Source organism: Leptosomus discolor, chromosome 6 (assembly GCF_034619465.1).
Source record: "Leptosomus discolor isolate bLepDis1 chromosome 6, bLepDis1.hap2, whole genome shotgun sequence".
Taxonomy (NCBI): Eukaryota; Metazoa; Chordata; class Aves; order Leptosomiformes; family Leptosomidae; genus Leptosomus; species Leptosomus discolor.
In genome coordinates, this window is record NC_141396.1 from 36,728,474 (window position 1) to 36,790,668 (window position 62,195).

The 62,195-nt window shown below is 39.2% G+C and overlaps 1 protein-coding gene and 1 non-coding gene across 2 annotated transcripts; both read left to right on the forward strand.

The window, feature by feature from the left end:
• The first annotated feature begins 19,967 nt into the window (after positions 1 to 19,967).
• CCAR1 (cell division cycle and apoptosis regulator 1) lies at positions 19,968 to 47,986 on the forward strand. The gene is made up of 26 exons (XM_086466442.1): positions 19,968 to 20,002; positions 20,941 to 21,059; positions 27,710 to 27,882; positions 28,481 to 28,525; positions 29,191 to 29,223; positions 30,179 to 30,372; positions 30,906 to 31,020; positions 31,104 to 31,296; positions 32,463 to 32,595; positions 32,916 to 33,077; positions 33,546 to 33,771; positions 34,985 to 35,098; positions 35,993 to 36,159; positions 36,877 to 37,087; positions 37,894 to 37,977; positions 38,640 to 38,825; positions 40,412 to 40,603; positions 41,085 to 41,318; positions 41,556 to 41,667; positions 41,925 to 41,966; positions 43,387 to 43,469; positions 44,527 to 44,673; positions 45,077 to 45,197; positions 45,742 to 45,927; positions 46,302 to 46,507; positions 47,861 to 47,986. Exons 2-26 carry the CDS (start codon positions 20,987 to 20,989, stop codon positions 47,918 to 47,920), a joined length of 3,492 nt encoding a protein of 1,163 aa, XP_086322568.1. The 5' UTR covers positions 19,968 to 20,002; positions 20,941 to 20,986; the 3' UTR covers positions 47,921 to 47,986.
• LOC147415352 (small nucleolar RNA SNORD98) lies at positions 35,773 to 35,840 on the forward strand. Its single transcript, XR_015183544.1, has one exon. It is a non-coding gene; the product is annotated as a small nucleolar RNA SNORD98 (small nucleolar RNA).
• Positions 47,987 to 62,195: the final 14,209 nt, after the last annotated feature.

Sequence of the window (62,195 nt, forward strand, 5' to 3'; positions counted from 1 at the left end):
TTTAAAAGCACTTTCTATTTTTAAAATTAACTTGAAATACTATAGTATAAGGATCATATTGTCTAAGGGTTGTGCATACTCTACAGAAGAAATCATTTTATTCTTGCTGTGTAGAGTTCCATATTGTTACAGCTGCAGTATGTATGCTAATAGCATATGTGATTGTTTTTAGACTTGCCCTTTTTCATCGAAGATTTTATGTTGCATATAAACAACAGTTACAAAATACAGAAACATTTTATTATTTTCAAGAGAGTGTACAAACATGAAATTGGGACACGTCGTGTCAGTACGTGTGTTGCTATTGGGAGTTATGAATATTATTTGGGTTTTTAAAGGCAGCATTTGTTATGATTTCTTTGAGCAATAAGTGCGTAAGTCTCATTCATTTGGAGCATTATAAGTTAACATGACAACCAAATGTTCCTAATGCCTCAGGGGTAGGATTGTTTTGGGATAAAAAAAATACCCCCTAGAGTTGCCTTATTCTGTTCTGGAAAAAATAAATTAATTTGGGGAAAACACAAAGGAAGGGTTGGAAAAGTATGAAATTTCTAGTATTTAACAGCAAATTTTTCATTAAGAATAACCTATCTGTAATATTCACCAGCTTTCTAAGTTCAGGTTTTTTTACAAAAATGTTTTTTAAATTTTTCAAGTGATTTATACATTTCATGTAGAAAGGGTTGTACTCTTCCTTCCAAACATAGGAAATTCATGTTCTCCATTTCTGTTGAAAAAGTGACATATCATGAAATGAGTGTTTGCTAAACCAGAGAAAAACCAGACACTCCATTGCTTTTAAATACTGTAGCATCCCACTCTTCTTTCTGATTCTCCTCTCCTGTGTATTTCTTTTTTTACACTTATTTATTTAAACAAATTGCCAAATGACCAATGTTAACTAAGGACCGACCTCACCCTGCAACTTCTTCCATGAGAACAGCTCTGCATAGCCATACCTGCCCAGTCAGAGCCAGGAGGGCCACTCAAGCCAGGACTCCTCTCATGATGGAGAGCTGCAGGATCAGGCCCCAGAGACGAAGCTGTACCTTAGTTCTGCCTCGGAGTCCTCCCCAGCTGGGTAACCTGTAGGTATAACGAGGTCAGAGTTTTCCAGTGTGAAAAAATACTAATAATGTACTTGATAATATTATAATGTAGTGGTGCTGTAACAGAGGAATATGAACTATCTAGATCTGCTTTATTTAAAACCCAGACAAGGTGCTTTTTCCTTGAATAGTTGAAGTGTAAGCGCTTTATTTACAGTTTCGGTACGACAAGTGCATAAATTGTATTTTTAACACATAGTGCCAGTTAGGACCTTGGTGCTACGAATACTTCAGTGCGGCTCTATGTCAGTGAGACTGTCCTCCTGTATAAATGTATACCCATGCAGCGTTTGCAGGAGCAAGGTCTGAAGTAGCAATCACTATGTAACGACCTTGGGTTCAATTCTACAGATTCCTGTCAAAATTAACAAAAATGCTGATGGCAGAGGATGGCCAAGTTGAACCCATTCTTTGTATCTTACCTATTTTAAGTACAATTTGTAAAAACCGGGTATGCTGCAAATTTTGGTTCAAAGCTTAATATTAGCTCAAATAGAGGATATGAAGGGATTGTAAATAATAATAAAACAAAACCAATATTATGCCATCGTTTTGTACCAGCAGTTTTATGCTTCTTGACTATGTAATATACCGTATACATCAAATCATTATGGTATTTTGTGTGCCTTAGATTTCCATTTTAAAACTTGTATATTTTTGGTGAGCCGAAGATTAGTAAGAATTCCAGCTGTCCATACAGTAAGTAGTACTGTACATTCTCTAGCTGTTCCATTCACTTATTTGCTATCTGAAAGCCCTTGCCCGACACCACGGTCGGTCATTTACAGAAAAATGAGTTTATTGGTTTCGCTGATAGTGCCGATAGCTTTAGTTGGTATAACTGCAAATTTAAAAAAACATTTATCAGTCAGCACTTCCAGGTGAATAACGATTTTTCTACGCAAAATGAGTCAGTTACAGAGCCATCTCTTTGCCTTTTAAAATGTTCCGATTATTAAAGTGGATCATTTTTACTTGAATCTTCTCCTGTAAATGGCCGTGTTTAACTTATGTATGATAGGAGACTTCAAGATAAAAATGTTCCATTGAAAAACCAGCAGCTTCCCTCAAAGAAGTGAGAAACTGAAAGGTGGACCTAACAGGGGTACCTCCAAACGTAGCCCGTGGCAAGTCACTGCACAAGTCAGTCCAGGTCTCCCTTTTTGAAATGGCAATGTTAACAGAGAAAAGTGTATCTTAGCATAATAGTTAATGCTATTAACTGATAGGTGCTAAAACTCACAATTACTACTTTATTAAGATTACTTACATGAGAAAAAGATACCATCTGTACAATAAAATACTATTCGCGGTGCTCTTTCCTTGACTGTCTATCACGTAACTACTTTTTCAGCATGTAGCTAACAGGCAGGTTGGCTGGCCACTTCTAACTCCTGCTGTGGTACGCAGCAGGTTGTGATTTGAGAAGCTAATATTTCCTATTGCTGTACTGAGGTATGGAAAATGCAACTATTTACTGTTTTTACAACTGTGTGCTATTTATTGTAACGTTTCAGAATATTTATCAGTCTCGTACACAAATTACGTTGTTTTGAGTAAGGTTATCGTTTTATAGCAGTATTTGTCTCATAAATTTGCAAATCTGTGGGTCTATTGCTTTCCTTTGCAGCCCACACAACCACTTGCTCTTAGCCCTTAACCAAGTCCTTCCTGGATGGCCAGATCAGGAGCTGGATCTAAAGTTAAGGTAGCTGGCTAGGTCTGACCTGCGCGTTTTACTGGATTCCCAGCAGCTGGCAGTGTGCTCTGGGTGAAGAACCAGAAAATGGATTCAGGTGTGGGCTGGCAGTGGGATGTGGTTGTGTTCTGATGCTTTTTCACAGTACGCTAGCAAAAACTGTTGCAGTCCAACATGGGACGCCTCTGACTTCCCAGAAGAAATGTCTCTCATCCCTTTCTCCACTGGGCCCAGTACCACCACTCCACCTTAGTGCTGGAGGGAAGGGGTAGTGCTTTCTGCAGGGGCTGGTTCTGGTTGACTCCCCGAGTTCCTGTTGGAGTTACTGCAGTCGTGCCCAATTAAATGGTGAATTTGACGCGCACAGTTTCTCTGCGCTTACTGATTTGTAATGTGCTGTTGTGTTACAGAAAAAAGTATTTCTATAAATATCTTAGTCACAAGGCCCAAAAAGCTTTTTAAGAACTTACAAATACTTGTGACTTTCTAGCTGTAACAGTTGTATTCAGATTTCTTTTTTTAAGGACTTTCTAAGCTAACTTTTACTTAGGGATAACTGCTGTTAAAAGCTTGCCTATGACAGTCCTTCTCTATGCTTAGAACAGGGAAAAACTAGTATCTTAAGCAACTTTTTACCTTAAGCATGGGTAAATGAGAACTTCTTTAGTACTTAAGATTATTTGTAACGTACAACAGTTTAAAGACCTTTTTAACACCATTGCAGTATTATGCTAAATTGGGTGCGTTACATTTGGGTCCTGTTTACGTTGCTGCAGCCCCATTGACTGCAATGTGCTCCTTCATGCAATTTTCATACGGAACTGGATGGATATGAATAACAGTTGACCAAAGTCTGTGCCAACTCAGACCCTTGCCACCCTACAATTCATAGGTTTTGCAAGGACAGGTGGAGAGAGATTTGTACTTCTGGTTAAACACAGAGGGTGTATTGTTTGTAGCACAAGAAGTGATTCAAGGTCTGTAGAGAGACATAATACCTTCACCTCAAGTTACAGGCATGCAGGCAGGTCTATTTCAGAGCACCCTCAGGCTTCTGCTCTTGACAGCCTTTTGATTTTTCTTATCTGACAGGTTGCGCAATGAGAGATTAGGATGGAAGCATGCTGATAAAGCTGCATCTTCACGATTTTGTGTTTAAAATGTAAGGTCAGTCTTGCCCATGAAATTTCTCTCATGTGAAGTTAGCTCCTTTATTAAGCAGTCGTCAGCTTTGTAGTCCATTTATATGTCTTTATATGATCTTTCTCCTTTTTTCCAGAGAAGTCCTGTAATTTCTAGGTTAACAGGAGGAAATGACTGTGCCCTCAGATATATGAAAAACTAAATTCCATGTCCACTTCCAGTCTTTGTATACGTTAACAGCAAATACATTCAAGGCAGTGTTGAACAAACCCTCTTTCAGGTCTGTTGTGGTCACTAAAATTTAGATTAAGGTCTTTGTGACGTATCTTCCACAAAATTGTGTTTTATTTCTTGCGTGAAAAGTGTCTGCCCAGCTGTGACCCGTGATGTTGTCTATGATCTGATCTTAAATAGCACAGTTAGAGATGAGGAATGGGCCCAGTCACATTTGGAAATTCTGTCTTTCTTTTTACTTTTGTCAGGTGTTGATCTGACTGTCGGAGGAAGTGTAGAGGGAATATCTTTCCATAAATTTAAACTGTAGAGAAAGTTGCCATTGATTATTGTGACACCACTGTGCTGTACTGCAATGTCTGTGTTACAGCATTGTTTCTAACCCGTAAGGATGTGTCATCGCGTCACACAGCTATGGATATATGTACAAATTCATTTCTTCTCGGGATATGTGTACAAATTTAAGGGAGACAGTAATCTCTCCTCTGTTCTCTGCCTGGGTATATTGGTTTAAGGAAAAAAAAAAAAAAAAAAGGAAAAAACCCAAAGAGGAGGGAGAGGGTTGGTCACCCTTTCTTTAATCTGTGTAGACGAACAAGGTAGTGAGCACTGCTGTCATCACCAGTCTCCTGCTCCTTCCCACAACCAAGGTAGAGAATATGGAAAGCTGATGAGGTGCCCAACATGAATAAGCTGCAGGCAAAGTGTGAAGGTACAATCTGCTTTTGGAACAGCCTTCTCTGCACATGTTGTAGTTGCCAGGGTACTTCTTTATATTGACGCTTTTTTTGGTACATCTGTCTTCAAATTTGTAAGGTTTTTTATTTAGTCTGTGACACATTTATGTTCTCCTTTAATCTCAAACAGTGGCCAGTATAAAAAGTCCTGAGGATGCGGCTACTTAGTGGAACAGTACAGAAACTGGCTTCAGTGTCTTCTGGAATTGCCTGATGTTTAGGCAGGCAGTTTTCACAAGTTGTCTACATGCTGCCTCAGTATTTTGGTTATTTTAGAGGAGTGAGCAAAACTTTCTGTTTAATACTGTCACTTACATACTTGACTAAACTACAAAGACTTAATTGTACGTGCCGTCTCCCTAAAGAACACTTAATTTGGCTAGGATTGATTCATAGGCATTGCTTTCTGTGCTGTACAGATGACATTGAATACTACAGCCACCTTTCTCACTCTGTGGTCTCTTTGTGGATTGTCTGCTGTGGTTAGCTACTTTGACAGTCAGTACTAGATCACAGTATAACCTGCTGCTGAATGCTTTAAGTGCTTGTAACTACTCCAGAAGTTCTTGGTATCCCTCTGCAGGTCTGCTTCAGTGCTCAGCATTAGCAGTATAGCTGTCAGCCTGCTCATGAATTCCCCACGCACCCTGCTGCTGCTTTGTGTGTAGATCAGTCTTCATCTCAGGAACATCATGGGAATTTATTGTCCTTGTGACTCCTCCAAAACCTATTTCTTTCAGTCATCTTTTATTCTATATATGACAGTTCTAGGGGTTTTTTTACTTCATGCTCTCTCATATGGAGCCGAGAATATTGCAGTTGGATTTTTTTTTTGTTCCAAGAGGGAGCAACAATTCATTATCTGTCACAATTGGTGTTTTCTTCCTTTTAAAATCAAATAATAAATTTTCCAGATAATTTTCAGATTTCCTGATGTAATTGCTGCTCTCTGTTCTTATATCTGCAAGTAGCCAAACAAGAGACTTTGCAAGACTAGAAAACTGCTTGCCCCCTGAGAAAGAAAAGTCATCCCTTCTCAGAGTACAAGATTTTTGCTTCTGTTGCTAGTATCTCTGTGGAATTCCCTCTTTTCTTTCAAGTTTCTCTACCAGCTTTGCTCAGATCTTGACATAAGACACATGCTGCAGACCCTGCACAATTACAAGAGCAGGAGCGTTTCTTTACATCTTCTGGTTAGATCAGTCATAGTCCTTGTGAGAAACCCAAGTACCGCGTAAGTTAAATGCCTTAACTACCATAGGACTGTTTGGAAAAAAGATGTTCTCCCTCTCTAGCAGCAGGTGGAATGGATGGAGCTTGAACAGAAAATAATGAAGTAGTTACTGCCTTTTATTAAGGGTACAGGGGTGTCAGCATCACTGTTTTCCTCCTTCTGAGACAAAGACTTTAGGATCCTTTTTTCAGTCCAGTTCCCTATCCCACCATTGTTTGCAGTGTTAAACGGCATACTTGTAACTTTGGTTTTAAAAGATACGAGATGCTTCTTGATGCTGTATCCTTAACTTTTCTGACAAGAGTACCTTTTTCTCTTTCCTTCTGCTGTACCGTTAGAGATGTACATTTTCTACACAGAATGATATTAAAATGCCAGAATCTTCCAGCAGCATACTTGCGGTGAATGCAAGACTGGGGTGCTAAATAACTTAATGTAAGGTGGCTTGCTCTGCTTGGTGTGACTGATTAACAGTGGTGTTTCCGACACTTTGCACACCTCACCAGCTTTCCTCATAAAGTCAGAGGACCCATGTGTAGACCTCAAAAAACTATATACATAGGAAGGAGGACAAATTTGGCAGTTAATCTGCAGTTACCAGTTACAGCAGCTGAACTGTATCCAAAGAAGTGCTGTGGCAGTGGAGCGAGGGAACTGCTAGTTTGATGTTCATTATTGCAGTTGTTGCCACAGACCATTTTAATACTGTTGTGGAAAGTCTTGTGACCTGATCAATATTTTACATGTGTATCTGTATTTTTATTATAATATTGTAATGGAAAAGGGTCTAGGGTTTGGGAGTCGTCTTAAAATAAGAATGAAGGCCCTGGTTCTCATTTATACTACTGTCTTTTGCGTCCCATTAAAAGGATAAAGAGGCCTTAGATCAATGTCAATTTAGCTCACATCCTTCAGAGTATCCCATCACATTGATACTGGTATAAGAGGTCAGTAGTATAAATTAAAACTGTTACCAAGTGACTGATTTGTACAATCATCTGAAATCAATTTCATTATATCCTTATTGTGTACGTACTGGCCAGTAGCATCCAGATTGTTCTTAGTTTAGAAATACAGGTTGAAAAGAAACTGGCTTGTTTCGTATCAGGTTTTAAGTACTCCCTTATATTGGCTGTCCTTTTCCCAACATTGTCTAAAAAGAGAAATGTGGTAAAAGACTTGTACTTCTAGGTAATGGCCTGGCCAGAAATCTCACAGAATTGTCAATTAATACTATTTCTAAGCTTCAGTAGTTTTTCCTTAAAATACTTGCTTCGCTTCATCATAACTTGTTCCCTTTTACTTGATTATATAAAATGGGGTTGTGACAATCTACTGAGCTCTGTTCTTTTCTGACTTAAGATCGAACAGGGTGTGCAGTATTGTGTGGTGTTGTCACACTGCAGTGAGTTTTGAGATACGAAGCTAAAAGCCAACATTTTCTGACTGCCCTAGCTGTGAGGATACTCGACGTGAAACCATTGGCACAGCCCTGCGTGCTTGAGTCACACAGAGCTTCCCTTGCTGCCAGGGGGAGCTTTATGTAAGCATCTAGCCCGCTACATTGCAGTTGTGAAATGCAATGCAATGCAAACTTCTCTTTCAAAAAAAGTTCGAGGAGAAGGAAATGTATTTTCATTCTTAGATTTCTAAACTGCAGTGATACTCCAGAGCCTAATGAGAATTAACTTTGTGAGTGCCAGTCTAATCCACGTGTCTCAGAAGGCAGCATCTGAACTTCATTAATCTCTTGTCCTCAAAATGAAAAAATAACTTTAGGCAAGAAAAACAAATGTGATACCCCAATACTGCTAAAAGCAAGCCAGTTCTAACCAAGACAAACATTCAGACTTTTCAGTCTTTAACAATTAGTTACTCCACAATTATTGTTCAGTTTGGGAGAGACAGCTCTTCCTAATGTGACATTACCATACTGGGTCACAAATTTGCTGTCGTAAAGAAGAACATTAATATGTCAGGACACGCTGCACTGAAATGCTATGGCTAATGGATTCTTTCCTGTTTTGCAAAATTGAAAGATTAGCAGTATGCCAAAGCAAAAAAAAAAAAAAAAAAAAAAAGAAACTAATAAAAAGTCAGCATTTTCTTTCTTTCCTTCTCTCTTCTTTCCTCTCTTTCTTTCTTTCTTTCTTTGGGATGCATTTGATACTTATTTTTCAATTTTGAAGCTGAGGGTTTGGATTATTTCCAGTTACCAACCTACTGTATTTAGATCTGGAACATAAAATTCACTTTTTTAAACAAAAGATGATGTACAGGGAGAAAAAAATCAGAAAGAAAAAGCACTTCATTATGTCACAGTATTTACAGGACAAAGTATAAAAACTCATTATTTTCTCAAAAAGCATTTGGGGCCTGATTCTTTCCTAGTATAACTGAGCATAGCTTCATGAGGTGATGGAGCTGTGAAGAGTTACACTAGCTGAGAAACTGAACCTTAAAATCTTCTTTGCAGACAAGGGAACCCTTACCAGCAGTACTTGAAGACTTGTGAGTTGTGACTGCATGTTACTTGAAAGATCTAATTAAGCTATGTTTTTTGGTGCAAGCAGTTGTTGTACATGATTTCATGTTTATGTAGCAAGATGCATTGAAATGTTGATACTAGTATTGAAACATACATGTAAAAATTGTTGTTGTGGAAATTGTCTGTTCTGTTCTATTTTTCTTGTGTGTCTCATCTGTTTAGAACGTAAACTTTCTTTTTTTTTTTTTTTATTGTCCTAACTGAATAAGGCTAAATGAATACTGTAATTGAAAATATATTTTAAATCTTGTCATGAGTTTTTAAAAAGACTATTACAAATTGTATCATTCCTGATTACACAGAACTTTGTGGGTGGTTTTAAATAAATTTTATACTTCTATTTTGCACTTAGTAGTCTAATTTTTCTTTCCTGCATTTCTCATGCATTTCTTCTTGTAAAATGCTTTAAGAAATAAAAGAAAGTTGTTTTCCCGATACAAACCAAAACAAAGTCATGCTGAAGTACATAAACACTAAAAATTCAGGCCAGGAGAGCCTGTACCATACAACTGAAAGCAAAGTTAACGCTGTGCTTCATAATACAGTATATAATGCTACATATGTGCCCCATTTAAAACCATTACACGGCTTGAAATTTTAGACAAGATATTAAAAAATTACTGATTCTAAAGCTAGAAATAGTCTGTAGTCTTGCAGCATATCTGAGGGTGCCAAGTATGTCATCAAAGATGTTCTGACAATAGTAAGGAGTTACTCTAATAAAAATGCCAGTCTTTAGATTCTCTGTTTATATAATTTACCCTATAGATGGTAAAACAAAAGTCAGTAAAACATCTTGTTAAGGGAGGATTAAGGAAATAATGGCTAATAAAAGTATTTCATTTTATGAGCCATCGTCCCTACAGGAATTTTGCTCTTATCACTCATAACCGTTGTTACATGTAGAAATACATTTGTTAATCGACTCAGCCCTGGAGGACCACGGTGGGTTCACCCAAGTCAGCAGGGTTTCTGGCCTGGAAAGGAATGGGCATCGATTTGGTCCTGCTGTCAGCCTGCCTTTGCCTCATGCAGGACTGACCTGTCCCAAGCACAGCTGTACAGCAAGAGAAGCAGCCAGAAAATTCTGAACTTCATCATCATGTCACTAAAAAGCACAAAACGGCTTGTGAACACCTCTTCACTGTGTCTTTTTTTCTACCGACCCTGTCTGCCAGAGCAAGGTTATGGGAATCATGTACTGTGGCTTTTAATTCCCATCCAGTGGAAACATCGCAAGTTTCATTTGCTTCAAATCAAAGGGTACTTTTTTTTCTCAAAACAAAACAGACCCCAGGGCTAGTCTGCTTTACTATGTGGCATTTTAGTGTGGAGCAACAATACTAGACAGAATTCCTGTTGTTTAGATCTGAAGAAAAGGAGGAATACAACTTTGAATTGTTTGTGTTTGCTTCTTTTCCTTCTCTGGTAAGTGTAGTAGCAAAAGCTGCTGTTACAAAAATCTTCCAGATAGCTGGAATCTCCTGGAGGGCAGAAAAAGGCTGCTATCCTCAGGTTTCAATAATTCCTTAGAAATAAACTACGTTATGGTACATGTAGGTCCTGGGAGCTGAATGCAGTAATCCAACAGGAAGGCCTTTACCCTCCTACCTAATTAGCTGCTCTTTTAGAGGATAATCATTACTGGGTTTTTATAGCAGCATCTCTCAACTTCCCCCTGAACTGGACTATCAAATCCTTCAACAGAGCTACGCATTCCACAGCTGGATATTAGAGTCTAACCTCTAGCGCAGGTGTGTAAGAAGGCATGTGGATTTTGAACGGCACTTAAAGACTTGGGAGCGGACCCAAGAACACCATTATCAAGGAAAAGACACTCCAGCTCCCTTTCAGGTACTGACAGCCAACTAACTGCATGTTGCCTCCCCCAATTCCCATTGCCTAGTGTGTTCCCAGTCAGAGCTACATTTCTTCATACCTTATGGAGCATATCACATACAGAGGTTTTAAAACACACTTGTAGTTTGTGGGAACAAAACCAAACCAAATTCACCTGCCCCGGCACCCCTCAAAGGTTGCTGAACGCGAGTTTATCTCGTAGAGCTCAACATCTGGAGGTAGCTTCAGTGCCTCCTCCTATCTTGGATTTCTTATATAAATTATACAAGTAATAGAATATTGATGCAGTACAGTTGGTTGCTTTTAACTTTTTAAGATGTTATACCCTTAAATTACCTATTAAAATGGCATTAATTGTTAACAATAGTTGAAACTGCAAGATAAACTTTTTTGCTAGTGCTACACTTTTCTGCAGTACTCTAATACCTGACAAAGGTCATAGAACAGCCGGGCTTGACTGCTGTTGAATAATGCTAATGCTGATTACTGTCATTAAATATTATTCTGTAATATTAGTTTACATCTTCAAAAGGGTATTCATCAAAATAATGGACTTTCGTGAATTCTCTACATCAGAATGAGCATCATTCAAATATAATTTAAACAGAAGCAAGATAGTGCTTTGGTTCAAAATATGGCCTAGATGATGGTCTAAAACAAAATAATTACCATCAATATCCATCTGTGTCTAAGACACACTGGAAAAATACTTGAAATGTGGAAATTTAAACCCAGCTATTTCAATAACCATTGGCTGCAGCATGATTCCCAAGATGGGCCTCTAATTCCCTGTCTAGTCTGCTTCTGGATACTCTTTTATGATACACAACACTTGTACAAAGTTCTTAGCAGCTGAATTCTTGAAAATGTCACTGTCTTTTTACACAAGGCAAAAAATTACTTAAAAACCCTCCTATACTCTGTGTACATCTCCATTCACTCATAACACAATGGGGTAACACTCCTCCGCTGTTTGATCCTGAAGTAGTCCTGAATTGCTGCTGGAGGCATCATGGCTTAGCCTTATTTTTCAGCTCAGAACAGTAAAACTTTTGCCTCCCATGGTGTAACAAGCCAGCAGTTCAGTTTCTTGTGACCACTTTGTTTTACACATAGAGTTGTGTTTTTGCATGGTGATAACTTTGACTCCCTTCACTTAAGGAATCTCTCAGGGAAATTAAGTACTAATGCTGTGCTTCACCAAGCAAACATTTCTGTGATAGACCCTCACTCACCTCCAAAATAGCAGAAAGCCCTGTAAGGATTTATCTGGCTTACAGCTGCTACAAATTTTAAGGGTGAGATTTGTTGGGCTGTTGCAAATTGTCTTGTTCTATGATGGTAAGGAGCTGTAAGTGGCACACCTGAGCCACTGCTTAACAGCCCTCCTTAGGCTTTAGCTCTTGTGCTATCTGACTAGCTATGTAGTCAAAAAAAAAGAGAAAAAAAGAAGAATGCTTTACTGCAGAGTGCTCACCAGCAAGCCCTTCAAGTGCTAGAGGCTCTGGATCACCTCAAAGAGTATAGGTACATATCCCCTTTAAATGTAATTCCTATTGCATCAGGGCAAATACTAGCGTTTTCGCCTTCCTCCTTTGCCCTCTTGCTCTGAAAGAGGCATTACTGGGGCCTGTTACTGCACATAGGTTTTTTCAAGATATTCCCTGCTCTTCCTGTAAATCGCAGCCTGTGTGGTCCACAGCCAGTTAAATCTCTGAATCTCTATGCTCCCCTGTACTGCACTGGAAATTCTGCCTGTCCTTCAGATCAGAGGCGTGTGCTCTGCTATGGGACAAGGCTAAATATTGCAGGCAGTAGTGGAAAGGAAATAGGTTCTCAGCTCTCAAGCTCCTGCTTTCCAAGCAACAGAGCTAAGATTTTAAAGGTGGTCAGGATTTTTCTTCCCATCTCTCTCCTCTATTGCCTGTCTATAGAAGTGCATTAACTCTCTCTTTCATATAGCTTGGTCACCCCAAGATTATAAGGAGATGGATGAGAAATCCTTTCTTGTACACACAATCTAATGTGATACACCTAGAAAACAGGGCCTTCCTAAAGGTACTGAGGACTTCCCTACAGTACTTGAATACAAGTCAGCTTGGTTAAGCAGAAAATAATTGTTAAAACCTATGCCCTTATGCAGGGCAGCTACTCCTGTGCTCCCTGGTCAATGTGAATTACGCCTCTTTATCTTCCATGAATTCTGAGGAATGATCCAAACAGTATAGCTCTCCCTAGACAGGAAGCCTGACTTTAAACTAACATTCATCATATTTTTTCCTTCAACCAACATGAAGTAAGAGCTACCCTGTACCCGAAGGACTGTAAGACTCAGGTAAGAACTTCTGATGAAAGTCAAATGTTAAATGATTAAGCAAAACCAAAAGTCATAAAATTTGAAACCAGATCTGTCTGATTCTAGTTCAGAAATTACTTTATTCTTAAAAGACACAGGTTTTCCAAAAGGAGATTTCCTCCTTTGGCAAGAAATTCATGTCTCTGAAATGTAACATAAACTATGATCATTCAAAACAATTTTCAAAAGGGTTTCCTTCTAATACATCTTTTCAATCATAAGATTTTTTTTTTAATTTTGCATTGTCAAATGGGAGTATTCAGAAGAAAAAATGTATTTTACACTTGGTTAGGAAAAGGTGTTTACTTTCTGTGCCCAAGCATTGGTTCAGCTGAATGAAAGCCAAGCTTTCATGGGATTGGCAGACAAACAGCTGTAAACAACATAGACCCCGCAGGCCTTTGTGTAGGGATCAGAGCTCAGAACTGAAATAGGAACAGTTTTAGTAGTTACCTCACTAGTAATGAGTTGCCCCATTAAGAGGGCACTGAGAGAGTCTTTAGGTTACACATCATCTTGGTGCCATGGACAATCTGTTCACTCTTCTGTTTACCTCAGCATGCCCTCTAAATTATTAGCAGAAACATGTTAAGAGTTTATTTTTATTTTTACAGAAATAGGTCTCTTACTTGAACCTAGTCTGTGTTCCAGAATTTTTAGCTACAGATTTTTATGTATCACTTCAGCGCTTTTTTTTTTTTTTTTTTTTTTTTTTTTAAATTTAACCACAGAGGCTGTGGAAGGCTTTATGCCATAACTGCAGCCAACAACTACGGTTCAGGTAACAGCAAGGCTACATTTAATAGCATGCATCTCTTCTGTACTGCCACTACCACTGCCTGCACTAAAGCAGTTCAGGCAGGAAAGACCTTCCTCATTTCCATCTACAGAGCCCTCTCCTTTCCAGTCCAGCTGTCCCTGTGGGCAGCACTGTCCTATGAACAGACTAATTTTTCTATGTATTTTCTACTTCAAATCCTTTTCTAAAAATGCTACCGTTTCTCTAAATATTTTTTGTTGTTGTTCATAAATCAACTTGGGACATGACTACATTAGGATGGCAGTTGCTTCAGTTCCCTGTCAGCACTGTTCGGAACTAAGACAGGCTTGTTACAGATCCCTTGTCATATCCCCCTTATCCACCACAGTGACAATTATGTATCTGTTGTGAAATAGATTGGGACACTATCGGTATGAACTGTATCATACCCAATGCAGCTGTGGAGTACTGAGAAGTTCACTCTACCTTTTAAATCATTCTGTAAACCTCTAAAGACCTTTAAAGCTTATCTGAGAGTTAATGCGTGGTGCTTCTGATGGAGTTCACTGCGGTTCCTCAGTGAAAGCACGCCTTGGCGCCCCTGCACTACTGTCTGTCAGCACCAGGAGTAGTGCCAGATACTCAGCTGAGGCTAAATTATACACCATCCACCAGCCTTTATAAAAGGGATTTTTTTCTATGCCTGGGAAAGACATTCATTCCATTTACCTTCTAAATCCAGTGTAAACAAGCACTGTACCACATACTGATATCACAGTGGGATTAAATGCTGGATTGTATAAACTACAGCAAAATGCAGAAACCCTTATTCTTGAGTTAGAGAGGTGAGTGGCATGAATATCAGAGGCAGTAAAATGAGCTCTATCCAGACCAATCCCCCAATAATTTCACTGGGTCAAACCTCTGCATGCAATACCAATACAGACAGCTGTACAACACTATGTAAAATACTCTAGGATTCAGACCTTTAGGACATAGGGTCACACTTGAATTTAGGAAGGGCCAACCTCTTGTCAAATACATGTATCCTTAATTTAAATTTAAGGAAATAGTTACAAGTATATCCAGTCTCACAAACGTATGCAACAGGCTAGAGATGTGACAGAAATTCAGTATTTAGGGATGTACAGACTGTACTGTCCTTTCTCTGTACTGTAAGACTGCAATGTTTTAACCCAGGATTGTAAATGTTCTGCTTAAAATCTACAAACAACCCATTTGGTGAAAGTCCTTACATAAAAATGCTAGAAACAGGACCTTCATCAGACTAGCATCTCCAACTACTTTTACAGTATCAATAAATGCTAACAGCTTTCACCAAGAGGTATGTTTCTTTTCTCTGAGCTGCCTGAAAGCATGATCTTAAGTCATTTTACTGAATCACTGCCAATCCCCTTAGACAGCAAACTTTACCAGTTAAATATATTGTATGTGATGTTCACAGATCACACAACACTCCAGGCTGGAAGGGAACTCAAAAGATCACCTGGTACAATCTTTTGTGCAAAAGGGAGTCTAGATGAGATTATCTAGCACCCTGTCCAGTTGCATCTGAAAAACCTCTAGCGATGCGGACTCCACCACATCTCTGGGGAGGTTCTTCCAGATATTGATTGCTCTCACTGTAAAAAATTCCTTTCTTATATGAAGATGAAAAACTTCCCCTGCACTCCTGGTGTGTATTAGCTTCAAAATTATTAAAATCTGTTTTATCTACGCTAGAGCATTTATACCAATTCAAACTTTGCCAGATGTCCATTCGCAACCCATTTAATTTTGTCCCAATATAGAAGAGTACAAAAGCCTTTCCTTCCTCACTCTGTGACTCTTAAAAACAAACAAACAAATAAATAAATACTGTTTGCAATCTGCTAAGCCTGATCAGTTGATTTAACTCTGTGATGTCCCTCCTATGGTCTTGAGGGGTCTGGCCAGCTCTGCAACGGTTTTGCCCAATACTCTGTGTAGCAGTTTGTAATAAACTTACGGTACTGAATGCGTTGTGCGTTTGGGAAAGTGTAAAGCTGCAGTACAGGTCAGTACAGTCATAAAGACTACAACAGAAATTTTTGTGCAAGAAGAAAACTATGATAATTTGCTCAGAAGGTTAAATGCTGCACTCGGCTCCTACAACTTAAGCATCAAAAAAGCCATTAACTGAACTGTTGTTATCAGCAGGTATTCCTGGATGTCTACAAAGGTAAAAATGTAACAATGTGTTTGAATCTCTGAATGATCTTTTCTGACCTTCTGAAGAGAATACATGAACACATCAACAGCTTCGAAGAGCAGGTTCCAGTAATAACATGTATTGATCTGAAAGTTAACTCAGGAATTGAGCAGGATGCATAGCAATATATTTCCAACAAGAATATGAAAAATCCCATAGTATAATGATCTTTCACCATCAAAGTTGCATCATCAAAATTGAGTGAAATAACCAACTCCCTGTAATGGGCAAAAGTCTTACATTTAGCTGGACAGATATATGACCAGTTACCGACTGCTGTTAGTTTTCTGTCCAGTAGCCTCATGTTTGGTATGAAACAGTAATTTCTGTGTCTACTCAATTGTACAGATTGTCAAAACTATGTTTATTAGAAGATTTTAGTTTGTCCTCCAATTAATTCCCCTAAATACATAGTATGAATACAGTTGAATAAGCCTCTTCCACATTTTCTTCTACATTTTTCTTTCACAACACACACCTAAGATATCTCCAACTAGTTTTGTTTTTACCTGAATCAGGAAATACCACAGTACCTCTGTTGCTGCTGTACAGTGACAAGTGTTTGGTAAGTGCTCAGTTTTTCTATAAAGGACACTATATAACCAGTGCTCGGCCATTATGTGTTTATTATGGTGTCAAACTCTATACACGGTGTCAATATGTATAGCGATTTATTAAAGAGTAATAGTGAAGCAATCTGTGCTAGTGCTGGCAAGCGGGAAACCTGCCTCTGAAGCATACAGCTCTTATCGTTTCCTTACAACCAGCCTAGCCATGTTCTCATTCTCAAAAGAAATATAAGCATTGTAACAGTTTCTCGTTGCGCTTCATTTCAAAACCAGGACATCTTCTTTTCCAAGGCTGTAAGGCAGAAGATAAAGGTGTTTCTAAAGACAATGCCAAATATTATTTGCAGCTGATACCCAGTCACTCCTTTTAGATTGCAAAACCCCTGCATCACACATTTTTGTTTTGTGAAAAGTTTATGATACAATCACTGTTACGAAACATCTTAGGGGCCCTTTGAAGATAGTAAAGATTTGTTTAATGACAAATGTGATTATTTTTCTGCTTCTTCAACACCTCAGAGGTCTGAAGTTGGAGTAATTAGCTTCACTAAGGGCAAATATGTTTGGATCCCTGAAACGGTTTAGAGCATTTTTTTGTTCTTTCTCAGCTGAAGGTGAGATACTGCTCCAAACAACAAATATAATGTGGCAAATGTTGATATATACCAACATCAGTGCCAGTCCAAAATGTATACCATATGCAGAAACAGTACAATTTCACATTCCTCGAGCTAATGGTGAAACTCTGTCTCAAAGCAAGCCATAGACTAGCTTTTTGAACACCCAGTATGCTCATCAGAGACCTGTGATACCCGCTTCTCAAACTGCACTCCACCTACACCCAGTATCAAGATCAGCATGCTTCTACTTGCTGCTTCAGTGTTTATACTTTTTGCTGTATTAGCTATTGCTTCTGCAGTGCTGACTCAGTAACGCTGGGCATTGTTGTGGTAGTGGAAAATGTATTTATTTCTACAATCGTGTTAAGTGGTATACAAAGAAGTGTGGTTTCTGAGAACTTTTAGTCACAGATTCTTAAAACACAAACCAGAAAGCTGTTAGTTTTAAACCTTTTAAATAACACTTTCTCATCAAATACCAAAGGAGCCACTGTTCAAAGGGGATATACGAGTTTTCATTCCAGAAAAACTGGTTAGTAAAGACCATGTACACCACTGTGGAAGGTGCCTTAGATCAACTTCATGGCTTTCCTGAGCAAAGGTAGGCAGCTGAGTACTAAAGACCAGAGATCCAAAGTATTAATGATGAGATTTTCCTACTATGTAACACTTCCAGATACCAAATTTCTTTGCGCTTTTCTATTAATCTTTGTTAAATGTACTGATGGTACCAAAATACATATGGCTTCTTTGATTATAAGCTCTAAAAATTATCATTTCTCTCCACAATATCCCCAGCTCGTTCTGAACTCCCATAACCACTAAGAAGGCTGGAAGCAGCATATACTTTCCAGTTTTTGCCTTCTATTTTGTATCTTTTTCTCAACTTGCCCTATTATTTTAAGTTAACTTGCAGTCATATCTTTCAGACTTCTGCCCCTTCATCAAATTTGGATGAAACTGTCCAATGTCCTTAAAAGATACTTAGGGCGCCTAGAGTTATTTTAAGAAACAAGACTAGAAGCGCTCATATTTTTTCACTGTGATTTCCATTACAACTGTTCTTCATCACAACAGCATGGTTTATCTTGAAAAGAGGACACATAGACCTGAAGAATTCAAAAGGAGTCATTAGTGTGCTATAAATGGCAGCGGCAAAATTTGCCAGCTAGTGGTAGCAACATGTATGTGGAAATGAGAAAGTACACAATGTAACGTTCCACTTGAGGTATGGGAAATCAGGCTTTGGTTTTGGCTGGGATAGAGTTAATTTTCTTCATAGTAGCTGGTGAGGGGCTGTGTTTTGGGTTTGTGCTGAGGGCAGTGCTGATAACACAGGGATGTTTCAGCCAGTGCTGAGCAGGGCTTGCATAGAGCCAAGGCCTTTTCTGCCTCTCACACCACCACACCAGCGAGCGGGCTGGGGGTGCACAAGAAGTTGGGAGGGGACACAGCCAGGACAGCTGATCCCCGCTGACCAAAGGGACCTCCCAGACAATATGACATCATGCTCAGCATATAAAGCTGGGGGAAGAAGGGGGGGGGGGGGCATTCAGAGCCATGGCGTTTGTCTTCCCAAGTAACCATTACGCGTGACGGAGCCCTGCTCTCCTGGAGATGGCTGAGCACCTGCCCGCCCATGGGGAGTGCTGAATGGATTCCTTGTTTTGCTTTGCTTGTGTGCTCGGCTTTTGCTTTGTCTATTAAACTGTCTGTATCTCAACCCATAAGTTTTCCCACTCTTGCTCTTCTGATTCTCTCCCCTCATCCCACCGGGGGGAAGCGAGGGAGTGGCTGCATGGGGCTGAGTTGCCAGCTGGGGTTAAAACACAACAAGGCCTTGGGACAAAAACTGAAGAAGAGAGCTACTTCAGAAAATTCTGACATTTCCTGACAGTTTCTCCTTTAATACAATTTTGCCACTGCCCTCATTTATAGTGCGGGAGAGATTCCTGTTACTTTTTTAGCCTCTAATCTTGTTTTATTCCACCACTTTTTGTTTTTAATTACAACAAGTAAAACATTTCAAAGTCCCACTTTCATTTACAAGTGTGTCTTGTTGACTTTACACTCTCAAATGTCAAGTAACACCCCATGCACATATTTCACCTCAAAGCAAATGTGTAAAAAAACTATGGGATCGAAGGCTCTTTACAACATCATCAAAAGAAGATGAATTACTATTGCCCAAGAGCTACTGAACTCCTTACTGCAATGATTCCTGGCTGCAATTTGTTTCAAAGCCTCTTAAGAGTCCCTCTGGTGACTCTGCTCTCCCTTCACCTCAGACGATCCTGTTACCTCCCCACGTATCAGCCTGATTGCTTGCGCAAATAAAACCAGCTCCTAGGAGTTCAGCAGCTCACACGTGGCTTTGCTTCAGGCTGAGGGCTGCCTATCTCCTGTAGCAACTAGGTACCCATGAAGCGGCTTGATGAGCGCCTGACAACCGCCCAGACTGACGCCGGCTACGAGTCCTTTGTGAGCGGGGGAGACAGTCGAGCAACACTCTGCCACAGAGGACCAGATGGGAAGCACTGGCCCAGCTACCACAACTAGGCCCAGCTGCAAGATGGCGGCCCCCCCAGCCCCGCCCTCCACTCCGCCTGTCTCGGCCAAGATGGCGCCGGGGCCCCGCCCTTCGCCTAACGGCCCCTCCGCACGCGGCAGGCCGGGCGCGCGCCCAACTGCCAGCCCGGCTCCGCCCTGCGCCTGCGCGCTCGGGCCCGCCAGCGTCGTGCGGTCGCAGGCCTGGACGTAAGCAGTGTGCGCCGCTGCCTGCTGCCGTCTGCGGGGGTGGGCGCGCCTGCGCAGTGGGGGCGCGCTCGGTGCGGGAGGCTCGGAGGGGCTGGCGATGGCTCCGGCGAGGCGCCGCTCAGGTACCGGCGGTGGCAGAAGGGGTCCGGGTGGGACGCGGAAGCTTCGGTGGCTTCTCCAGAGCAGGCCCGGGCTGCGCCTGGCGTGGCGGGGAGCACGGCGGGCTCGGGCCGCGCTCAGGCCTGCATTGTTGGCCGAGGGCGACGGAGGAGGAGGAGGAGGAGGAGGAGGGGCGGGCGGCGGCCTCGCCGCGGCGGGGGGTTGGGAGGTGTCTGCTTCCCGCCCACCCGGCCTGCCGCCGCCGCGCCGGGCCAGGAGGATGGGCCGGTGCCCGCTGCGTCTTTTCCTTTCTCCCGTGCTGTGTTTTCCGCTCCTTGGCGGCGGGGCCCGGGTATGCGGCGGGTATTTGATTCTGCGCGTGAAAAAAACAAAGCAAAACCCAAATAGAAAAGGGTTAGCGATGCTGAGGGAGTTTAAAGTCGTTTTTTAAAAATAGGCGTTGCGGGAGGTTCCCCCGGCGAGTGCGGAGGGAGGGAGTCGGTGAGCGGCCCTGCCATGTTCGCGTGGTTAACTCGCCCTTGTTGGAGAGGGGGAAGCTGAACTATGGCTGAAAGCGTACCTTGTGCCTCTGCCGGCAGCACTTCCCGCCGGCGGCGTAGCAATAGCTCTAGAAAAGAAGGAATAACAGACATTACAAATCCTTCGTTCTGCAGGGTCACCTTTCCCTTAGTCTTCGTTGGAAACTTGAATGAATTATTTGCATTTAAATAGCGTTAGTCCCGTTGTTAAGACGGGGAGGGTGGAGATCGCGCTTTAGGAAAATATAATAACTTGTCTTGCAACTTTTTGTGTTTCCCGCTTTTGATGCGTGTTGTCCTCCAGTTTTAGCGCTGTAAAGATAATCTTTCAACGCTTTTTTTTCTTTTTGTTTTTTGACCCAGAATTAATATAGCTCGATGGTATATGTTTCAAAGATTGTAGCTGCGCTTTATTTTAATAGATTGCAGTTATAGAAGATAGACACCCAGGAGATTTTGCCTTTCGCCATGGCTCAGTTTGGAGGACAGAAGAATCCCCCTTGGGCTACTCAGTTTACAGCCACTGCAGTATCTCAGCCAGGTCAGTTTACATATCGCTTAATGTTTGAACTCTGACATCTAGTAGATTTGGAGATTCGGTAGTTGGGTATGCAGTTAAGAGTGGCACCATGCTAACTAACTTATTTAAGTTTTATTTAAATGGTTTAAGTTGAGAGTTTTTCACACAATAGAGAATTGACGACCATTGCCTAATACTAGCTGTTGGGTTTTGGGTTTTTTTTGTAAGGGGTGCTAAGCAAAATCCCAGGTGAATTTTTTGATTCTCTTGGTCAGTAAACAACATATTAAGTTACTCCTATCCAAAGATGTGTAAATCAAATTGCCTTTCATCCAATTGCATTGCTCTAGATTAAATAATAAAAGCACTAGTAGGGCATTACAGATTTTTTTTAAGTGCTGCCTGAGTTTCATTTCCGAGGCAGCCTAAATCAATATTTATAAAGTATTTTGCCTTTACTAATATATTGGACATAGTTCACATAGTGAAGAGGTCTCTGAAATTTGCTGTTTGGATGGGGAGGGGGTGTATTTTTTTTTAATGCTGAGTTAGAACTCAGGGATCCCTATAACCAAAGGTATCACCTTGATAATGATAGTTTCCTTTGTTTTAGCTAAAAAGCCTTATTTAATCACAGGCTAGTGTATTTAAAAAAGCCTAGCTGGCTAGATTTTCACGTTTCACATTGTTTTATAGCATAAAAGGTTTTGAGGTGAGAATGTGAAGCTTGCTGTGTGGTGAATCTTGGTGCTTTCATTCCAGTTCTGGGCTGCCTTTTTCTCTGAATACAAAGTGTTTCCTGAATATTGTAGTTTCATTGTCTGATGTGAAAAGGCTTCAACAAAGCTATGGTACTTTGAGAATTCAGGATGTCAAAATGTGAGCACAGGCAGTAACCTTGTTGAAGAGATGACTTTCAAAAGAGTTTTGTGGTTTTTGCGGTCGGGGAGCTTAGCAAAAGGTGGGAATGCCTGCCATTCTTTGGAAGTGCATGTCTGGGGGAAGAAGACCAAATCTTTTGCCTGAGTCAGTTTTCTTTCCTGAAATGACTTCTCCATCTCCAGTTCTTACTTTGGGTGCTGGTCTAATCTAAGTGCATGTCCTCAGAGAACTGCCACACACCACCCCCAGCCCTGCCACGTGTTTCACAGTGCTATGTCGCAGTGTGCCTTTTCCTTTTCTTCTGTTCCTATTCAGCCCCACTCTCCACCTGAACTGTACCTAACCAGCTGCCTACAAGCAGTTTTTCACTGTTTCTCTGAATAGCTCACACTTCCCTCACCCAAATGACACTACTTTCCTTCTGTAAGAAATTGCTTAACAGCTAGAAAGGGTCAGCATTGGGAACATGGGAAAGACAAACTGCTTTTTGATTCTCGTGTCTGACTGGGTGTGATACCGTGGAGTGATCAAATGATGGCAGTATCTGGGCTGGAGTATTCTTGATAAGTTGGCTGATGTGACAGCTAGTGCATCAAAAATAGTGGTGGGAGACTGAGGGCTAGCTCCACGTCCTGTTTCAGAGGGAAAGCTGTGTAAAACGTGCTGAAGGGGAGGAGCTGGCAGCCATCTTAGACCTCACTGAGCTGGGACCAGAAGGGGGCCCTGGAGAAGAGGTGGATGGAGTAAGGGCGCTAGAAGCACACACCAAGTTCTTACCCATTTTCTTATGCCTGTGACTCTGCCTTTGGTTAGCCTACTTGTGAGCCTCCTTAAATGAAGTGTGAAATTTAATTGGGATAGGACTGGTCAGCATCACTTGCTGTGAGAGGTTTTTCACCTGCTCAATGAGGACAGTGTCTCCAGGGATTTTCAGCTGTTCATATGATCCAACAGCACCTGACTCAAACACAAGAACCATTAAAGGCTAACATTTTGGTTGCACTTCTGCCTTCTTCCTGTGCTGTTTCCACCTTCCTTCATGTTCTTAGGGTCCCTCTTCACACTATGGTATCTTCTTTCCAGTATCACCAGAAGGCATTTAGCTCCTTGTGTTCTTCTGTGCAATCCAGTCCCTGTTCCTACTGCAGTACACAATCACTATGTCTGTGTCCTCTTCCTCCCTGTCTGTATTATTCAATCCAGTCCCCAGGATTCTACTGCCCAACGCCTGTTTTAGTACCCACATACATACTTGTTCCCCTGCTTTTTTTTATTGGCAGTTCTGATGTATAATGATACAGAGCACAGGAGATTACTTTTGCAAAGTCTGCAGTGTTCTTTGGCACTGCTGAGAGCTGAAGAACAGTGTCTGCTATGGAACTGTGGCTAAGTAGTCACCTTTCGTGCACCTTTCAACATGTGTGACTGTCCAGCTAGGTTGCTTGCCTGGTGAAGAGAGATGCTGTCAGTGCTGAGGCATGCTGACTAGTGTGTAATTCTCACCTGCAGCTGTGCTCGAAGTTGTGCAGACTGGCTTACCCTTGTGAATCTCGGTGTTCATAAACTGATTTTAAAAAACTAGTTACCAAATTTTTAATATATTTTCAGAGGATTGGCCAAAGGTGTTACATATGTTTATGCATGCCAGCTGTTATCCAAGTGTCAGGTTCCTTCTCCAAAGCATCAAGGTGCTTGAGTATTGGGGAAAGAGATCATGATTTTTGTAACACCAGCAACATGATATATAGCTTTTTTCCTAAGCTGTTGTCAAAAGTGGTGAGTGATGGTGTTATAAACCCAGTTTGATAATTGCAAAAAGGTAATTTCAGGGTTGGGGCCATCCCTGATGAAGAAGTAACTATATGAGTTAATGCTCTTAATTGTTAAGGTGTGACACTAAGGTAGTTGTAAAGTCACATGCTGTGTGTTCCTGGGATCCCTTTGGGATATCTTACTAGTTACTGTCTGTGCCTGTGGTATTAGGAGAGAGATGAGTAATTCCAGGTGCCAGCGAAGATCTGTGTGTGAAGAGAGACTCCTACTTGCAACACAGTGAAATTGTTTCTCTACTGCTTGTCTCGTGGTTTTGTGCATCACATGACTAAAACCAGAATGAAGTCCCTGCTATGCTGGTTAAGCGTTATTAAAACAAATTCAATCAGGCCTACTACAGAAAATTAAAGCTTAAAAAATTATAAAATTCTTATATGGCACAGATTGCTTTTTGCAAGTACTCTTTGTACTTTTGACTTGCATAATGATGTGCAAGTTCCTGAAATGGCTGCAAAGGAGAATCCCTTCCTAGTCTCTCAGCTGTTAATTTTTGACATGTCTTTGGTCTCTGCAGTGCTCTACTGCAGTGCTTGGCGTATGCCGTTTTCAGGGTTATGATTTCTGTTTGCATAGTGAAGCCTGTTTTTACAGAACTGTAGTCTAGGGGAAGTCCTAGCTATGCTGCATTCTGGCTGATTGGCATTGTCATCTTTGCTCTATGAAGACTTCGTTGCGTTAGTGTGAAGAACAGTGTACCCGATGAAAGCAAAGGTGCCTGAAGCTTAGTGTCTTGTTATTGCTGGTGGCCCCTGTGAAGTGAGTAAAAAAAAGTGAAAGAATAGGATGAGCATGTAGTGGATCTTGGAGCCACTAAGAAATGCACAGTTTGCTGGCTTGCTGTAAACAGATATCCTGCGATAAATACACTGAGCCTGCTTTCTATTGTGTGCCTGTTAAAGGAATTTTTTTTGGAGTAGGTTGTGTGATGTTTGGTTTGCAAATATGTTAAGCTTGAAGAAACTTAAAAACCTAAGGACCCAAACTTATAATTTCTGACAACTGTGAAAAGTGTCCAAAGTCCTTGATAGGGTACTCCTTTACTGTAATCCTAATGAATCTGCATCACTTACCAAGGAGACGTGTGTAACTACATACTTTTGAAGACATTTCCCTGATCTTAAAGGCTCTCTGGAATTTAGAAATGGCAAGAGGAGTTACTAAATACTGTCTTTGTGTTTGCTACAACAGAAATTTCTATTACCTAGAAAGATGCTTGAGCTGCAGCCTAGGACTCCAGTCTGTATCCAAGCACTTTCAGATGGTCGTGTAATGCAGTATTTGGTGCTAGTGGAAGTTGTTTACACTGCATTTGAAGGAAGGCATCTCCATCACTGTACTTACTGAGATAATTAAAAATCCTAAGAAGCTGTTGTTGTCACTGCAGATGCTTGTTGCCAATAATAATAATATGGCAGTCAGATGTCAATTCTGTGTGCAGTCTGCGATTCATTCTGTCTCTTGTTTTTCTGTGTGATTTTTTTCCTTTTTCTTTTTTTTTTTAAGCTAGTAATGCAAACACAGTCACCTGTTTAATCAGAGCCTGTCTGAGATGAGTACGTAGATGTGAGGTAGTCCAGTTGAACTCCTGGAGTACTTTGGGGCAAACTGGTAGGAACAAGGTACAGCTTTTAAAAACTTGTTACTACAGGTGTTATCCTTTGAGGGGATCTCAGCAGTCTTTTGTCTTTGCCCTTTGTTAGTAAGTTGATCTGCAGTGTTGCAGATGACATACCCAGTTAATATTAAGTGGTCATAAAGTGACAGTAGAGGTGGCAAAAACATCTTGGTGTTTCCCCCACCCACCCCTTAATGGACAAAACGGGATAAGAGTCTTAGGGTGGGTTGGGAATTGAGATGATTATGGGTTATGTTGTGAGTGAAATTGTCATAGTGGAAACTGAAGAACGGAGTAACCCCAAGATCTGGTTTTGGGAGCAAGTGTGTTAATATTTTTGTGGGTGTCCTTGGTACAAAAAGTAAGAGAGACCTTGTGAAACTTGCTTTCTGACCCTTCCCAACGCCATGTTGGGACCACATTAGAATAGAACTTTAGACTGAATGACAATAGTTAGCGTAGTCAAGCAAATTCAAAGGTAATAGCATGAAGTGAATTTCTGCTCAGCATGTGGAAATAAGAAGAGAAAGATTAATGCATTGGTTATTTGCCTTGAGTGAGCCAGCAAAGTAATGCAGCCAAGAAAAGTGAAAGTTGTCCCAGGATGCAGCAGCAAAGCGTTTTCATTACATTTAAAGGTCTGTTTAAGGTGTGTTATGTGAGGCGTTGGTGAGTTTCCAGATGAGCGTGTGCTTCTGGATGGTCAAAAATGCACATTCAAATGGAACTGGTGGATAAGTAGGAGGTGAGAGGATCAAGAAAATAAAGGGACTGTTGCAGGAGAAGCCTCAGGTTTGGATTGCTTCACTTCTAAAGAAACCCAAATGTTGGAGTTTTCCAGGGAAAAAATTCAAGTAATACTGGAAATACTGTAAATTTGCTGTACTATAGAATGCTTGATTTCATTATTAAAATACTATTCCTGGAATACTTACGTGACAATATTTGATACAGGTCATAGTGACAGTGATTATTTTCACTGTTACTTATATATTTCTTCCACGTTTCATTCCAAAATTGTAACGTGATCAGTGCCATCAGCTTGTTTTCTGAAGACTGTACTCTGCTGGAAAGATCAGCTTGATAATTACTTCATTCAGGATCTTGTTGAGTTGGTTACAGCAATTTTGTGTATTCTGTGGTGATGATCACCAACTACAGCCAATCTCTTACTGCATCTCTGGGTGAGGAATGACAGCTTTGTTTTGGATCAGTAAAAAAGGAAGAATACTGTAAATCCGTTCTTCATTCATTGTGCCTCTCTAATCACTTTGGAGGAGAAGGGAACCCCGTTCAACTTGAGTGTTCTTCAGCTCTGGCTGACCTGGTTTTGCTGTCAATATCTTTCCCTGCTGAGTTTCTCTTTGGTTTTATTTAAACATGTGGACTAGACTGATAGCTTGATGAAGTGATGTTTGATCATGCAGCTGCAGATAACTTTTTAAAAAACTCCTGCCAAAGAGCGAGCAGGTTTCTGGATATGTTTGCAGTTCTTCACTCAGATTATGTTGTGCAGGGCTCTTTGTCCTAAAAGTCCGGTCCGTAGGGCTTAAGCATACCTGGTTTGGAAGTATTGCATGCATTAGAAGCATAGCATGTGCATAGCTGCTCCTCATGATTTGCTTAATCTTCTGTAGTGAATTAAAAACTGATATGACAATAAAGTAAACTATTTTTTCCTTCCAGGCAGTTTGAGTCTGGGCAGCGCAAACCCTTCCTAATAAGCGCTGGAGAGAGCTTGACTTGGTCCCTTTATATGTGGGGACCAGTTAAACTCCCTGTTGTTATAAGGCTGTTCCTTCTCAACCAGTCCCAACATTTACAAAATCCAGCTTGCTTGGACACAAAGACAGTACTGAGTAAAGAAAAGCCTTGTGCATTTTCAGAGGACATGTTCCATAAGCCTCTGTCTCATAGCTGCTATTACAGTAAAGATTTCTCTTGCACTCAGATAGAATGAAATGTATTAACTTACAGAACGGAGCAACAATCTTCATCTGGTTCATCTAAAACCTAAAATACGTTCAAGAAATAATACAGTGCATGTATGTGTTGGGGGTGGGTGCAGATGAAGATGACAACTTCTAGAGCTATAAAATCATGAGCAACTTGAGAGAAGGAAATTAAGGGGTCTCTGTGCCTCTGCTATGGTGTGCTATTTGTAAATTAATTTAGAAGCTAGTGAGGGGTGATCCTTAATCCTGAATTTTGAAATTGGACTTATTTGCTTCATGAGCTTGACTCAGGAGTGAAGCATCACATATTACGCCTAGTACAGTTGTCAGAAACCTCAGCTGTTTAAAGTTGCTCTTGGTGCTTATTGTGTGTGTTCTCTTTTCAGCTGCTCTTGGTGTACAGCAGCCATCGCTGCTTGGAGCCTCTCCTACAATATACACCCAGCAGACGGCATTGGCAGCAGCAGGCCTAACTACGCAAACACCAACGAACTACCAGCTAACTCAGACAGCTGCTTTACAGCAGCAGGCTGCAGCTGCAGCAGCTGCGCTACAGCAGGTAAAGACAAAGGAGCATTTGCTGTTGACTGTATGAACTTCAACAATACAAAACAGTGGCTTTACAAAACTAAAGTATCCGAGAGAAAAGCAGAATGGGAAATGGTGAACACTGCAGTATAAACCTGTTTAAAAAAAACCAGTGGGATTTTAGATCTACAGCTACTAATAGTTGTGTATTAATCTGTGAAGGTGGGATTTTGGCTGGGGAGGTACTGATTTTTAGCTATGGAAAGCCTCTTGGGGAAAGAGTTTTGCTGCATTTAAACTGAGAATCTCAAGTTCCAAGTATCTCCCATCATTATATGTATCCTTAATCACATTTTGCATGATTTCATACTGTGCCCTAGATACCGTATAAGTGTAGGGCTTAACAAAAGTTGCTGATTTTAGCTAGAAAGAGTACATCAGAGTCCACTCTAAAAGCTAAGAATATTTCTTATGAAAGTAATATATGTTGATACTATTAGTTATGGTTTGTATTAGAATTGTTAAATATGAATAGTTTCTAAAACTTGCTTAGCAGATAACTTGTGTTTGGTATTATTGGGGTAATAATACTTCTTGTTTATGAGGTATTTTGCTTTTATCTGTTTCAGCAATATTCACAACCTCAGCAGACTCTCTATAGTGTACAGCAACAGGTTTGTCTGATTCTTACTGTGTACATCACAAATAACTATAAAAAGTGTTGGTTGTCTGTCTTGTAGGATTTGTCTTCTAAATAATCCTTGTATGGGAAGCTGTTAAAACACTAATATTTTTTGTAGTGAAAGAGGGCTTGACGTTCATAAACTTGGAGAGACAGATCCAGAATGGAAGCCTGCCTACCTTCGTGCAAAAGAGAAGTTTAAAAATACATACTATTCCGTGTGTACATGATTCTTGCAAAACTTTGCTTTAAACACGGCCGTGTATTTTAACTGCTGGAAAGATGCTGTCCAAAAAAAGTTCCGTTTTACTTTTTTTTCATGGTCTTTGAACTTCACAGAATTTTGAAAAAGAATAAAAGGACATGGAAATTATAGGCCTAAGCTTCTCCAGCTGCCACAACTTTTTTGGTATTGCTATTAACTTGCAGTTACAAGAAAACCAGCATTTCTGCTTACTGAATAAACCTGGATTATAGAATATTAAAATTAACTACATGAGCACAACTTTATGCATATGTAAACTGCTGAAATGACCAAACCCCGAAGGACTATTAACTGACTCAGATTAAGCAAAAACTCTTACTTGTAAAGAGGAGGTAAAATTGTACAATTTCCTTAAGCATATAAAATTAATTTATAACTTTATTTATTTTAAGTTGCAGCAACCTCAGCAGACCCTTTTAACTCAGGTTAGTTTGGTTTTATTGTTTGGTCTTCATCCCCAAACACAGATAATGCAAGAGTGCAAATTTGTGACATCCTGGGTAGTTTAATCTGTAAAATGAACTAATATGAATGGACATTTTATTGGTACAGGTTTATTTTATCCAGATGTTAAAATATGCATAGCCTTCGTTTCAAAAATTAATAGCAGCTACTTTTCCTCAGTCTTGAAGGGAGTATGTGTTGAATACGTCATAATTTTTTTGTTTGAACTTCAAGTGTTAAAGTTGTTTTGCAGTAACAAACGGGGAAAACCCTTCTCTCCTTTGAGAAGGAATGTAACACTGTGTTAACAGTATTGCAGTATGCGTGTAGAGAAGTTTAAAAAGAATCTTGCTGAGCTTGACAGGTTTAAAACATGCAACCATTTAACACACTGAATTGCTCTAGTTCTGTTTTCACTTAACCTTTTAAGCATGCTTTAAAAAGAAGGTAAAAATAGATTACTTAGTTTCCTTTTCTTACTGTGTTCTGCTTTTGTAAGAAGGCAGGCACATGAATTGAGTTAAGGAAGGGTTTGTGTTAACCTCAACCTTTACTGACTTCTAACACTATAGTTGGGATGTAAATGGAGAATAATCTCTAAGCGCGTATTCCTAGAAAAGATAGGAATTTATCTCCTTTTCAGGCCCGCTGTATGGGTTACCTGTAAACAGTAACGCAGTCTTCATTTTTTTCTAGATGATGTTCATATTTTGGGGAAGTTGACTTTTAAAAAAGAGAAGGATAAACAAAGCCAGTCTTCATTCAAAGTAGAAAAAAGTCATCTTAACAAAAAAAACTTTCGATCTTCTGTAAATCTCTATTCGGAATAATTGGTTTAGAGACATTTTAAATTCCTGCCTACGTGGGTAAAGGAGCTGTTCCTTGTAGGTATGTCAGCTGGTTATAAGATTTATAGTTGCTTTATTTTGCTTACAGCCAGCTGTTGCGCTACCTACCAGTCTTAGCCTGTCTACTCCTCAACCAGCAGCCCAGATAACTGTGTCTTATCCAGCACCCCGGTCAAGTCAACAGCAAACCCAACCACAAAAGCAGCGTGTCTTCACTGGGGTGGTTACTAAACTACACGATACATTTGGGTTTGTGGACGAAGATGTCTTTTTTCAGCTGAGGTAAGCTGTAAATACTCGCCTGCAAACGTACTCTGATACCCTCGCTAAATAAAAGGTTTAGATTATTGCATTCTAATTCTGTGTCTCCACTGATGGTGCCTGCAGTTGTTTTCTGTCAACACTGAAAGTCAGATAGTCAGATAAGTTAACAGACACTAGAGCTGAGTTCCTTTATTTGAATTCTTGAATTTTCTTAATGCAAAGCCCTGGGAGACTCAGAAGGTATTAAGCTCATTATAATAGGAAATTGCAGAATTTGTGGGTGATGTAAATGCATATAACTTGCTCTCTGCCTATCTTTGCTCAGTACTGTTTAGTGAACTTCTTCTTTTGGACAAAGATGGGAATTAAATTCCTGTGCATACTTCAAACTGAAGCAGATAGTACTTTCACTGAATTTTGAGGTAGATGGTCTTCCTATAAGCTTTTTTTTAAAATGAACTTTGTCTACTTTCTCCCAACTTGAGATTAACTTGCAAATGTAGAACTAATTGAATAAGACTTTCACAATACATTTTCTGTAATGTTTGCAGTGCTGTTAAAGGAAAGACACCTCAGGTGGGTGACAGAGTTTTGGTAGAAGCTACTTACAATCCTAATATGCCATTCAAATGGAATGCACAAAGGATCCAGACACTTCCGAATCAGGTATATGGGGTTACCCCATCTAACTTGTACTGACTGCTTCTGATTTAAGCTCACTCACAACTGATTTTCTCTTCTGCTGTTAGAACCAGACACAAGCTCAGCCGTTGCTGAAGACACCTCCGGCAGTTCTTCAGCCCATTGCACAGCAGACTGCATTCGGTGTTCAGGCACAGCCGCAGCCACAGTCCTTGTTGCAGGCACAGATATCGGCAGCTTCAATCACACCTTTGCTTCAGACACAGCCTCAGCCATTACTGCAGCAGCCACAGCAGAAAGGTGCTCCTTTAGTGCACAGTTTGTTGCGGTCTGCTGGTGCTTAGTGTGTGGCAATTATTTTTTGTTAGTCAAAAGACTGAAGTGGTAGTTGAAATAATATGGAAAGGACGCTATAGAATTTTCAGTTTCAGTATGTGTCTTCCTGCAGCTACATGCGAGGCACATTGCCTGCAGTAGCTCAAGTATCACCTGGTTAGTGAAATACCCATGGATTCCTGTTTATATTAAGATTTCATAGTCTGAAAGCAAATTCAATGTAACTTTTATTGTGACGCTCTTGCAGACAAGTCAGGGAGTTGAAAGTATTAATGGCAGTGTAGTTCTTCAGCATCTTCTGGAGTGTTCAACAAGATCAGGTTTCACACAGTTGTATTGTTAAAACTATTACTTCTATATTTGTGTGTTGCGTATTTCAGTTTACCGGGTTGGCATTTGAGAGAAGAAATATTGCTGAACGTGGCAAAGCTAAAACAAAGGTTCTTGTCGGGTCACTTGAACTTTGAGTGGCTGAAGAATCAGTAATAGGATTGATAATAAGATAAAATTAAGACTTGTGTTACCTACAGTAAAAGCAAGGGGGAAAGATCTTAAGCTATCACCTAAGCAGAACTGTTTGGGATAAATGCTTATTACAATCTAATTAGTCCTCATTGTTCATTGGTGTTTAGTAATGTTTGCTCCACTTACAGTTGGTTAAATGTCTTGAGACAGCAAAAGTATGTGCTGGGGGATTGATGCAGCAGTATAATAAACTGATTTAAGAATAATTTTTCGGGAAGTTAATTGCTTTTACCTATGAATAGCCTGGAAAATAAGTTTTCTTTAGTTCAATGGGTAGGCAGTATATTTTAAAACAAACTACTTTTCTTGGAAAAGGCGTAGCTATTTACTGTGATAGCTTCTATGTGCTTAGATGATATTAGCTTTCATCTTAAGAAGGTGCTTTTAAATCAGTTTCACTTACTAGAATCTTGGTTTGCGTAAGTGAAGAAAAGCATAGGTCTCTTGAGTGTCTTGGGGAGGGTGTTATTAAATAAATAGATATATTTGACTTTAGAGCTAGTTTAGAAAACGTACACAAGTGAAACAACTGTAAAGCAGCAATGTTTCTACGGTGTAGATAGTTGCCACCTATTATGTATTAATCTTGTGATTTTTTGTTTCAGGTGGTTTGTTACAGCCCCCAGTTCGTCTCGTTTCACAGCCTCAACCAGCTCGAAGATTAGACCCACCATCCAGATTTTCTGGGAGGAATGACAGAGGAGGAGACCCTATGCCAAACCGGAAAGATGACAGGAGGTATGTTGTAGAAGACAAGGCTATAATTAAAGCATTCCGTAAAGACCTGTCCAAACAGAGCTGAGCTGCTTGCTCCAGAGTGAGTCAGTGATATGCACAAGTGGCTTTACCGTTAGATACCAGTGAAGGGTTCTTATCTATCTGAAGTGAAGGAATTGCATAATCAGTCTCTCTTGTAAAGAGACAGTGTACTGAAGCAAACTATGAGGAACTTCTCTCCTTTTTGTGTCATCTCTGACAGGTCTAGCTTCTGTTGTGCTAGAAACCACTGTGTGTTACCAGCATGCAAATATATTTGTTTCTTGTATGCATTTTTTAAGTCGTGAAAGAGAACGAGAGAGACGTAGGTCTCGGGAAAGATCACCCCAGAGAAAACGCTCCAGAGAGAGATCACCTAGACGAGAGAGAGAGAGGTCACCTCGAAGACCACGACGTGTGGTTCCTCGTTACACGGTTCAGTTTTCCAAGTTTTCATTGGACTGGTATGTTTATAGTGCCAGATATTTACCTACATCTCTGTTTAATAGTGGGCACAGATTACTGTGAGCTGTGTCAACACACGCATCTGTAGTGCATGTTAAATGAGTATCTTAACTTTAAAGAAAGATCAAATGTGTTAATGGCAGAGAACCTCGTATGATAAACTTTTTCTAGGTTCTTTGTTATTTTTGAATGCTACTGCAAAAAAATATATTGCAGTATATATTTTTTTATAAGCCTGTTGAATAAATATTCCCTAATACAGACACCTTAATCAGAAGAGTGTTTAGTACTTAATTATTTTTAAACTTCAATCCATGACACTCGTAACTTAAATATATTGCTCTTCAAATTTTATGTATGTAGTATTAACTATACTACAGTTGTATTTCCAATTAATATACCTCTTAATTTTGTGCTTTATGAATGGTTCTTTTATTGCTGTATCTTTCAAGTAATGTTTATTTCAGCCGTAGCTGTGATATGATGGAGCTGAGAAGGCGTTACCAGAACCTGTATATCCCAAGCGATTTCTTTGATGCTCAGTTTACATGGGTGGATGCTTTTCCTATGTCTAGACCATTTCAGCTGGGAAACTACTGTAATTTCTACGTAATGCATAGAGAAGTAGATCCTATAGATAAAAACGCTGCTGTCCTTGATCCACCCGATGCTGATCATCTGTACAGTGCAAAGGTTTGTACGGGTTTCCAGTATTATGACTATTCATTAGAATTTTTTACCAATGGGGTGAAAAAGTGAGTATAATTATAGTGAAAATACACTACATCGATTTGAGCAAAATACAGTGTTTTAAACTTTTCAGTAATGAGCTAGTACGTAGAGCTGGAAAAATCATGACTAAAATTCTGTTTGTGTTACTAGAGCTGTCCTAAATCTTGTTTTATTGGGTCCCTCTTCCTTTCTTTGCTCCCAGTTGTACTGATCTGATTATAGGAAAGCAAGCCAGCTCCTGCAAGATCTCTGAATGTATTCATTCCGAACAGTTAATGCAGCCCTTTTTTTTTTTTTTTTAAGGGTCTTGTTTGTGTTCTTCTGTTTAGTGATATTTTCTTTTTTCCTTCAGATTCATCTCCATATTTGTTATTTTTATTGAGAGTAGTTTGAGCATGTTTGGATTATCTGAATGTCATCAAGGACTGTAGCGATGTAAAAAAGACCTCAGTGTGAAAACCTTCTTAAAACATGTTCCATTTGAAAGCTCTTTCATTAAAATGGGTCTGAGATTTCTAGGTCAGTCTGTTTGGGGAAAATTTAATATTAAAGATAGGTTTAGAAACAAAACTGCCTTTAACGCCTGTATTTCTGAAAGACTTTCCTTTCCTTCTGTGTACAACTTTGAAGCCTTGGCTCATCAGACATACTGGGTTTTTTCAGTCTGATGTAGAGCAAGGGCTTTCTTTCAGAAGGTTAAGCTTCAAAATATATTCAGTAATTGAGGAATAGCATCCTGTTTCATCATACTAACCTTGTTAGATTTGACTGGGCTAATGGGTTGCTGTGAGGATGCAGATGAATGCGTTGGTCAGTTCTCTTGTGACTGTGACAAAATGGAAGGAGTCAGTTACTGAAACCAGAAATGTACTTGGTGTGCTTCGTGGTAGAGTGTATTTGGCATAGAGTAATAACGTGCGAAAGCACGTTGCTTTTATGTGCTTTCAGTTGTTTTTTAATAAGATCACACATTGCATCCATATGCGATGGAGGGAAATTGGTCCTTGGCAGACATTTAACACTCAGGTCTGCAACTTTGTTTTACCTGAACTTGTTCTGATTTTCTGTGACATTAAGGAAAAAGTACTGGTATGTATGTGTTTGCAAATTGTGGTCATTGTTTACCAGTCATAGTGGGGAGACCTTCACAAGACTGATCTGACTTACACAACAGGTGATGTTGATGGCTAGTCCTAGTATGGAAGATCTCTATCACAAGTCATGCGCTCTGGCTGAAGATCCCCAAGAACTTCGTGACGGATTTCAGCATCCTGCTAGACTTGTAAAGGTAAATATGCTTCAATGCCAGACAGTTTTGGCAATAAAGGTTGGTTATAGAACTTTAAAGTATTTGTTGATAAGGGAGGAGTTTGTAGGCAGCTAAATGATGGCTTAATTTTTCCTCTGAAGAGACCTAGTTTATATGTCAATTATTTTTCCAGTTTATAGGAGCTCCATCTTCACTGCTTTCATATTTACTGCTTTGTTCAACTTAAACTCAAACAGTAAAATTAATATAGGTTTCTCCAAATATCTAATTAACTTTGTTAGCCTTTTTTTTTAACAAGCACTTAGACTTTTTTTAAGGACTCAGCTGTGAAGAAAATACAAATGAAGCAACAGTTAAGTAACCATTGTATTAAGTGAAATTTAACTATTGTTAAACTGAACAACCTGTAAGTGCTATGGTGTTTTAGGACAACACAGACTTGTTTTCCAATTAAACTCCATCGTCTTAAAGCAAGTGGGAGTACTTGGATTTATAGATACAGTGCTCTTGTGGTCTTACCTTTTGTAGTTCTGCTTTATCACTTTTAAGCAGGAACGTCTATAAATGTGTATTGGAATTAAGACACCATATAAATTAGCATCTGTTTGTCTTTTGTGTTAGAAAGCTCTTAATTGCAAAGGAACAAGCCTATACCGATAAAAAAACTGATGGAAAGTCTTGGGAACAAGAATGAGTGATGATGTTTTAAACCTATTCCATTTCTGAAATAACCTGTGGAAAAAAAAAACCAACTGAACTCTTTCTTGACTGACTTTCATTTTCAGATTTCAAAAGAATGTGACAGTTTACTCATGGATTTCATTGTGTATGCTATGAAATAATTCTTTGTGCTTTGGGGAAGTGACTCTTTAACCCTAGTGGGGAAACATTCAGAAGACTCTTTTTGTCTAGTTTTTAGTGGGTATGAAAGGCAAAGATGAAGCTATGGCTATTGGAGGACACTGGTCCCCATCACTGGATGGACCTGATCCAGAAAAGGACCCTTCCGTGCTGATAAAGACGGCTATTCGTTGTTGCAAGGCTCTTACAGGGATTGACTTAAGTGTGTGCACACAATGGTAAGTACTGTACTGCAAAGCAAAGTACACTGTAGAAATACTTTTACCAGGAGTTTAAAAAAAAAAACAAAAGGTGGAAGAACCTTTTTTTTTCTTTTGTCAGCTGCTCTTGGTAGTACAGGTAAACTACTCACGCAATGTTCTGTTTTGTGATAAGCTTGGTTGGTGTCAAGTGTGCTGAATACTGCATTAAGAACTAATTAAAAATTCTGGATTTATTTTGACATTTTATGCTGTAATTTTTTAATGAATGTGTGTTGAAAATATTTTTCATTTTGTGCATAGCTGGAGAAGATCGTCAAGAGAACTTCATTTCATTGTTCTTTTGTTATAAATAAATAGCTGTTCGTTATATAGCCATATTTTCTCTTGATGAATTTTTGTCCTGTGTTAACACTCATTGTAGTTCTACTAATACAGGGAAAGTCTATTGTATGCTAAATTTGAAGTGCTTCAAGAGCTTTTATTTGCACATTACTTACGTGTGCTAAACAACAAGTTCTATAAAAAGAATTTTGTTGGTTTTCTTCCTTTTCAATTGTGATACCTTTTTATAAATGTGCCAAAAGAGAAAATATGGCTTCCATAATTTTTTTCTTTAGATAAACTTCAAGGTCTTGCAGCAAAGTTTCTTTACTTGATGTGCTACAAGTGATCTAGGCTCTTTAAAATGTATTGTAGAATTTTTTTTCCAACATGCTTCTTCCCTTGCAACAGGTACCGTTTTGCAGAGATTCGCTACCATCGCCCTGAGGAGACCCACAAGGGGCGTACAGTTCCAGCTCATGTGGAGACAGTGGTTTTATTTTTCCCGGATGTTTGGCATTGCCTTCCCACCCGCTCAGAGTGGGAAACCCTCTCCCGAGGATACAAGCAGCAGCTGGTCGAGAAGCTTCAGGGTGAACGCAAGGAGGCTGATGGAGAACAGGCACTGAACGCTAATCCCTTTTTCTATTTCTGCTTCTCACAGGCACAGGAACACAGGCACAACATGCACACCACATACTACACAACATACATACATAGGAGGAACATAACTGGTAACAATGACTGGTAAACCAGCTTTCAGCAGTGTAGTGGATGTTGTTTTTTATTTTTATTTCAGCTAGTTCACTAACTTTAAATGTGTATGCCGATATCTCAAATGGAATTAAATTGTGCTTACGATGCGCAGAAAATTTTTTATCATAGATGTAGTTGCTGGAATCTGGGACCAGTTGTTGAGTAAGATGCAGTTTATGAATAGCTGTCTCTAAACATTTTGCCATTTTCTAAAATTTCTAAATTCTCTGTTGTGGCCAGTTCTAATTGTGACATTTGAAATTGAACAAACTCTAGTCTGAAACATCTGAATTTCAGGCCATGTGGCTGATCAACATCTTGGAATAAGGGAAGGTCTAACTGAACAAAGAGTAATTTGGGGGATTTCAAATCTGGGGGAAGATCACACACTGTGTGGTTAATGGAGACCAGCAGTGTCTGTGTAACCCTGATATTCTTTGTGGTGTTGCTTATCACCCTTTTGTGTTCCACAGATCTGGCTTGTATTGGCTGAGTGGCACTGTGATGATTTATAAAGTGGTAGAATGTGTGTGTGAACTTGCCTAAATAATAACTTTAGGAGAAGACTGTCTGAAACAGTTGTGACCTTGCACAGATCAGCAACAGAATTTAAAAAATAACTGAAATACTTTCAAGCTTTCTGAATCATGATTTCTAAATTTTATTTGTCAGGATGAAGAGGAAAAAGATGATGGGGAAGCTAAAGAGATCTCTACACCTACGCACTGGTCTAAACTGGATCCCAAAACAATGAAGGTAACTAACACTTCTCTTAATTTGATTCCATTGTACATTTTCATTTTTAAGGCACGACCCAAAATATAGCTGTATATTCCCTTAGCTGAGCAAAAACCCTCAGTAGTGTTTTACCTTCCTTGCTGATTTTATAGGTATTAGGTGTGGTATCGCAGTATGCAAGTGTGACTCCTGATCTTAAGAAGTGAATACAGCTAATTGAATCTATTCTGAACTTTGTACAATTAAAGGGTGTCACATATGATACATTAACTGTAAAACAAAAGTTCTGCAGTAATCTGATCATACCTTCTTGCATTAAAAAACATGGGGTCTAAAATACTTTAATGTTAGTTTAAAAAGGCAATAATTATACAAAAATGTGTCAGGAGACGTAATAAGTTTCATTGAAAGGAATAATAGTAATAAACTACTTTACTATAGTAAAATCATTTCCCAACCCCTGTGAAAAGTTCCTCAAAAAGGGTTTCTTTGAGGAGAACACAACTTCAAGTGTAATATGTTTTATATATCAGTAAATATATTAATGTTTTTCAGTACAGATTTTAAAAATACAGTTGACTTTTCAGTGCTCTTACTTAATTTGTACTTCACCTTTTCTGCTAATCCAATGTTTTGCAGTGTCACTGGGTGATACCACTTACAGAGCTTTTGTTTACCAGGTAAATGACCTTCGCAAAGAATTAGAAAGTCGAACCCTTAGCTCTAAAGGATTGAAATCTCAGTTGATAGCTCGACTGACAAAGCAGCTGAAAGTAGAGGAACAAAAAGAAGAGCAAAAGGAGCTAGAGAAGTCTGAGAAAGAAGAGGAAGAGGAGGAGGATAGGAAATCTGAAGATGACAAAGAGGTTAGGTTTTGGATGTATTTGGTTTAAGTCTTATTAAATAGACATAAATATATAAAATATTATATATAAAATTTGTATAAATAAATATACATAAGTATTAAAGGTATAGGAATATGGGAACTCTTGCTGTAACTTGAGCTGCTTAATTGGAATGAAATCTTGGCAAGTTTGACTTTCTTTATATCAGCAAAGTCAGCTGAAATGCGCAATGGCACAAAGGGTGTCTGAATTAATATCAGACCTCAAAAGCAAGGAAAGATAAATCCCAGACTCCTGAGGAAAAACTATGCTTGAGAACAGGTAAATGCACTTAAGATCTTAACTTAAAACTACATGAAAAGCAGCTGTTTAGTTGTGTGGACTTTTAGTGTCATACAGGCCTTAGGGAATTATTGTCAAAATGGGAGGAGGGCAGGTTCCAGTCTGTAAAGGTTATAGTGTCTCAAACAGTCCAGTTTCTTTACATGGGTAATGGTTTGCTTAGATTTCTTTTCGCTTATTAAAAGTTTTAATTTTTTGCTTTTGGATAAAATTTCTGTTTACTGAAGTTTCTTGGTTTTGCAGTTGGTATTTCAGTACTATTTAGTCTGGTTTGCTATTTCAGGATAAACAGATCTATGCAATAAGGCCAAAGCTCAACCACAGAAAAGGGGCATAAATGTTTGGAGAATGTATTGTGTGTTAGTTGCTTTTAAACCTGCCTTTTTGTGTATTACTTGCTAACCAATATGGGATGATTTCAAATTTTGTGAATCTGTGTAAACCTTGTTGAGGGAGAAAAGGCCATGTGCTTGTGAATTGTCAGCTGCTGCCTTCTCCCACAGCTTGGATGGGCTTCAGTTGTCTTGAGGTTTCTTGCCACAGCTTTCTTTAAGGTTAAGGGAGGGAGCTTTGATTGTGCTTGCTTTTCTAAAAAGCACAAGCTCTTCACATTTTTCCAAACTCATAGGACTTTAACATTTTTTTCTTGGCAATCAGTAGGCTGCTTGGTATTTTACCTTTTTTTAAACTTTTGCTTGATGTGCATCAGTTGTATCTACAGAGATTGCATTTCCCGTAATCAAAAGAGCCGAGTAAATTGTCATCTGGTAATTGTTAAAGCTGTGTTGAATATCTTTGGGAAGATGGTGTATGAAGCCTTTACTCTTCTGATGTAAAGAATAAGACAGCTTACTGTACTGTACCGCTCTGAAAACACCCCTAAACAAACAAAAGACCCCTGAGGAGTGTCGACTCCTTTGCTAGCTTGTATGCTGTTTCTTGAAGTGAAGTAGCTTGAGTCCTTCTAGTGTCACAGAAACGTGCTGCAGTTACTGCCATGAGATAGTTGGAAGGTGCTTGTCACTCTGTGGGCTAAACAATACTGCACGTCCTGCTTTGTGTTGCTCAAATTTCCAGTTGTCTTAGGTGGGTGTTGGCCAGTTGGCACAATATGCGTTCTGGAAATTCTAGTCCGTGACTTCTGTGTTGCATTCAGCGGCTTAGGCTTTCCTTCACTTTCTTCAAAGCAGTGAGTCCTAAAAACCAGTGTATAGGCTGAAACTTCAGCTTTGGAATATGCTATATATTATGTTTTGCCTCTTTAGGAAGAGGAGAGAAAACGTCAAGAAGAAATGGAACGTCAGCGGCGAGAGAGACGATACATCTTGCCTGATGAACCAGCAATCATTGTACATCCTAACTGGGCAGCAAAGAGTGGGAAGTTTGATTGTAGCATTATGTCTCTTAGTGTTCTTCTGGACTATAGATTAGAAGATAATAAAGAACATTCCTTTGAGGTAATTTAGCTATGCTACTTACAGTTAGCCATTATTGTTTCTTTTTAATTCTGTGTGATAACTGCAGTATTCTTAAATTGTAAAAGTTTATGATGATGTGGCGAAATAAAACTTAACTTAGTTTCTTTGTGCAATACTGAGGAAAAAAAAAGTCCAGTCTTTATATGTGCTGTAAAGCACATACAGTAGCAGTATAGTCACTGCATGATATCCAGAAGAAATGCGCAGGTTTTCAGATACAGAACTGAGTTTATAATTTATAGGTCCTAAACTACTGCAGTACAGGAAAGAAGCATTTTTATAAAGTTAAGGTTTCCATATTCAGAGTAGACAGTAAGAGATTGGACATTACATGAAATTTTGAAATGGTGAAAGTTGGTAAGGTAGCACCTCATAGCTATTTAATTATTAGTGCAGAAACTTTTAATGCGTATTTAAAGCTTTTTGTCTGTTCTCTTTTTTTGTTCTTCTTTATGTGCAGGTATCATTGTTTGCAGAACTCTTCAATGAAATGCTTCAGAGAGATTTTGGTGTCAGAATTTACAAAGCACTGATTTCTCTGCCAGAGAGGGAGGACAAAAAAGACAAGAAAAGCAAAAAAGATGAGAGAAAAGAAAAAAAAGAAGAAAAAGATGATGAAACAGATGATCCAAAACCTAAGAGGAGAAAATCTGGAGATGATAAAGACAAAAAAGAAGATAGAGATGAAAAGAAGGTCTGCATCTAGCTCATATAAAGTACTATCCTGTCTGGATCAATATTAAATGGTTTCTATTTGAGTTTTACTTTATTGCTTTTGAAAACTCAGGTCTTGTAGTATTACTTAGTGATTTGACTCATTGATCTATTTAAATATGTTTCAATCATTGAATTTTGAATGAATGATAGTGAGGCTTTTACTTTCTTGTTTTTTAGTTCTGACTGGATAAATTTTTAGGAACTTCTGTTACAGAGGGAAGATAAAAGGAAAGATGATTCTAAAGATGAAGAAGAAACAGAAGATGACAATAATCAAGAAGAATATGATCCAATGGAGGCAGAAGATGCTGAAGATGAAGATGAAGGTATCTTGAATTATTAATTTTGTGATCTTCAGAAATGTTTTTACTGCCACTGAATGTGTTCTTTCAAGCTGGAGAATGCACTGGAACGAAACAATTTAAAATTGCATTGTTAGACTAATTTTATTTTAGTAATTCTGACCAGATCTGCTTAAAATCTAAGTGCCTGTATGCTAGGCATTGTATGAAGTTAGTGAATATAAACTAGCTACGGTACTCCAAGTAAGGCATGCATATAGAAGTGGTTTTATTTTTTTCAGAATGCAGACCACTCGCAACTCCCATTGAAGTCAGTAGGAGATGTGAGTATTCAGCACCTCTGAAAAACCAAGCCACTTTTAAGTGCCTAACTTTCTATTCCTCAGTTCTGAAATGTCATCCTGTTTTTGTTAGGCCAGAATGTAGTGTGGGGTGCTTTACCTGATGTTACGAGGAGTTGGTTTCTGTTTGGGTAGAGTTGTTTGCCTGAAGAAATGGGGGAAGGGGCTGGGGAACTTTCCTGTCTCCAGGGAGCAGCAGTAGCCTTCTTTCCCTGCTCAGAGATTCATAAGGGCGTTAAGACATGATGTATGTTTTTTGGTTTGTACTTCTTTGGGGTTGTTCTCCTTCTGTGGAGAGTTTTTGCTAGAGATGTGGGTTTAAACTGCTTAGATACTGCAGTCTCAGCATTTTCTAACCAGCATTTTCACTTGTATTTGTGGCAGAGTACTGCACCAGCCTTAAAAGAGTTGTTGCTAATCCTTGGTTTCCAAAATAACTCTTATTTACGTATAATCTGGCTGTGAGACTGCCCTGGGCTTGTCTTTTCTGTACAAGTGCTGCTACTTCCCATAATCTGTCCTTGTGCCATTCCCAGTCAGAGTTGCTGATAACAATCCAACATGCCGTGGAGGTGCAGGAGAAAGCTATTGGTTCTCAGAAACGTGTTGGCAAAACTAGACAAGTGTTGTCTTACATAGTTTTTTCCAAAGTTTTCCTCACAAGAAAGGTGAGCTTAAAGCTGAACTTGGCATGTGATTCTCTGACCAAAGACTTGCACATAAGGTACAGAGCTGCATGCCATAATTCATCCCTGCAGTTGTCATATTCCTCTTTCTCTCCTGATTTTAGATTTAGTTTTACTGTACTGTCTACCTTTAAACAGAAAACCTGCAGTTTGTAATTCACATAAGCAATGTGATCTGTAACTTCTTGGAGCATCTGAATCATAGGATCAGTAATGTCTCACTCAGACATGAGTGTAAACACATGCTTTTAATTAGATTGTTGATACAGTTTTCATGACATAAAATATTTGAGTAAATAGTACTGATTTTGTCCTAATAGGAATAAGCATTGCTGAATGCAGACTCTGCCAAGCCTCATTAGGGACAACCGTGGTAGTTTTCTGCACACCACTGAAATAGATGGTGGTGTTGGCAGAACTCATTTTGGTCTCGTTAGCGTTTGTTTCAGCTCTTCCATTCCATGTGTGTGAGAGAAACACAGGGGGAAAAAAAAATGACAAATGGCTTGTATTAGAATAAGACCAGAGAAGAAAAAAAAAATCAAAATTTGACAGGACTCACTTAAATGCCATTTGGTGGATTTATTTTTCAGGGAATTACATTAATTTCAGATATTTGGGGAATTGCGTGAACTTTTTTAATGAATATACATTTTGAGATAATGGTTATGGAATTGGTTGTTGTGGGTATGTTGAATTTTCTTCCTGTTTTACAGACAGGGATGAAGAGGAAACGAACAAACGGGAGGACAGAAGAGAGGGAAATAGGCATTGTAAAGAGAGGTCGTCTAAAGATAAAGTAATTAACACTTTTCTTAACAACTACGTATGACCTTGTTAGACATGTGCTAGTTAGAGCTTGACTTTATTATAAGGCCTATTTGCACTCTTTGATTCTTCAGCACTTCTGGACTGAAACATCAAGTGTATATAGAAGTTAGGGAGCATGTGACAGCTTTGGGTAAGGTTCTTACAGCCTACTTTCACTTACATTTTACAGTTTATTGGGTGAAAGCTGTTCGAAAAACTTTTATATATGAAATACTGGTTTGTCTGAAAGACATGAGGACTAGTGCTGTATGTGCACCTAAGAGGCTGCAGATGTGATTATTTTACCCATTATTTTCAATTGGTGTATTCTTACATAAGAAAAGCAGAAGCTTAGCTTGATTGATAAACTGGCTTTTCAGTTGTGAAGCTTGGAATCACTATATGATGTTTTTGCATCCTCCTGCAGGAAAATGGATGCTTTTTGTGTCATGAGGCCAATAGCTTGCCTCTACAGTTCAGATTAAGGAATAGCCAAAGTCTGATTTGTTATGCTTGAACTTTTTTTGTAAATGTAAGAATAAAACAAGTTTCTGATTCTATTTTTTTCTTTAAGGAAAAACAGGAGATGTAGAAATAGGAATGCGAAAACACAGTCTGCAGAACTGCTGTAGCTGTGAGAGCTGGATGCTTGTTCCTTACATGTTTATTGGGATTTCACTTCGAAAACAGCTCTTCAGTAAAATATATGATTGAGAGGAGAAGGGATGTTTACTGTTACTTATTTAATTAGGTTAATTCTTCAAATTTTTTGGCATATTAGCTTGAACAAAAGGAAACTGTCTACAGATGTTACTATCCATTGTGCTGTAATTATTTTAAATATGTGAAAGATTTTGTCCTAAATAGCTTGCTTATCTTACGTTTGAGCTCAGTAGGTAAATGCTCGTTGTATTAATCGCTCAACTGAAAGTAATGATAAAATGAACAGAGGAAAATTTCTGTTAACTGAAAAGTTTGTGGCTTTAGTAGGTGATAGGAAGATCATGTTTTAACTTCCTAATGATCCCATAATGAATTTTCTTTAGGAGAAAGACAAGACGCAGATGGTAACTGTTAATAGGGATCTTCTGATGGCTTTTGTTTATTTTGATCAAAGTCATTGTGGATATCTTCTGGAGAAGGACATGGAGGAGATACTGTACACTCTTGGACTACACCTGTCACGTGCTCAGGTTTTGTATAGTAATAGAAATCTTTTTGAAAATATTACAGGAATGGTGTATGTGGAAGGAATATATTTTAGCTTCTAAAGGCTGTTGCTTACATACTTGATCCCTGATTTTTATGTAGCTGCTTCATATTTACAATGAAATACTAGTTTGATCTTTTGTAAATTGTCTTGGAATGAAAAGGTGAGGCAGCACTTAATATGCCTATACTGTGTATGTAGCTTTTGTCTCAAAATTGTGTTGTCTTTTTTTTTTTTCCTAGCTTGTTTTAATTTTAAGCCCCGGCATGTTAAAGCTCAAAAAACTGTGAAATTTCTCTGTTTTTCAAGTTAAAACATTGTTGGTTAGGTAATACTATCTCTGTGTACTAAGTAACACCATATTTCTTTCCATGGCTGTGTTTTAGGTCAAGAAGCTACTTAATAAAGTAGTTCTTAGAGAATCTTGCTTTTACAGAAGACTAACAGATACTTCTAAAGATGAAGAAAACCAAGAAGAGTCTGAAGAGCTACAGGAAGATATGTTAGGTGGGCATTTTTGGTGGGGTTTTTTTATGCCACAAACCTTCAGAGGATTGTTTCTCTGTGAGTAATAATGGGAGTTCTGACATACTTGCTTTCTTGCAGAAACTAATTCAGATCTGCAGGGAACCTGCTAGTTTGGAAAAGCGGGCAGTTCATAAATTACAGTATTTCTGGCTTCCAACACGTCTTGTTGCATCTATAGGATAAATGTTACTGTCTTGGAACAGGAAGGAGGACAGAGGTTAATGTTGAATATTGATGAACAGCATTTCTCATTCACAGCAGTTTTGCAGTTAGGAGGATCAGTGCTGTAGGTAGTAGAACAGAGCCTGATTTTTGAAGACAAATTACTGCAGAAAGGAGGCATAGAAGAACGTCATGAAAAAGCATGCCCAGTGGGGTGGGGGGGAATTGGGGTAAGGAGTGGGGACAGAAAATGAGGGACAGACCAGCAGACTTGAATTTATTTTAGAAGTTTTTAAGGTTGCTAACTAGAACTGAAAAATGACAGAATGATTATTTCCTACTGCTGCTTAATCGAATATAGGAAACCGATTACTGTTACCATCGCCTACTATAAAGCAAGAATCAAAAGCCATAGAAGAAAATGTTGGCCTCATTGTGTACAATGGAGCTATGGTGGATGTTGGGAGCCTCTTACAGAAGCTGGAGAAGAGTGAAAGAGTGCGGGCAGAGATAGAACAAAAGCTTCAGTTACTAGAAGAAAAAACAGGTGGGACATTACTTTGAAGGTGGTACTTTTGTGAATGCAAGATGCTAAGACTTTCTAAGTAAACAAACTTGAATATTTGTGATCTAAAGTTCTTAGCTATTCCTTACCGTAAACTTTTATTTTCTATTTCCCAAGCCCTTTGAACTTGCACACCAATTATTGTTGAGTACCATTGTCCTCATGCTGAAATGCTTTTACCTTTTTTTATTCAAGTCAAATGTAAGACTTCCAAATGTACTCAGAATTGAGTATTGCCAAATGATAAAGCAATGCAGTTTAAAATGTTCTTTAAAAACTAGTAGTTGACATGTAAATGGAGTATTAAGGTGCAAAGTACAGAGCGTTGCAAGTGACTAACTTCTTTTCTTCCTAAGATGAGGATGAAAAGACTATACTACAGTTGGAGAATTCTAACAAAAGTCTGTCTACGGAGCTCAAAGAAGTGAAAAAAGACCTTGGCCAACTGCAAGAAAATTTGAAGATCTCGGATGATAAAAACTTGCAGTTTGAGGGTCAGCTGAATAAGACAATCAAAAATTTAGCTACTGTTATGGATGAAATACAGTGTGTTCTTAAACAGGTTAGAATTGTTTAATTCCATTTTTTACTATTGTGTGCGATCTTCCTGTAGACCAGATCATTAGAACAAAAACTTCAGTATAAGAAAGAATTTTCGTATTAATCCAGGGCAGTAGTGTCTTGGCATATATATATGATGCGCAATGCAATACTGATTATTTAAAGATAACAAATAAAATTAGTCTTTCTAAGCTTGAAACACATGTTCTTGACTTAAGTGTTTTTAAAAATGTATAAGTATTAATGTAAATCTCAAACCATCTTAATGTTTTCCTGTCCTGGTCTTGTCAATCTCCAACAGTCCAAATCTGCTTGTCCATTTAATCAGTTAGGAGTAATTTTTCAAGACAGACCTTAAGTATTTCAATTTATGTCTGGGTATTTCAGTAAAATCAGATTTTTAATCTGCATAATGCTCCAGAGCATTTCTGTCCCTGTACAGAACTATACTTGCATATTCCCTAGGAATGCTGTGGTGGTCCATTAAGTAAGGCTGAGTAGAAGCAGGTTCTGAAGGCTACTTGAGTGGCAAACTGGTACTATGAGGGAGCCTTGCTTCTATATTGGTCTACATTTGTTTTGAAAAGACAATATAGCATCTACAAAAGCTCTAAAAACAAAACCACGCACACAAAAGACCCCCAAACCTAGAAAGCTTGACAAATGTTAGAACTTTATTTTCCTCTTGTGGGATACAAGTGTTTCACCATGTAAGTCACTGTAGCCTGTTAAACTGGCAGTGCCTTGCAGCCGACTGTCATCAGTACCGTTATGCAGTCCTGTGCTTCACTACCTGTTGTAGACCTGCTGCTCCACAAGAACCGGCAGCTGAAGGCGCTGTATAACCCTCTTTAGTGATGCTCTTAGCTCAGTTAAATAGCCTTCCTTTCTCATTCTGTCTGGTATTTTTTGAGATGAAAAGGTCTTCTGAACCTAATGTTTTCAGATGGCTTTGACCAATATAAGTATTTTATGTTAGAGCTATTATGGTAAATTATTATCCTAACAACAGATTTAGCAAAAACTGTTTTCAGTTGCTTTTTTTAAAAAACAAACAACCACCAGCCAACAGGGCGGGGGGAAGGTCCAACAACCCCCAAACCTTTAGACTATGAAGTGAGATTTCTAGGGATGCTTTTTGTGCTTCTCTTCAGAAGTGCTTAGGTCTCATCTAACTTTTGCCCCCACAATTTTTCAGGAAGATACTGGAAATATCAGTTATAACTAAACTGAGTAAGATACCAGTTCACATAATATTTAAAGTTGACGCCAAACAATATCTTTGTCTCATGCTGCTTTACAGTTTATGTCACTTCTAGAATCCATGTTATACTCTACCTTTTTTCTTTTAAAGGATATTGTGAAGAACGAAGATAAAGATCAGAAATCCAAAGAAAATGGAGCAAACGTATGATAAAATTGCTGCTGTTTAGAGGAATGGTGTTACATAATGTAATATAAATCATGAAACCAGAATGTATGGGAAGTGATGCATGTTTGATTTTAGTAGTATAAATATCTTAGTTCCAAAAGATGTATAAAGTTTTATGAATGTGAGTGTCTGCTCTTGAAGATTGCTTGTAATTCTTAGCATTCGATTTGAGACACTCCTCAAGTGAAAATAATTTTGCATTGCAAAATGTTTTAGGATGAACTTTGTTACAGTTTTAGCCCTAATAAAGTTCATCAACGTAATTAACAGTAGCAAGTATTTAATTACCAAATGTTTTCCATTAAAGTCTAGTGAAATCAAAATTTTCATTATTTATAGAATTGCCATTTTTAGGTTTTTATTTTTTATTTCGGTCTAATTAGTCTTTTTAAGTTCAAATATAAATCACAAAATAGCATGCTGCTTAATTTTGCAAGTAAAGATTTTTTTTTTTAAATAAAGCTTCTTGGATTTTTTTTTTACTTGTCACAACTTTCTTTTCCCTTCCAGATGTAACTTTTTTCCCCAAAGCTGCTTGTATTAAAGCCTCATAAACATACAATAGTTCAGATGAGTTAAGAAAGCAATAGAAACCTACCAAAATACTGGTAGGGTTGTGAGATTTATATGAAAATACATGGGCCTGTTTCAAATGTATGTTGTTTGTGTTCCTTTAAACGTTCTTATCTTTGGATTAATATATATATGCTCCTTTTTAATAACAAATGCAGTGTATTAAAATGTGTGCTTGGATACCAGGCCAGTAGATGTCAGAGTAATGCCTTACATGGAGAAAAAGCTACGGTTGTAGACTGCCTTTAATTAAATTTGGACTTCTTAGTATGTTTAATTACTTCAAAGACTTCAGTCCAACAAAAGAATGGATACCCACGTATCAGTGCTCCATGTTATAATTACTAAACAGCAGGACACAACTTGGTTTGTTGAAAGTGAGTAAGATTGCCTTCCTTTGTGTTCACAAATCACTGGAGATCTAGACTTAAAAGTTAACATGACATCATTGTCAGAGGAACTTATTCAAATAATGTGAAATTAATGTGAAATATGAACAATTGTATTTTGGTGCAGCTTCCAACAAAATTAAGGGTTTTGAAAGTTGGAACAGAAGTGTTTTCTCACAGCAGACCTTTTCTTTTTTTAGCCTAGATGTCCTAGGTAACTAAATACCTGTTAGGAGAGTCCAAGTGCCATAATATGTATGAATAACCTACATGGAAACTCATGTGGCTTTACTGAGATATGCATTAAAATGCCCGAATTTATGTTCAAAAGAGTCTAAGCTGGTGCTTTTGTCACTTACCTTTCTTGGCTCTTTTGGAGCTAGACAAGTGAAGTATCTTTTAATTAAAATAACATGCATAAGCTTCCCCCTTACTCATCTCAGTTAAGTCTCTGTATAATATCATAACTGTTGACACTAAAGTAGGAAGTACTATAAAAACACTAATTATTGCGTATAAGTACACAGAAAATGCGTGCTTTGTGAATTAAGAGATAACATCTCACTAGAATGATTGAATGAGGATAGTGATAAATTAATCTTATGAAAAGCATTATCTGTGGTGTACAGATGGTGGTAACTTCTTTTGTAATCAAAGTATATTTTTCACCTTTACCTTTGTACAAATTGTTTGCAGCATGTTTCGTTTTTGACATTGAACACCATTTATTTAAATGGACTTAAGGATTGTGTTTGAAATACTTTGTTCATGATTTTCAGCAGTACTTGTGAACGTATGAGAAAATAATTTGTCTTTTTAGGCACACTGAAACATCTGTTGAAATATTTTGCTGGGTGGTTTTACCTTAAACTACTGAGCCGAAAACAGTTGTCACAACAAGGAGGCTTCATCTTGTGTTTCAGTGAGCGGCCCTATGAGAGAGTTGCTAGAGCAATACAGATTTTTATAGCATTTCAGAAAAAAAGTATGTTAGAATGAGTGTAATTTTCTTCTATATTGCTTTGTAATAGTATTTTAGATCCTATGTACAGTCTGCATTTTTGTTGGAAAGGAAATTAAAAGGGTAAAGAATAAAGGAAAAAAAAAACCACCAAAAAAAAAAAAAAAGGAAAAGTTTTACAGCCTACACACCTTGATCAGTCTCCTGAACAGACACCCGTACAGACTGTTTTAGGTCACTTTACCAAACAGCACAAGGTTCTGTATATACACAGCATCAATGCTGGTTATTAGCTAAAGCTTCTTGGTAGTATTCTAGAAATATAACTAATTCTTAAGAAAATTGAATAGAGTATCAGTAATGGAAGTTTGGAGAAGCAATCTTTTGTCAGTTTTAATTTATGAACAGTGTTTTTGCATTTCATGTCCCCACTTCCCACCTCATGGACTTTCTACTTCTAAGTCTTCCATTACATAACAGTTGCTGGTGAAAGGCTGGTAAAAGTGAGTCTAAGCCAGGTCTTAGTCTGATGCCGCAACATCCCAATTTGTATGCTCTGTGAAAAGTACTGAATCGCAGACTGCCTTGTCCTGTAGACAAAGCGCTGCTACAGCAGGCCAGTAAATGGAATCTGATTTCAGTTTATAGATTATTTCCTTCCCCTTCTGTATTTTTTCCGGTATGGGGGAATGGGTGAGTTAAAATCTTACAAAGTGATGTTCGGACTAGCAGATGTCTGAATAAGGCTAGGAAGAAAGTTCCAACTGATACATCTGCATGTGAAATGGTCTAGAATAAAGCAGACTCTCTTGAGGCCACTTTGCTTTTGCTCTGGTAGTGAAAAGGCAGAAGTATATAGTTTTAGTGCTACATAAAAGCAGTGGTGAATAGACCAATAGTGAATTTTTGCCAAAGTTTTCTGAAGTGTTGAGGATTGGATTTGGGATAATGAGGCTTCTTCTAGCACCGCTGCATGTTCTGCTACAATGAAGACACGTCATGTTTTCTGGACTCATGCAGTTCTTGGCGCTTGTGGCTGTAGTGCCTGGGCACTTCCCAGTTGTTGTTTGGTTTATCCGGTGTCCAGGCTCGGTCTGGGGTGCCCTGACGTGTATGGTGGAGGAGCCTCTCTCTGGTGCCCGTGGGTTTCCACAGATCCAGCATTTACAATTGAGTTGTTTCAGAATCAAACATTATGAAGCCTAGTCCTTCAACATAACGTTTTTCAATGTTCAACTGCTTTGAAAGAGATGAATGGCTTTCAGTCTGTTTTTCTGCAATGTACTGTGTGAATATCTGTTTGGACTTGCATAACACAGTTAACTTTCACTGATAATTTTATCAGTAATGTGCACAAAACATGTTTTTTCTCTTGCTTCTCTGTAATCTTTGTGTACCCAGGCCAGGTTATTACCTTGAATGCATTTGTTTGCAGTTTATACTTAAAAATATAAAATATAAAATAACTCATTTTGAGTGACTGAGTCTTATGGCCAGCAATAGATTGCAAAATGTGTAGGTAGCACAGTCAGTGTACTTAGCCTAGTATTTTCTAGAAAGCAGAAATGGTTCAAGTAGAAATTCAGTTGGGACTTGTATATTGCCAGGTAGTGTGACAATAAAATGGCATAAATAATGAATACCTCTAACTCAGCTATCAAAACTGCTATTGTTTTCCCACTGAACTTTTATGTTTCTGCATAGCAGGTCTCATTAGGTGCATTGCACAAAAGTAGTAACAGTAAAAAGCTCTTAATAGCAAAACGCATTACTTTCAAATGAAAATAATTTTTCTTTTTTATTCATCCACTATATAATCCACAGCATCACATATAAATCAGATTATAAATTTAGGGGTTTGTGACACCAAATATTGTCTGAAGTCATTATGGTTTTTGTAGTGTTTTAACTGGTTAGGAACATTGCTTTTGAATTTCTAGGTATCCGATACCTGAACTTGTATTGAAAACATGCAACACTGCAGTTGTACACTGCTTCTGATACATTGTATCCTGCTGGTTTTTAGATGGTTCTCTAACAAGTTGATTCTATCTTGTTTGAGGATTCAGGTCAAGTACCCTGGAGTATGTGTAAGAACCGGTACTCTTTTCAGGTGTGATTCAGTAATCCTGCAAGCTGTTGTATTTAGTGCAATATTAGTTCAGTTCTCTATTATTCTCTCTAATAAGACAGCAGAATAGTGGTGATGAGTAAATTTGTTTGTTGTGTGCTGCAGTTTGATTTTTTTTTTTTTTTGGCACAGGGTTATGAAGTTAAACTACTAGAGGTTTTCTCTAGTTCCTGCAGTACTTTACTAAACTCAGACCATTTGCAGAGCATGTTAAGCCACAGGTGCACGTTGAAATACTTTGTTGATTGAAAATGGTGAAATTGTTCAGTAGTGCCCTATTTAGAGCTAACAGTCTTCCTTTCCGTATCTCACCCAGGCTGAGGAAGCAGCTTGCATAGCTAGCTTTTATTCTTGCTAATAACTTGGTCTGCAGGGTCAAGGCATGTTCATGTGAACTTCCCATAGGCAAGCAGTCTCCCAGTGTGGTGAGGTCTGACCATCTCATTTCTTTGTGGGAGGCAAATGATACAGTCCATGTGCCTCTGAAAGTCCATTCTCTGATACGCTCTAGAATCTTCCACCTTAGCAGATACTGGAGTGTTGTAGTGATGTCTTGGAACAAGTAGGTAATGATAGTCCTGTGAGTGGGCTCTGAGTATTTGTAGAAAGTACTTGAGCTGGATTTCAGCCAAGATGACAGATTCCCAAAGCCACATGTCTTGTCCTAGATTATTTTTCCTCAGTCTAGTGAGGGGCACAAGTGAAAGGATCATGTTGGCTGAATCATTTTTCACATTTCATTGTGAACAAACAGCTGCCTAGAGGGGAAGAGCGGAGAGGAGAAACACTGCAGAGAATCCCAGCCTGAACTCTTCCCCACTCTGCCTTTTAGCAAATATTTTTAGAGCACTAGTTTGCTTTATTTGCTTGCAACCTTTTTGGTCGTATACAGAAGTATTTGTTTGAGCATGAGTTGGGGTTTTTCCCCCCCCCCTGTATTACTTAATTCTTTTTGGTCTTCTGACACAGGGTCATCCGGTTACATTCCTGTTTTGTCATGCAAGGGGCAGAAACAGCTGGAGAACAGCAGCCTTCATTTTTAGTCCCTTTTAAGCAGGGCTGTGTGGTAGCCAGCAGATCTGCATATAAAAGAGCAGAATTGCTGCCACATGTCATGTTGTAGAAACGAACAGTTGGAGATAAAAGTACTTGCAGTCCTGGTCTCAAAAAACTCTTGTTTTGATTTACTGTAAAACCAGTCATTGCATGTGTGCAGAGGAAAAGTTGAAGGAGAAGCAGGCACTTTTCACTGTTTTCACAACGCACACGGGCTGGGGACATGCGTTGTTACACTTCCAGCTTGGCTCTAATAAGAAATGAGAGAATTTTGGAAGTTCTCTTAAACATCTGGAAAGACTCCTGTTTCACAAGAATTAGTCTAGGTCTCCCATAAGAGACTTTCCCTTTTAGCTTGTCTCCTGATGCCTTGTTCAAGCAAGTTACTTCCATTAAGTACATTATATCATTACATTAGAACATTTGTGTTACAAGTTGTAAAATCTTGGGGAAGTGTTTCCAAATGCAACTTGAGAGTATTGTTAAAACATTACTTTACAGAGAAAAACTTATACTTGTCAAGTATCTCCTTTGATATAAGGAAGCCATGTATAATGTGACTACACAGATGAAAACAAGGATTAGCTGCTTACCAGTATTTGGGGGGGATGTATCTTTTCATTATACTGAGGAGGAGAAAAAAGGATTACCTGTAGTACTGGGACATGTATGGGTGGCAGCACATCTATAAATCCTATGATTATCCATGGGATCCAGTGATATGCTTGCAAGGAATGTACAGTCAGTGTTCTCAGTCTTGTGATTTGGGCATGTAATGATGGACGGCACAAAGTACAATAATTGTGATCTACGGCCAAAAGTGGAAGTTGTATAGCGTGACCTTTGGGTAGCAGGGCCTTGGCATAGGTGGGGTTGATCAGAGATGGCTGTGCAGGTATTCTGAGCAGTGAATACATTTCATTATCTACTTCACGCTTAAAAGGAAAATCAGTCCTCTTTAGGTCTTTTTATCAATAGAGTTTGAAAAAAGATGATTCATATGCAACCTGCAATTTAAGAAACTGTGCAAATTCCCTCCAGAATGCACTGAACTGGATACCAAATTGCTCTATGCACCAGGTTCCAAAGTGAGCAATGCCCTTATCTGTCAAGGATTTTCCTCAATACATGAGAGGAAAGCACAGGAACGAACCCTGCAAGTACTACTAAAAACCGCGCAGAGCAGCGCTGAAGTGAGGCCTGTGCACCTTGCACCGCTGCCTCCCTGGCCTGCTTCATGAAAGTGTAACCTGAGACAGGGCAAGAGCCTTGATCCTGGGGGAAGAAAACACGGGGGTGAGGTGGGCAGGGAGTCTTTTGTCTCTGTGAAACTTCAGTGCAAGGTAGAGGCAAGTTCCTCCAGCACAGAGTGGGCTTTTTTGGAGGAAGAGTGCCCAATCCTGGAGCAGCAGGGATAGGAGAGGAGAGATGGGGCAAAGCTGAGCACAGTGGCAGCAGCACACAGCCAGTGCTGGAGCCCTCTAGTGCCGCTGAATTTATTTGATTTCATCTTGACTATTTTCTAACTCCTTTGCTGCCTGCCTGTGTGATCCTGTTGGTGAGATCCTTTCCCTTCTGCAGAGCTACTGGTTGATTCAAGCAGGGTAGGCTGAGCTGCCATTCGGTGCTTTATCAGGTGGAAATACCAAACCACTCGCTCATGGCACGTAACTTCTGCCCATGGCATTTTGTGATCAGCAGTATTGGTGTAAAAACCTGGCAGGCAAAAATCCTGCAGCCAGGCTGGTGGAAAAGTAGGGAGCAAGCAGGGCATCGCCACCACAGCTTTCTCCAGAAGCACAGCCTCCCTGTCAGTACAGACACTGGGACAAACTGAGTTTCAGCTGGTGGTAGTCTAGTGTGAAGTCAAGTCGGTGGTGATTGCAGTATAGGCATGGGCACTCAATATTTGTAGAAAGCATGATAGGAAGCAGGTGAGCTGGTTGGTTTTGGTGTTTGTTGCGGGTAACATTTCCTGGAGGAGGTGACTGGATGCGTCCAGAGACTGATACTGCAATGAACTGGAAGGTTCATTTGTAACCAGTGGCAGACTAAATTAGTTGCATTTGTCATGAATGTTTCAGACAGGATGATGCATAGAAAGAAATGTTGGGAATGGATGCTTTGGATTGACTCCGCACAAAGATTTCTTTGAGAAAGAGCTACAGAACGTGTTGCCACCGGAGAAGGTAAAGGTGGAGGGCACACAGCACTGTGGGTGGGGTGACAGCTGCCTGGGAGGGAAGGCACTTTGTTACCTAATGCAGACATGATACTCTGAAGTCAGCAGCTGCTTCTAGTCTTAATTCCTTGGAAATGTTTTAAAAAAAAAAACCAAAAAACCCCACAACCTACAAATGGATCTGTCAAATCTTTTCTAAAGATGCCTAAAATTTAAATTGGTGGAAGATCTAAGAAGAAATCCAGCTCAGACACATTCAGGTTGCTACCTTAAATACGTAATTATTCACATTAAAAATTTAGGAGGTGAGAATTTTGCAGAAGATGACCTATTGCAGCACTGTCTGTCGTCTTTCCTCCATTTAAATTGAATTTATTAGCTTTCATGGAATACACAGAGAACATGCTATCAGATCTGGCAGTAGTAACAACAAAGACACGACAACCTTGAGGGAAATTTTTTGAGTATTTTTGACTAGATCATACTGGTGGGTATTGAGCCATCATTTCTGTTTGCTACCTGCAATTAGCTCATATTCAATTAATTGTGCTAGTGACCTCTGCAATCTAATGAGGCCAGGCTGCAATCAAGTACAGCTGCTGGATTACTGAGTGCTCTTAATGCAAGGCTGCCACAAAAAATCCTCTGAAATGTTAGAGGTTGCAGCATGATAATTGTGGTTCACAAGCAGATTACATTCCTGCTCCTGGTATTGACTGCTGCCTCCCAGCTCTTCAGTTTTTACTTGAGGCGCTGGCTTTGGTTAGTAGATCCCTTCACTGTTTGTAATTCCTGCAGCGGGGGCAGACTTCAGTATGCTGGGGTCGTTAATCCTTGAGTCAGTATTACCCTGGGTCCTGTGGGGTTTGTGTCCGTTCGTCCTGTGGAGCATCCTGGAAGGCTGCTCTTTTCTGACCGACCTTTAGCGGGAGGAGACAATACCGTGGCACTTCTGTGGTTCTTGCCGTTTTCTGTGTGGGTTTGACATGGTTAATTAGGATTCCTGTCTGCTGAAGGCAATTATAGGAGATACCAAGTTCTAATTATCAAGAATAATGCAGGTAAGTGATAAGCGAGCAGAGTAGTCCTTGCTTCGTGTCAGCTCAGATGTCTGCTTTAACGTTTTGGTGGGAACCACTTGTGCTTTAACTTTTCCAAGGATCGCAAGCATTAGCAGCCAAGCTAGGAATGCTGCTAACAAAGACCTGGTAGAAGACTCTGAAGTGAAGCTGTACAGCTCTTCAGCCCCATAGTAGTTACTAGGTACTTGAAGTGCAAAAAAATCCCTTTTCAGTTGGATTTCTAGAGGTTAGTAGGGATTTTCATAGCTGTCATTATTTGAGAGGTTTATTGTTATTTTTCCCTGAGTGTATCTAATCCTCTCGGTCAGGGATGAATTACAGTTTAAGTTAGGAATAAATTTTACCTCAGGCAGAACTGGATATCATTAGATCATAAAAGCTTTTTGTTGAAGCTAACTAGCAGTTGTAAAAGTGCAGTTTTGAATTCTTTCTTGAAACAAGAAATTTGTCAACATTTGGAAGACTTGAGGAATTCTTGATGATCTTGATGATCAAAATTTCTAACAGGAAAATTTCTAATGTCTAGCCTGTGTTGTCCTTGGCCAGCTCAAACTCTTTATGCTTCTCTCAACACCAGCTTTATCTTAAATCACTTTTTTTTTTTTTTTGTCTATTCTGGTATTTACACTTCTTTCTGAACAATTTCTATGGAATAGCCACTCCCTGTTGCAGCCTCATTTTCTGACTAGAAAATTGATCTCTTCACGCAGTGTCATTTCTCAGTCACCCTGGTAGCTTTACTAAACTGGTAACATCTGCTCCAGTGTGAGTTCACCTTCCCTGATCACAAATAGTCTGCTGACCTCTTAACTCTTAATCCAGGTGAGGTATTATAAGGAAGAACAGTGTTTTACTTACTGATCTCCGTCTAAAAAGCAGTAATACCTCTAGGTATGTTGTGAATGGTTCTCTCTTACTATAATTAAGGTTTATAGCACTGGTGAATATTGAGATGTTACTTGCTGGTCTCCTGGGGATGATTTGGAGATAGTCCTTGACTCTTTTAGTTTTTACTTCCTTGCTTCCCAGTAACCTCTTTTCTGATGCATAGCGTGGCTGGTTGAATCCAAATGTAAATTACTTTAGTAAATTAATTATCTAATTTCCCCTATCGTCTCTTGCTGTGCTAACACCCAAAGGGGTTTCTAACAAGTTAGAGTTCTCTCATGGTTTCTTTACTCGAATGCCTTTGAAGACTTCTCTTTGTGAATTTCACTTTTTCAGACAATTGCTGTTGAAGCAACACTTCCATGGTTTTACTTCTATTTCTGGAAGCTTAACTGAAACCAATTTGCAATTTGAGTGTCTTTATTTAGGTAATTTTCTGGTTAAAATTGATGTATTCTGTGTCTGTACTTCCATCAGTCATCATAATGACCATTTTCTGCTCTGGAAGACTTTCCTCCTGTTCCTTATATGTATTTTGCTCTAGAAAAACAAGTGACATGTTAGACAACTAAAATGCAAGGGACAAAGGTTTCTTCATGTTTGTTTTTTAAAGGAGTTGACAATATTTATAAATGAAGCTATTGGTATCACATTTGCTGAGATTTGACTGCTTTTTTAGTCTACCTGCTGTCATGTTATTGTTTGCAATAATGTGGAATTCAAGCCTTTTGGGTTTTTCATGCTTTGTGACTAAAGGCTGGGATGTTTGGAACCAAACAATATCTTAAGTGGTTCTTAGGAAACATTTCCTGCAGCACGTAGCAATAGCAGTGTCTGCAAACTCCAGTGGTGAATGTTCACAGATATCTGGGGGGACCAGGTGTCAGCAATGGGAATCATTCAGCCTGCAGTGTCCTTATCCTTGGCCATGGTACATGGAAAGTGTCAAGACTGAGTTTTCAGACTCATGAGAAAAATCGGGTAACCATTTTGAGTTTCTTCCTTTTTAATCCACAACCAGTTGTTTGCTGGACATTAGATGAGAAGCAGTGGGCACGCAGTACTGCGGTGCTCACTTTTGGCAAGTCACATTTCAGTGAAGAATTATACTAGGGTCTTGGCATGCTCCAGTCCCTGTTGCACGCTGGTTTTAAAGCCCTCGGCACTGAGAAGTCCTCCTCACTGCTGTACCTCAAGGATCTTTCAGGGCTATTGCAATGTCACCAGAAGACACTGTGGTCCCACATATCTTTGTTACTATTTATCCCAGCTGTTAAAATGAGATTTGTTCTAGAGAAACATACTGGGGAGTTGGACATCCTGACTTTATGGAATAAACTACACCTTGACTGATGTTGGCCACTGGAAGATTGATCATATAAAGGGAAAATCTAGTCCCAAAATTTACAAAGAATTACAAACTGTCCTGTATTTATTCCCAGGTAAAATCCAGAACGGCTTTCTCTGCCCTTCTGATGGGTATCCCAGCTCAGTTTTGCAGAACTGGGTAGGAGCTGTTATATTCTCCTCCTTGGGGGGTAGAAGGGAAAATCACTGCAATTCAAATCTCCCTCAGAGGGTGAAGTAGGGGCTAGATTAAAAAAAAAAAAAAAACAACAACACACTTTTCCTCTTGATGTGATAACTGAGCAGTGTCTGCCGAAATGCTAACATCACTCTGTCGGTCCATCTCCTGTGCTTAGCTGAATTGTTCAGTCAATTGTTCACCAAACGAGGGGCAAACTGCTCCCTCCCACCCTTCCTGTACAGCCGTGGGGGATGCATGCAGGGCGGTGCTGGGAGAGGAATAGGGGGTTCTCAACTGAGATTTATAGATACAATTGGAAATACCCAGTTTGAAAGCACTGATCTCCAGAGCCTTTGAAGAGGAAGTGGGGTGATCAGTCCAGGAGAATGCATCTCAGTAGCTGCTTGCTTGCTGGTCATAACCAGCTGCCTTCTCTCTTGAGGGCAGCATTTTCCATGTGCCTGAACTGCCTGACTCCCTTTTCGTGGTTTCTATCGGGTAGAAGTGAACAATAGAAAATTGTTCTAGAATAGAAAACATTTCTGCTTAGCCTTTAGAGGCTGAATTTGCTGCCGGTTCAGCATCGCTGTTGCAGGGCTACAAACTATTCATAAGGAAAGCTAAGAAAGCCCTGCACTTTCCAGTTAGCCTGAGGCTGAGATTGGCATAAAAACTGTGACTTTTCTGCGGCCACGTAATGTGTTGATCATCTCTTGTAACAAGAGGTCTGCATGTTGGGCTCAGATGAGCCTTTAAGTCCCTAGTGTAAGCTGCAAATGTGTCTCACTTGGAAAATACCAGATTGAACAGTCACACTGGAAGGACAGTACACTTTTCCATGAAGTGGTAAGTTTTACCCGTTTTTGTTGGAGGTATTAACCGAACTGGAATGACATCGGATAAGGAATTGTTTTGTGCACGTTTTTGTTTGTGCATTTGGTGGAGTAATCCGATAGGTCTAGCTCTTCACTTCTCTTTTGCTTGTGTGAGTCTCTCCCAGAATTTAGGGAGAAGAGAAGCACTCAGAAAAGGAGCTAAAAAAATGGGCAGAGATGGTCTCTGAAGCTTCTTCATCTGGGGGCATGTGTGTTAATGTTAACTTGATATTCAGACAGAATCCCTGTGATAGGGGTGGTATTGATTATCCTGAAAAATGTTAAGCAACAGCTTGATGAGTAAGGAGTAAAACTTCCATTGTATTTATGGACTGTAATTACCTTCCAAAGTGGGGACTGGTTTTGGGGAACTGTATTTGTTCCTGTGTGATGACTCACAGGTGTAACTTATTTCGTGACCTCTGCAGTGCTGACATGTGGCTCTGCAGGCACTGGCTGCCTTGCTGTGGAGTCCTCACATGCTGAGCTTCTCTGCATGTTTGTGCCGGCTTTCAGGAACAGTTTTGAAGTGCTGCCTGTGGAGCTGGTACAGCTGGAGTTCATCTATAACTGCATACTTGAGTATTTTCTACTTCTTAGCACTTCTCAACCTTGCTTAAAACGAGAGACAAATTCTTTCCGAAATGGACCTGGCAAGCTTTTAGGACAATTTATTTTCATTTGAATAACTTACCTTTGTTCACAGCAATTAATGGCAGAATCAGCATTGTTCTGCTGCGTGTCTAATGAAGCTACAGATGAAATTATGGCCTTGTGAGCAGCTGACTCCTGTTTTGCCTACAAAAGGTCATGACTCTGGAGTGGATGTTGTTTGTCAGGCACTCTAGTTACACACAGGAACACACAATCTTAATGAGGATGGCAGCTCAGCAAGATGCTGGGGATGTGCTTCATGGGATTCCTTTCTTTTGGAATCTCTTTCCTCCTGTCTCTTTCATCCTGCCTCACAAACAGGAATGTAGGTTTGCAAGTCAAAGAATAATTTTGTACTTCAATGGTGTTGGCTTCTGTGAAGTGCAACTCACAGTATGTGGTCATACTTCGTATTGGATTGCTAGGCTTATTTAGAGTTCTGTTCCTTTTTATTTTCCTCAGGCCTGAAAAGAGTAGATGACCTAAAATGGTGCTTTATTTTGCACTGCTGTGTATAGGCTGCCAGAACATGAAGAGCAGTTTAATTGAGTTTTTAACTGTTTTATTCTCAAACATTTCTTTTAAAGTTATTTTCAGTAAGGTGTCTGATTCAGAACTTACTAACTTGCATAGTCTGTTGTAATTGGGTTTTCCTGGTTATTACAGTTGTTCAGTGGTGACTCTTGATATATTTTCAGGAGGAAAAAAGGAAGAAAACATTTGTACTCCTTGAAGGACAACTTTTTATCTACCTTGCTGTTATTTTCTCACTGATTTCATTCTCTCTGTGTAATGGCTATGTAAACCATACATTATTTCATAACATTTAGCACCTGGTTTTAGCTGGCGTTCAGCCCTTACTACTGACTTCAGGTGAGATTAGACCCCTACATGTTTCATGCATTTCCATATCAAATTCTTACTAAGGTATTAATCTGGTATTATAAAAGCCTTTTCTCAGTTGAATATATATTGCACTAAACCCAAATGCTATATTCAAACTACTGATTGAACTCACAGCAGCAAAGTACAAGGTACTCTAACATTCTTCAAAATCCTGATATATTTACCAGATCTGCTCAGATTTAACTGCCTGGAAGATACAATCTGCAAAAGCATTTGTGCATGAAAATTTTTTCGCTGTCTTAGCAAATAGTCTCTAGTCACACTGTTAACAAGTACCTCTGAACAGAAGTGTATAATTTTTTATACTATTCTCCATTCAGTTGAATTTATTCTGATTTTTTCTAAAAATAACACCTAACAAGATTAGTTGTGAAGAACTTCATATGTATTCTGTATTTCTCAGTGCTAAGTATCTTCAGCGAAAGAAGCTCTTGCTTCTGTCTTTTGAGTGAGAAAAAAAAAATCAAGAAGACAGGCAGAGCTGTGCTATCCTCAGTCTTTTGAATTCTTGCACCTTGAATCCTGGATGGCAGATCTTCACTGCCTTAATGCTCTTTCAGGGTGAGGTAATTCGAACAGTGATATTTTTTTCTGTTTCTCAGTCAGAAAAGATGACATTTGTGTTAATATCAAGTAGTTAATGAAAAAAATTGCATTAATGAGTAGTGCTTCTGCTATGGTCATTGATACAGTTTAAAAATCAGAGACTTCATTTCAAGGCTGGTTTTAGTTTTTCTCTACTGCCACCTTGCTTTAGGACACATCCATACCATCACTGTGGAGAGCACCAGCTCTAACAACTGAACTCTGTCTGTACAGGCTCGTTATTAAAAAAACATTACGAAAACAGTAGCTATTTATCTGAAGGTTGAAGAGAAAACCGACAGTTTTACCATATGGATGCTGTTTTGCATGGCCTTGTTAACAGCATGATGTAAATGTAACCTTTTTTCTTCAACCTGATGTAACCCAAGAAAACTTCACAGCTAGTGGAGGTTGAAAGTGCCATTGCACTGGGTTACAGAAAGCAGG

Excerpts from the sequence above, each read along its gene's own strand:
- CCAR1 (XM_086466442.1), top strand. The coding sequence starts at position 20,987 with ATGGCTCAGTTTGGAGGACAGAAGAATCCCCCTTGGGCTACTCAGTTT. Across the intron at positions 21,060-27,709 it reads CACTGCAGTATCTCAGCCAG|CTGCTCTTGGTGTACAGCAG; the intron begins GTCAGTTTACAT and ends TTCTCTTTTCAG. Across the intron at positions 45,928-46,301 it reads GTTACTAGAAGAAAAAACAG|ATGAGGATGAAAAGACTATA; the intron begins GTGGGACATTAC and ends TTTCTTCCTAAG.